Here is a 67,001-nt window from a genome sequence, read left to right as displayed (position 1 = left end):
GATCTAAAGACACACTTTACATCCCTCACATACCTTGTCCTGGCTTTACTAACAAGAATAACTTTGACCAGAGGCTGACAGTGGGAGCAGGACTGCGCAGCAAAAGGTGAGTTAGGGAAGGAGAGAGCAGCTGGTTTCCTGAGCTAAATCAACTCCCTCTACTTTGGGTGAAGGGGGAACTCTTGGGAAACACAAGAGATAATAAAAAAAATCAAATCTTTGTGCAAGGGAATTGATTGTAAAATGGCATGGTTTAGTGTTTCACTGCTAATGGCCATTGTATGATATAGATGTTGATAATTTGCAAGAGGAAATGGTAAAAGCATGATTCGGGGAAGAAGTTGTGCAACCAGAAACACTTGAGGATTAGGAAACCTCCCGCAACCAGGGCAAGGAAACAACTATGGGTTGCATCAAGGGGAAACCACCACTCCACCACAAGGTAAAGAGCCGTGTTAAGCAAAAAGCAATCATGTTGTTTGATCTTAACATTAGTGAGGCAGGAGATAAAAAAGGTAAAAGAACTGCAGAGAAAATAGCAAGAGGTCAGAGGGAGATTCTCCCTCTAACAAAGGAAATGTGCAGCTCTCCCAGAGTTGGGAGGGAAGAGCCCAGCTGGTGAAATTCTGTTGGATCAGGGCTCTATATGTACTTTCATGATGTATATGGTTATACATGCCAAAAACGTGCCATGTTTTTGTGCTGGGGGTTTAGTAGCTCCCTGTCACCATTCACAGACTTCTGTATGTTATTGATTTTGTTCTGGAGAGAATTTATATAGGTTTATAGCTATAGCTGACCTACCACTTAGGTTTAGTTTGTTCACAATTTTTATCTGACAACATTACATTATTGAAGACAGCAATGAGGAGAAAATATCCATGAAAACACTGCAGCATACCAAAGAGGAAGAAGAGAGGAAAACAGAGACATACAATGACTGTGCTTCTTATCTTTCGATGGGTGGCAGTGTTAGCGCAGAAATTATCTTTGCACTGCTTCAACCTGGCTCTGAGATCTCCAGGCAGTTTCCTTAGATGTCATTCTGATTTTCTCAGTGGAGGAATTTCACATTACACTATCTCCAAAGTATGTATTCCCTACATGAGTGTGGAAAGCTAGATGTGTCTTTCCCACCAAAGCAGCAAAATCCTAAGCTTCAAATGCAATTACACACCACTAGGAAAATTAAAAAATGTGCATGAGCATGTTAAACCATGATTGATTTAAAATACTTAGACAAAATACTGTGTGATGTCCTTAAAGTTGCATTAGGCTTGGCAAATGGTATAATTTGGAATTGGACTATGATTTCTGACAGAATTTACTACAGAAAGCAGAAACTTATTAACATATCACAACATATCACAGCAGGGTACATCAAGGAAACAGGCTGATTTCATTGCTGGTTTAAAGTCACTGATTTATGTCTAAGGTGCATTTAGCCCCCTAGACATGAGATGGCTCAGTGTGAATGGCTGTGACATGGACTGCCCGCCCCCCCGGCTTTGGTTTTGTTTTTCTCTCTCTCTCTTTTTAATTTTTTTAAAAATTTTGTTAAATTTAAACTTGCTGCTCATGCCTCAGCTGGTTTAACCTTTAGCTGACCTAGTTATTGAACCAGGGAAGCTGGTAGCATCTGAGGCAGTCGATATTTCTCCTTTGTTGCTTGCCTTTTCCAAGGAGCAGGCAGACAGTGGTGGGAGGCTGAACAGCCAGCACAGAGCTGTGAGCACCAGGACCTCGCAGCTCCCACTGCCCCTGATGCACAGCCACCTTTAGTCCCAGGGGCAAATGCATGCCAAAAAAAAATTAGGCAGTGGGCTAGTGCAGTGCAGGTACCACTGGTCAGGAGCTTGCAGTTCCTCGATTCATGTGCTGCAGAGAGGGAGTGCCATGGAGATGCTCTGCCTCAGGAAAATTCCCATGCAACCACACATCACTGCATGGACAAAGGTGCAGTTCAAAGGTAAGTGTGCAGCCCCTGCAGCGCTGCCATGGCACTGCCCGTGGGGCTGGGAGGCAGGGCTGGCACCGTGGTGCTTCACTGAGCTGGCAGGAGCCCCAGGAGAGAGCTGTGGGCAGCAAATGCTGCATGGAAACTCCCAGGCTAACTGAGGCTTGTGCTGAAGGCTATAATTAAAGCTATTCATAAGAAGAGAAGTATAAACAAAAGGTAACTTGCTAGTTTAAATGGCCCAGTCATATGTTTTGACCCTGAAGACACTCAAGGCTTTGGGGCTGCCTTGACCTTGGGTTTTACAGCAGCATTTTCCTGGTATTGTGTATGACCAGCACATCAGTACAGTAGTGTTTTCTAATTGAGGTCCTGGCTGCACGTTCCTGCTCTGAAGTGTAGTCCTGCTCTTGTGTAAGTGTACAGTTTTTCCTGAATGTGGGGATTTTTTTTTGGCACAATTTGAACAGCACAACCTCTGAAGGTATCTGACCTTGCTCAAGCATTTCTTTGTGCTGGTCTGCTTTCTGTTTAGTTATACCCTGCTGTACAACTGAGCTGTCATGTACATCATTGAGGAGCTCCCTCCAGCACTCTGTACATGCTGCACGTTGTTCCTTTGGTTCTTTATGATCTTTCCCAAGCTCAGGCAATACTTCAGCTCAAGTTCAGTCTCCTGCTCTTGCTGTGGCTCTCTTCAGTCACATATAACCACATGGAGCAACGCTTGCTCTGGGGAATTTGAACAAAGTGAATCCTCATACTGCAAGAGTCTGTATGTCTGCCAAAGACATGAACACCTAAATCCTGCCTGCCTTTGCTCCTGCAGCCAATCCTGCTTTTTAACTGGTATAAAACTTTTTTTTTTTTTTTTTATCCCACTGCATATGACTGTGTGAAGGGGCTGGGGCACACTGTTTTATTATCTAGTTTTTCTGAGAGTAGAATTTGTGGCTCATGGAAAATACAGGTCTTTCAGCAGACTGAGGCTGAGCTTGCTGACACTGTTTATGCCTGTATTCTGCTTGGTGCCAGATTGGGACAGAAAAGAAATACAAGCAAAGTTGTTCAACACAGACAAGGGCTCACTGTGCCCTGTCCTTTCCACTGAACAAACTTTGGAAGGGCTATTAGAGGTGGTAAGCTAATATTAGATTGCACCAAGAATTAAAGCCAGCCATTGAAACAAACAAGAACTTACCTATGTGTTGCAGAACATTAAAAAAAAGAGGAAAAAATAAAAGGAAAATAAAAGAAAAAGAGAATTAGTTAATGTGGTAGTTGTAGAGAAGACAGCAAGACGGGGGAAGGCAAAATCTGTTGAATAAATCAACTAAATTTTTGTACAGTGCTTGTGCTCCAAAACACACTATGGTGTTCAACTTTTTAAGCAAGATGCATAGCTGAAGGAAATATTTGTGCAAAATTGCATATTAATGAATAGGAATGAAAAATAAATTTAAAAAAAATCACTGGTTATGCATGCTTTAAGGAAGATACTACAATTTGATGCCAGAGTAAAACACCAACTAATCAGCATCTCTTAAGCTGCAAATATAAAATCTTTTCAGCAAATTGTTTTTCCTGGGGATTTGCACTTCAGTAATTATGTGGTGAAATTTAGCAAAAGCTCTCACTATCAGAGGAACTCAAACCACATTTGCAGAGAGAAATGTGCACCAAGTGAAGTGTTTTTCTTTTCAGAACAAGGTAATGAGGCTTAAATATCTACAAAATACATTTGACTTAAAAATCCTTTGAGCCAGGATGGGCAAAGTCAAAGACAAGGAGCTACCTGGTCCAGAGGGCACCTAACACCACTGATAAATCCCGGCATCCCAGCTCAGATCCAGACGGAGCAGTATTTATATCTAGGTACAGATGGGGGGATTTTTCACTAATCTACATTTATGATTAGAATTTGACTACTTAAAAATGTAAATATACATCCTGACAAAGGGAAAAAGCAAGGAAATGATGCTAAAAATATCAGGGCTTGAAATCTCAGCTGAATAATCAAGCTGCAGTCTGGAGTGACTGGATAAAAGAGCATGATGAGAGCTTTCATTGGAGGTGTGCTGCCTGATTACAGGTAAAAATTGGAAAACTGTGGCAATGCCTGAAGCTTCATTCCTTCCCTGAGACTGTTAGCTTCCACCCCAGACAGCTCCTGAGCTCTGTCCCTGCAATTCATTTTGATTCAGGTGCTTTTTCTTTGGCTAGGAGGAAGAATAAGGCATTTTCCACCCAGGTTGCAACAAGTGGTGCTATCTGTCCTTTTGCTGCTGAGGTAAATCTGTATTGATAAAGCATTTGCAAATGCCTTCCTACAAACTCCCACAGCAATTCTAGTAATAGCTGATGGCTGTTAACAGGCTGTCAGCATGGCATCAACAGTTTACTCTGCTGAGGACCAAAATGTTTTAATCTAACACATGTTCGTTTTTGGCTGTAATATGAGTGTGTGAAAGAGAAATGCAGTGAGTGTGACATTCTGGTCAGAGCACCTGATCATGTGTCTCTTCTCATGGTAAAATATAAGAACTACATTTTTTTTCTCCCAAAAGAAAGAAAAAAAGCAGCCAGGTAGAACGATGAGGATGCTCCTGTTAATCTAGCAATTTTGTGTTTGAAGTTTTTGTATGTGATGTAATTCTCTAAATAATAATCCTTGAATTAATGATTATATTAGATTTAGTTAGACAGTGCCCTGTTTGTTGGAGATTTCTGTGACTGTGGAGCAGTAACTGAGTTTCTTCCAAGTCCCATCAGTTCCGTGCTATTAAAGGAGCAGAGCACAAGTGCAAAAGATTACTTTGGTTTAAAAGGTTACATATGCAGCTCCCAAAAGTGTTTTGGTGCAAGATTAAGAATTCATTCACTAAATTTAAAATCTGTAGAAGTCTAGAAAGCATTCACATCCTTAGGAGTAACATTCTCATCATCACCACTGGAAAGGCGCTCAGGTGCTGTGCAAGGGGGCTGAGGTCCCATTGCCAGGGACACCTGCTGTCCCCCAGGGACCTGCCATCAACAGGCACCTCAGGCACAGCACACATGGAGAAACAAAGCATATTTGCTAGTACCTGCTTTCTGAGTCTTTGCTTACTGCCAAATATTTTCCAGTGGGTTGTGGGGAGACCACGTCACAGAGAAGTGTTGCTTTCTTGCTCTCATCCACCCACCATCTAAATTAGGTGTTTTATAAATATTTAATCACCAAAGTATCCAAGTCTTTGCCCAGTCATGCTCTCTGGTTATGGAGCCCCAAAATGATGGGAATCACAGGCCGAAGATTGCGTGGAGTTAGAAGTGTATGGACCAATTCAGAATGAAGCCTCCTCCATAATGACAGACTGATAAATCACATCTGTTTTCCTCTACAATACAAAGAGGGAAAAAGCAAAAGAATGACCTAATTTAGTCATGGAGATGAATGGTGTGACAGGAGAGTGTTCCTAAAAACACACATGAAATGTAAATCCTCCTTTCCTGTGAGTGCCTGGGCAGCAGTTGACTTCTGTGACTCACTTTAAAGAAATTCCATGGGAAAAGGTTAGGCTTTCTCTGGGATGAAAAGCACAAGAGTAAATGATATAAACCGTGATTGTAAAGAAAATTCCTGCCTAATATTCTCTGTCTGCACTATATGAAAAACAAACTTTAGCCAGTGAAGTTTTGATTGCTGCAGCAAGTTCCTTGTCTTTGGAGAGGTGAAGAGGACAGGCTCCACAAACAGAGCTGCAAGGCTTTGAAGGTTGCTCGGAGAGTGCGGATCCCTTTCAGAAGAGAAAAGGAGTGCATCTCACCTGAGATTCTTGGTGTGCTGACGGAGAACTGTGGACATTTAGCCAGTAGCTTTTTCCTCACTCCAGTTGGTCATTGGTGTGACGTGGAATAAGCCACAGGGGAGTCAGAGCCAAAACAACTTCCCCAACTGGATGCAGGGAAAAAGAGTCAGAGTGGAAAAAGTGTGTGGATGGCCTACGTGCAGCTGAGTTCCAACTCACAGCGTCTGTTTATGGACGTTTATATTCAGCTACATACATCATCAGCTGTCTCAATTACAGTCCTAGAGCATAGGGGGAATAAAAAGCTAGAATTATGTTTGAGAACTGGAGAATTATTTGTAATAACTCAAGAGAACAAATGTATATTGATAAACAGCAATCTCAGCTGCTCATGAACAGCAGAAGGAAGAGATGAAGAGCAGGATTAACTGGCCTGGTCTTACTAAAACAACAAGAATCTTCATTCTCTCTGATACTCATTTGGAAGAAGACACATGAAGTATCAGGAATAGAAAGAGGCTGCCACTGAGATTTTGCAGAAGCCTGACTTTTAGCAGTGGATACATTTTCTTGAATATCTGTTATTTAGAGGGGCGTTTTTCTCTGCTTTTATATTGTCTTCAAAAGGTGTTGGAAATTGTGTCATAGTGCTCTCTCTGGCTTTGGTAGCTATTTGAGCAGAGTCAAATTTAAAGATTATATTTTGTTTTGGAAGCAAGTGATTCCTATTCTTGGGACTGGAAAGCTGGGGGTGTTATCACTGTTACCTCTTGGGGGGTGAACCTTTAAATTGGATAATATGAATAGCCTGTGGCAATAATAATACCTCACAATAGCTTTATACAGTGATTCGAGGAGTCCTGATGACTCAGTAAATAGTCAGTAACAGTCTCAACATCATCATTCAAACTGCTAGCCTCCTGCTAGCCCAGGTGGTGCTCAGTATGCTTTTGCAGGCTGTCACTAAAATACTGTGCACAATGTGTCTGACCCCTCTCTGGAGTCAAACAATACTGTATTTATCAAACTGATACCCATAGTAAAATCTAATTCATAATAATCTGCTAAGATTACTTAATGTTCCTGCTGAGGAAAGATGTTTACTAAATACTTTTTATCTTAGAAAAGCTTCTGTCAAGAAGCATCTTGAAAATGAGGGAAAGGGAAATAATATGATAATAGCTGATATAAAGGTAATATTTTGTTTATAATTTATATCACATATCTCTGGTTAGGAAGAATTTAGTGGGTTAACACAAATGTTTATGTAGCTTTTCCAAGCAGAGTAACAAAAGTAGTATCACTGACCTCAGTATTTCCTGAATCACATGTACAAATCCCACTCTAGGAGCCTGAATGCAAGTAATAATCAGTATTCTCACTACATGTGGGGAGCATTATAGCTGAGCCACAGTGAGTTCTGCAGTCATATTTTCAGCTAAATTCTAAATTTTAGCAGGCAGAATGTAAGCACAATGGGGCAGCCACATTAATAAGACTTTCCTATTTGTAAGGGTTTGCAGAGGTGATAATTTGCTAGATAGCTGCCTGCCAGAGTTAGATACAGGGCCTAGAGGTTTTTCCTTATTTCATTCTGGCTTTATCAAAGAACATTGCTAATGTGTGAATGTCTCAAAGGCCAGGATAGCCTTACATTGGTGCAGGGACACAAGGAAAAGGAACTGGTATCAACCCCTTTTCTTTGCCATGACAACAATTTGGCTTTTTCCTGGCCATTTAGTAGGAGCCTCCTGGGGATGTGTGCTCTGTGCCTACCAAGTGTCCCCCTCCTTGAGGTACCCTGGAACAGAGGCTGCCTGCACAGTTTCTCTGGGGGTACTGTTAGGTTGAGTACTGCAATTTTCAATCTTCTAAACTCTACAAAAGTGATTTTGGGTACAGCATTTTATACTACACACATCCTCTTGATGGAGGGAGAAAAGACTGAGGAAGAGGGAAAAGCAGAACAAGACAGAGACCCAGGTATATCAGCACCTGATATTCAGTTTATGTGCCATTTTGGCCACTTTCTTGATTCTGCCTGGAACTTTATGAGCAGCTGTTCAGAGTGCTGGGGTACTGTCAGGGCTACCTGGGACTTCTGCTGTTTATCCATCACAAATTTCTCCCCACTCTGCCTTCCAATACATAAAGTTTGTTTTGTTTTCTTTAAATAGAAAGGAATTTCTTTCCATCATGTTCCCTAATGCAGAATCAATCTGTATGTTGCCTTGAACACCACAGACTTAGGATTGTCTGGATGTGAAGAGCCACATCACCCCTGAAACTACCCTCCTAAAGCCAGAACCAAATGTACTGCCAATGTCAGGTTTTGCCAATCTTGACAAGTCATCAGAATTATTTTAGTTAGAGACTTCCTCTTCTTGAGCATCCAAAGTAAATAAGCACAAACTGCAATCTCTGAATTCAAAGCAGCCATCCTCCTGGATTTTGTTGAGTGATGTGCTAAAATATAATTAAATTTCAAAATCTTTTGAAAAGAGTTCTCTTGGACTTCTGTTGGACGTTCTCAATTTACTTCAGTCTCTCTGTGAACAGTAGACAGGTGAGTTGTCTTGAACACAGAGTGGATAACATTCATCAGAACTGTGCTGCTATTCGAAGTTTGCCTCCTCTGTGCCCCTTTCTGTGTAAGCTGAGAACAGTCAAACTCCCAGCCTTAAAAAAAAAAAAAAAGGATGTGTGCTTTTGCTCACTGGCCTAAAAAAACAATTGAGAAGAACCATTAGACTGGATGCATTTCCCTTTCACATACACAGCCTGTAACCCAACACTTTTTTCATCCCTTCAGTAACTCCTGGCCATTTCGGTGTTAAAGCTCTGAATCTGTTCTGCTCTCACACCTGCCCTAGCAGCCACTGAGTGAAGTGATGGAGCACACAAGTGTGAGCTAACAGTTGGGATGCCTGCTCTGCAGAAAGAGCTTTCTAGTAGTGATCTGAACCTCCTTTCACATCCCCTGTTATCAAATGAAGCTATGTACACACACAATGCAAGATAGGAGGAGAGAATGAGAAAAAACCCTCGAAGGTGTAAAGCTCCTAAATGTTTCTAAGTTTGAAAGCACACTCCCCAACTGATTGAGTCATGAGATTTTCTTGCTTCCTTGCTTGTGCCAGGGACAGTGATCACAACCTCAGCTTTCCTGGTAACTGTATTTTACTGTTCATTTAAATATGCTATTTTTACTCTCCTTGTTTTTATTGGCTGCCACCTTTTTCCCCTGTAAAAGATTTTTTTGTCAAGAGGCAAAATAGTTGGGTATTGAAAAGCCATATAATATTTTGACCAGCCACTAAATTAGGAAAAATCTGTGGTTCTTAGCTTTCCTTCACCTTTCCTGAGGCTGCTCTTTCACACACTGCCTGCTGAAAAGTGGGAGCTGAAAGTCTCTGTGGAAAGGGGCTTTGCAGCAGCAAAATAACGGCCAGACCATCTCCTTTCTTTTCTCTCTTGAATCTAGTGCTCCAGAAATGCTGCCAGAAGTTGTTTTCGGGCCATCTGGGATTCCTCATTTGCATCATACAGGAAGTAGGAATAAGACTAATTTAATGGCAGTTTTGTTATAAATCATATTAAATTACTAAAAAAAAAACTACCTGTCAAAATTAGGACAGCAGTTTCTATTTACCTCAAACAAGTCAGCTGGAGAGAATGAGATCATTGCGGATAGACAGTACAGACATAAAACTCCCAGAACAGGGGAAGAAGGAAAAGAAATTTTGACCAAAACCATTTCAGTAACACAGGGTATGAAATCTGATGTCTTCCCATAGGGGAATACTTGTGGGACACGGTTCTCTGCTCCAGTGGTTTTCCCAAATTGCCACTCCAGAACTGTCCTCCAGTCTTCTGAAATCACAAAAATAGTAAGCTTTAGGGGAACTATTGTAAAACCCATTGTGAGCTCCCCTCCCCAATCAATCACACACGTGTGACACCCCTCAGCCTGCTCAATACCACAGGCTCACTTCAGTGGAACATTTCTAGAGTGATGGTGTTTTGACAGACACAAAACTCCAATCAATTCCCAGCTCCAGAAAATTTCTTAAAGGCATTTTTTCTACTAGTTTCTATTAATCCCACACAGCAAATGTTTAAAATTATTTTTCTTTCTGCCAGTTTTCTTGAATGTTGCTTCCTTTTCTATTATATTCTTTTCTGCATCCCCAAACTATAACAAAAGCAACACTTTAGTCATGTTGATTAATTGTGCATTTCAACAGCTCTCATTTGAGACTGTGGGAAGCATTTTATATTTTATTGGGTGATGGGAGTGAAATCTTTACAAGATCAACCATGATCAGCAGGGATTACTCTGCAGGATTTAATTCTCCGTTCCTTTGCCTATATAAATCACATAAAAATGAATGCAATGGAAGAGAAAAATGAGGATCAGACCTTTGTGTCCACCAGAAGCAGTACCAGAGGACTAATGCTTTTGGTTTAAGGCCAGGTCAGCAGGATTAATACTCTCATAGTGCTCATTGACTTCTGTACCACAGGATAGGCCCTTGAGGCTGGAGCAACAGTGTCCTAAATGCTAAAGGATGGACCACAGACAAAAACTTAGCAAGGTTTTTCATGGGTATTCATGTTTTGCTGCTCCCATCTCAGTAAAAGAATGCGACTCTCCTTGTAATTTCAAAGCCACTCGTTCAATCTCTTTGAGTAATTATGGGATGACAGCCGATTATACCCTGGAAATTCTTGCTGGCCCTATTAATCTTTTGCTCATATGGGCTGTTTATAGCTAAAATTATAAACGAGTGAATGCAGTGAAGTAATTTCTGATTGGGTGGTTTGGGAACGAAACCCTGACTCCAACCCAAAATGTTCCCCAGTGCCCCACAGTGAAAGGTGCTGAGCATCCCTGGAGATCAGCAGGGGCTCAGCATCCCTGAGGAGCACTTGGCAGCTCTTGGCCATGGTTGGATCACACCCATAATCACACCACTGGGGCAGCACCTCAGAGAAATATTCTGGTTGAAATTGAGGTTAAATTAAAGGGAGACAACCAAAGAGAAACTATTTTCAGAGAGCAAGACTAGAATTTCAGTGCCATTTAGCCTGATTCTTTGGAAATTATTTGTCTATGGAAGAGTTCTTATTAGGGTTGAAGTACTTAAGAGGTCTTATTACAGGCTTGCACACACAAAATAAGTCAGACAGTTTAATGCCATATTATTGCCAGATGGACTTTCACATCCCTATTTTTTTTTTTATTAAAAGAAGAAAAATTAATTATAATTTAATGCTAGTGTTTCATTGGCTTGTGGTCAAATTTAAACTACTTCAGGCATCTAAACTAAATATATCTGAAGAAGGTTTTTTTTCTATGACTGACAAGGGGTTTTTAGTTTTTTAAATTAATTTGGAATGTCAATTCCTATTAGTATTATTTTATAATAGCAAACGTCTTTTTTTAGCAACCCCCAAATCATGTAAAATACTGATATGTGTTGAGTTTATAATTCAAAACTAGTATTTTCTTTTTAGAAATTACACTAGGTAAATAATCTAACTGGAAAAATTGGGATGACTTACTGTCTTTTACAAATCTAGTTTCAAAAATGAACTCATGTAACTACTTTGATTAATAAATTAGATCCATGATATAAGCAAGAAGTCAAAACCTTTTATTTAATTTTATAGTTTATATCCACTTGACCCAGGCAGTGGAATCACTGCTATGGAATTACTGCTATAACACACAGAGAGGACAAAATGTATGCAACAAGAAAGACATTTGAGGGGAAAATCTGGAATAGGAGATGAATCAATTTGTTCTTTATAGCAAATAACTAATGACTGCTGCTATTGAAAATACATGGGGAATATCTGATTTTGCCCAGACAAAATTTTATTATCTGTTAGAAAACTATGATCTTTATTGAGGTTGGGGACTTGGTCTCCTTGAAAAATGATTTTATTTTATTATTGGAATGCTGCTGCTGGGGAATTGTTGAAAATCTCTTCTGTCTGTGGCTTTCCACTCATCGATCTTGTTATTTTTCTTTTGTTTTAATTAATGTATGATGAATAATTTTAGTGTTACAAAGTTAGGGAAGGAAGTTCATGTGACCAACACTTCTCCATTTTAGCATTTGTGGAAAAGGTATTTTAGTGGGGCTCCAGAATAAAAGAATGGTTTTTGAGGCCTAAGATGCAAGGTGAGGTAAATTCAAGGAGAGGAAAAGCACTGCAACTGCACACACTGTTTTTTTTTTTTAAGGACAGTGCGATGAAGAGTAATTAGAGGATGTGAAAAAGGTCTCATAAGAAGTTCCTGTGGTTTAGAAGGCTTTCTGCAACAGGACCTTCCTCCCTTTGACTGCAGTGGTGGGCTGGTACTGCAGGGAACTGTCTTTGTTTCCATTCCACGTGGCACTGGCTACATGCATTTTGAAATATAAAATTGGTGGTGGTTTGGGAAAGATGGGTTTCTAACCTCATGATAATTTCCTACAGACAATTAAGAGAAAGGGAAAAGGAGATATGGATGGGCAGATACAGCCAGGGAGTTACTGAGACTGTAAAAGAACTCTCTAAATATCTAGGAAGAGCTACTGAAGGAATTAGGGTTAGAAACAATTCGGGAAGCTATTGTCTTCCGCAGGGGTCCTGTAGAATTTTGCCCAAATAGCAATTTCAGATATATTGCTGAGCTGTTGAAAATGCACAGGGTCTGAAAAATAAATGAATTTGGTAATTGATTATGAGGTTAGAAAATCACTTTACACAGTTGCTTTTGGAAGTGAGGACCACTTGTTTGGCTCCCATGTTCAAGGCCTCACAGCTAAAACTCTCTGCCATCCTCCATGCCTACTTAACAAAATGTATTCATTTCTTATAAAGAAATTGCCTCGTTGCAGAAGAAAGGGAAAAAGGCTCAATAAAGTAAAAAATCAAAGGAACAAATAGTGAGAATAGCAAGAATGTGAGCCTGTTTCTTGGAACATCCATAGGAATTGCTTCAGGAATTAACCTCTGTAGCTTAACAGGCATCCTTGGACATTTCACTCAATACTGCCGATGTTATTCTTTAAAATTGTTTTGGTTTGAGGGTAACTTTCAGCTTAGGAGCTGTAATATTTAAATGCTTTAGGTGTTGCAGATGCTACACCAGCAATACAGTCCTGAAGCAGCCTGCAAAAGCATCAGGAGAGCTGAAGACCCTGCTAACCACCAGCTGCCAGTTCAGGCCTTGAAGTTGGTATTTGTGCACAAAAGCAACATTTCCAACCCAAGTGTCTGTGAGAGCAGGGCAAGAGAGAGCCCCTGGGCACTGCACAGCTGGTGCAGCTCAGTTCTGGAGTTTCACAAGCATTTTCCTTTCCATCAGCCAATGTCCGAGTGAAGCCTCTGGGGGTAGGAGAAGTCTTGACCACATCTGTCACTTTGAAAGCAGTATTTTGGGTAGCTTTCAGCTCTGTTTTCTCTCTGGGGATGAAGCTTGCATTTTCTATGAACAGTCTAAAATTGAAACTAGCCTCCAAGAGACCATGGAAAATAACAAGAAAATGCCTAAATTTCTAGTCCAAGTCTGGGCTTGCACTTACAGGTATGAGCTGTGTTTATATCACAGTCCTCTCAACCCCTTTCCCTCCTACTTTAGAAATCTGTCTTTGCCAGCTATTTCCTTTCCTTTCACTGTTGCATATTTACAGAGTTCTTTCACCAATTCTTTTCATTCTTCCCCGCTACTGTTTACTTGTACATTCTGATAACAAAATGCCTCCTAGGATTCCTTTTGGACACTCTCTCCTCTTTATGCCCATCGGTTTCCACCTAACAGTGCTATTCCAGGACCTGTGTATTTTCTCTGGTGAAAGCAGCTGCTTATGGCTGTGATTTCTCAAAGCACTGGGTATGTACGTGACCATCAGCCACTGATTTTACTCTCAATTCTAGGGGCTGAAGTTTTGTCTGATTTCCATTCCATCCCTGGGAGCCATGACATCATCTCCATGGTATTCTGAAATTATACCCAATGGTCCTGTTTTTTCCTCTCAGACTTTATTGAAGAAATCTGTGATTTCTTTCAGGGTTGATGGTACTAAGTGTGTTCTACATGTCTTTAGTGATTTATTCTCAATGAAGGTTTTTTTTTTTTTTTTTTAATTTCAGCTTTGCAATTACACTTTCTCTCTCAGTAGAAGTGTTACCATTAAGCTGTACTGGATCTGAGGTGAGATTTGATCTGTGGAGGACCTCTTTTGAAATGCTTGTTTAAACTGGTTTCTACCTTAAAACTACATCTGTGATAGATTAACTATTTTTTTCCATCTTCATTTTTCATTAGCCAAATTTCTTGAACATGTTTATTGAAAAACCAAACCTGAAGATGGATGTACTTGTAGGATCATCCCAGTCATGTCATTGCTCACTTTCAGCTAATGTGGTGAGGTGATCAGCAGCAGTGGTGCTGTTTGGAGGAGTGAGCAGAGGCTGTTTGTGGATGTGTGCAGTAATGTGGTCATACTGTCTGCATTCACAACATATTTGTTCTCTGGTGTGCCTGGAAAAGGTGGGAGGAAAAAGGATATAATGAGTAATTTCCCAAGAACTGGAGGATCGTTTTTGTTTCTCCATCAATTGTATGATTACAGTTTTAGTTCCCAGCTGCTGCTTTCATGAGCCTCTACATTGCAGAAGCTCCTTCAGACAAAGGACCCCATCTTTTTATTTGGTTTGCTCTCCATCCCTGATGTCTGTGCAGTCTGATCCAGAAAGAATGAGCTCTTCCAATTAACCATAAAGGCATCTGGGAGAGTAATGCAGGTTCTGGTTTCTGCCCTGGGTTCCAAATAACAGCACGCACTTAGAGCCATAGTAGCCCAGGTCAAGTTTTCCCTTTCTTTCCCCCCCCCCCCCCTTTTTTTTTTTTTTTTTTCTGTTCTCTATAGGTCCAAAAAAGAACATCTGTTAAGCCCATAGAGACATTTAGGATAAAATATGAGGTGTCTATTTGATGGTTATATACGTGGAACTCAAATATATGAATCTTACTTTCACCACTAATTTTTGTTTTGGATTATGCCTTTGGTCTTCAAATAGTGTTTCCAAGGTGTAAATCTACACTGATTCCAATAGGTTGACACCTGCTTTTAAAATTTTATGTCACTTTTAAACGTTTATAGTATTGAATAGGCTTTGTATGTCACTTTTTAACACTTATAGTATTGGATATGCTTTTTTATGTCACTTTTAAACATTTATGGTATTTATTTGAATATGCTTTGTATCACAATAAGAAGAAGAGTGAAGTTGGGCCAGTACACTTTATCATCAGTGAGCTTGCCTGCAGTGATTTTTTTGGGCTATTATTTAATGGTAAAAATGTAGCAGTCTTGTGTGTTTTGATTAGACAAACAAAACAAGTCAGCTGAATGATGAGGTGTTGGAGGTTTTGGCAGACGCGTCCTTCTCAAGCAGAGGGGATGGGCAGCGCGCTCCCGATGCCATCAGGGCACACAGGCGGAGGGGTCGCGCCGTTTCTACGGGCTCACGGCGGGGCGGCTTCAGGTACTCCCACTGTCCCGAACAAAATCGCATGTTCGGGAACACGTTTATAATGGCCAGTGAAAGCACTGAGCAAGTGTCTGGCGGGGCAGGCGAGTGTAACTGCTGGCACACCAAGCAGCGCCCGGCCGGCACGGCCGAGCCCCCGGCCCTCTGGCCCCATCCCCGGGGCCGCGCCTGTGCAGCGCCGCGCCCGCGGCGGCGGCGGGCCCGAGGCGGGGCTTGGCCGCTCGCCCCTCCCCGGCGGCGGCGGCGGCACCGTGCGCCGACAGCGGCTCCTGTTGCGCCGCCGGTGCCCCGGCTGCGCCGGCCCTCCCAGCGCCGTATAAAGCCCGGCGCGGGGGGAGCGCCCGTGGCTGCCGCCCGCCGCGGAGGAGGAGCGCTGTCTGCCCGCCGCCGTGCCCAGGCGCCTTCTCCCCGCTCCTTCTGCACGCCGCCCCGTTCCCCCGCTGTCGGGGGCTGGTGGCGCGGGCAGGCCGGCGGCTGCGGAGGGCGAAGATGGCGAGGAGCGGCGCCCGGTGGCCGCGGCTCCTGCTGCCGGCGCTGCTGGCCCTGGCGCTGCCGGCGGCGGCGGAGCGGCGCCCCGGCCCCGCAGGTGAGCGCGGTGCGGGGGTTGGGATGTGGTGCGGGGGTTGGGATGTGGTGCGGGGGTTGGGATGCGGTGCGGGGGTTGGGATGCGGTGGCCGTGCCCGCGGGAGGTGTGTGCGGCGGCGGGGATGCGCTGCTGGCCGGGCGGCATCGGCTGCTTTGTGCCTGGCGGCTCGGCAACATCCGCCGGGAAGAGAACGCTGGGACCCGCCGCTTGGCCGGGTTATTTATTTATTTCCCACCGGCCCGTCCCTGCCCCGCTGCCCCGCAAGGCAACGCGGAGCGGCTCGGCGCTGGGGGAAGGGGCCGCCGGGGCAGCGCTCCCCAGGGTATTGTCGAGACGAACCGCTGGGCTGAAACGGTCTTAACCCGCCGAGGAGTTCATAGATGCCTAATTCCACTTAAGGGAAAAAAAAAAAAAAAGAAGAAGAAGAAAAGGATTCCTTAAGGGGAATTGAGACGCCTAAACTTTCTCGTTGCCCGCTCCCCCGCCCTTTTTCTCCCGTCTCCACGAGACAAGGTGTTGATGAACATATTTTTCCAGTGCTCGGAAAAGCAATAGCATCAGTCACTGCTTCTCTGAACTTCAGCAACCGCTGATGAAGTTTCCTTCCTCGTGCAAAAGTCAGCTGGAGACTCCAGTGCCCCTTCCCGTCCTGCAGAGCCTTCCCTGCCTTTCACTCGTGTAGTGGTGTTTGCTTCAAGGAGCCAGGATGTAGAAAGAAATTTTATCTTCAGCATGTAAAATAATGTATACAGGAAATTCCCTCAGAGAGGTGTCCAAGCACATGTATATCCAACAATATGCCAAAACCATTGTTTTTTTCTTTAATACTGTTTAGAGTCTGTACTTCTGATTTCTCTTCTGGGTGTACAAAGGTATTTCATCCCGCTACATTATTATCACATGAAATCAAAAGTAGTTTCATTTCTTGGCTTGCTTTCTCAAGAGTTATGAAGTTATTTTTAATATCTAGCTTAATTTCTTCTGCTGTGAACAAGGAGGCTTCTTTATTTGAGCAGCAAGTTCTGTCCGCAGGTTCTAACTTTGATATTAAAACTACTGATTTAGTTGATAAGTAGTATAAAAAGTTAAAATAATTAAAAAAAATCAAAACTGTTGAAGAATACTAGACTACTCAATGAAGTTCTAACTTCCAGTTTTTGTAATACTTTGCTACTTTTGGTCATTCGGATTATTTTTCTGAAGGCTATGCTGTAGTTGCTGTGTGTTGGGGGGATGTGAGCATTACCCTTCAGCCTTTGCTGCCCCTCGGAATGCACCTTCCAGGGACAGGTTTGAGCAAAAATTTGAGCTCCTATCCCTGTTTTCAGGGCAGTGAGTTTCAAATTTCTTTGGAAATTAGTTATGGCAAACAGTTATTCTTGCCAACGTATCTGTTCAAATAGTATTTTGTTTTAACTGCGCTTGAAATGTGGGCTCTCAGGCTGGTATAAACTAATAGCTGACATGGTAAGGATTCTTCTTTAATCCTTCTGCTTTTCAAATGTGTGCAAAGCAGAGTCTCTATTCCAGACAGCAATGTATGATTCAGCAACCCAAAAATAGACTGCTTAGTCTATATCAATAATAAAAATTATTCTGCAAAAGTTACAGTGCAAGAAAGCACTGGTAGGTTTATATAAGGTGTTCATGCAGGAAGATCTTAATTCTTTTTAATTTAGACACAAGCAGCCTGAATTGTAGCAATCTCTGCTGAACTGAAACCACTCTGAGAGTAGTTTCTTGACCTCAGACTCTGCCTGCTGTGTTACTTGTTTTTATTCCAGTTTCAACCCTTAAATGTTTCCCCTAAGTCTGTGCTGTATTACTTGAAGAAGTAATGCAGTAAACACACCTTATGGTGCCTCCACTTCTAGAAATCTGTTTTTCAATTTCTAGTCTTTTGATACTTTGTTCAATTCAGTGTAAAACAGTTGGTGAAGACACAATTTACATGTCAGTTTTTACTGCAGTCCATTAGTGTTGCTTACTTGCAACAAAAGCTCTAACAAGACTGTCTGGAACCAATTGCCAAGCTGCATCTTTATTTCTTAATAAGACCTTCCTCAGAAAGGCTTGGAAAAGTGATTTTGGGAGAGCTGCCTGTTGCACAGCACTGCTTACAGGGAGCAATCAGTGCAGCCCTGTGGCAAAGTGTGTTTGCAGAAATCCCTCTGCGCTCCTTCCTTGGCCGCAGGGTTATATTTCAGGCAGTCACAGAGAAGAGCACTGTTGAGCTCTGAAACACTGGCTCCTGTGTGGTGGAGATGCAAAAGTTTCTGTGTTAAAACATCAGTGCTGGAATATTTTCATTGCACCACGCTTGCTGCTTGCAGATTGCTTATTGTGACGCACAGAAAGGCAGTTGAAATGACATTTGTGATTGCGTGAGAGGCAGACACTCTCTTGGCAGCAGATGTAAATGATGTTCTCACCTAGGATGTTTTATCAATCAGCTGTTTTTAGGAAAATGACTTTGCAGCCTTTGAGTCTGTTCCCCAGAGCGGCTGTGGCGGCTTGGCCAGAGCCGCGCTGAGGCCTCGGGGCCCAGGTTGTGATGGTGGCTGAAGTGGGCCCCACGGTTTGTTGCTGTCTCTGTGCCCTCCCAAAGCAGGAGGGGTGCCCTGGGAGGCTCCAGCAGCGTGGGTGGCTTCCCAGAGCAGCTGGGCTGGGAGGTGTGGTGGCTCAGCTGGCTGTGGAGCGCCGAGCCACTGGGCTCTCCTCCACCCCAGTGTCCCTCAAGTGCTGGTCACAAATGATTGAAGCAGCAACTGCCGGCTGGTCTAACTCTGCAAGGACTCGCTTTGAGATACAGCATGTACTGCTGCCATTTCTGTTAATTTGGGCTCAGCCTAAGTGCTCTGACAGCCGTCGATAGGCCTTTCCTTCTGGGTCACCTGTGGTGCTCAAACAAGAAAACTTAGTCATTCAACCATCCTGACATACTTATTAGAAGTACTGACAGACTCGGCATGCTTGGGGAAGGAGAGCCATAAGCACAGCTCTCTGTGCCTGCCTCTGTCTCTGCCCTGTTTTCTGTCTCTTTCCTCTTTACTGGTGCTACTTCTGTCTCCCCGTGTCACCAAAGTACCTAAAACTGCTACATAAACATGTGTTGTTGCAAAACCTCCTCCAGATCTCTTGGGAGTTTTGTACACTTTTTGTGGGGACTGTATGAAAAAGCTGCTCCTTAGAGGAGAAGGGGAAAAGCAGAGGGTGACGAAGCCAGAACTGACTGTGCAGTAGGCAGTGCTTGCGTTACCTGTCTCTGGGGCACATCATGCAGGTACCATCAGTGTGCACCACTTAGATGGGAATTGCCTACTCATGGAGATATCTTTAGCTTCCAGCTTTGAAATAAATAGTGAATGACAAATTAAACTTTGTGTAGTGGAAGGTGTGAGTGTTTGGAAGTTAGTTAAAAATAAGCAAACATTGCAGTAGAGGTGCAGAGCAGTGGAGTTGTGCTTTCATCATGTGTTTTTTCCTGGAAAATACTAATCCTTGAAGACACCCAAGGTTTGCAGTCTGAATTCTCTGTAGCACTTGGGTTAGAGGCTGCACAATGCCAGTCTCTTTGGCAAAAAACAAAACAAATCAAAAAAAACCCTGTAGATTTATTTGATTGGGCTTTTCTTTCTTTTCATCGGTGAAGGTAATAATTAAGCTGTGGAAGTGCATCACAGGGTTGGATGTGTCATTGCTTCACTCTGATATACATTGGGATTACTGCAACTTTGACTGAAAAATGCATTTTCAGTTAAAGCAAGGAGAAGTAAAGCACTTGTGACCTTTATCATCAGCACTGGATGCTGTAAATTGCACTGAAGGAGCACAGTGGAATGACCGCTATATTTATCTGAGCCAGGGGTGGTTTGTGTGAAATGTATTTCTGTCAAGGATCTAAACTAACATTATTTCTCAGGGTTTTCTTTAGGTTGGTGGCATATTCCGGGGAGTTATTATTTATGGGCAAGTTTTTAGCTTTTTCCTTCACTGCTGCTTACATAAACATAAGTGACTCTCTCTTTGTGGGGAAGTGTTTAGTTTGTCTCTTGAATTAGCACTATTGCACTGTATAATCAAAAGCAGTATCTTTCCATTTGTGTAGAGCTGCCGGTCTGAATTACAAATTAATTGACATGCTGTTTAAGTGAATTCCCTTGTAATGGGGAGTAAGCATGCTCGCAGTAAGGGCATTTTTGTTTTCATTTATAATGTTCATTTTTTATAGCTTTTGAGGGACCAGTTGCAAAGAGGTTGGAAAGGGAAGAATATTTTTGATCCCTCTTAAATTGAACAGTAGCAGGGTTCTGTCCAGCACAAAATACAACTTGACCAAAAAGATTAGCAGCAGGTTTGGGTCTCGTGTGGTAATGTAGCTCTAGAGAATAAATTACACTTAGCACTCAAGGAATATGTGCTTGCAAGCACAGCGAGACCACTACAAGTAGTTTTAGGATTAATAGAACTGCTTCTCAATTTTTTCTTTAAGGTGAATTTGATTTTAAAAATATGGATTATACTGATGATAAGAAGACTAAATACACAAAGTTGCAGCTTTATCCCAAATATCTATTTTTGTAAGGAAAGAGCAAGTATGTTTTTAAAGCTGCAGTATTTTTAATTATGGAAATATACTGAAAGGAAACAAAGACCAAAAAATGCTAAACAAAAATAGATTTGTCATTTAAGTGCCACTCCTCTGAGAATAAATTCTGTACCTGTGGTTCTGTGTTAATGTGCTGAATTAGCCCATTCTTGCTGAAATCAACTGTGTAGAAACTAATCAACATCTGATAGCATTGCTCTTTTATTTTTTCTTTTTTTTTGAAGTAAAAATAGATTGTTTAATTTTGTAATTCACATAAAACTTTAATACAGTGTCTTTGTAAGCATTTTACTTAATTCTGCCTTACTTCACTGTAAAGCCATTGTGTTGGATCAGAACCAGGCCCATAACTTTAATACCTGAAGTTGCTGGGTGAAATGTATGATGTTAAATACATGTTTAAATATCCATCATACATGCCATGTCGTGGTGTCTTTTATCACAAGTAGGACAGAATTTTTATTTCAGAATTTGAAGGACTGAGTTGTATAGGACAGGGCGCAAGTGTGGAGTTTGAATTTCTTGTTCACACAGAAAAGGGAACTTTGAAAAGTATGGTTTTTAAAACTTTATTTCTAGGCTAACACCGCTTGTGTGTGAAGAATTTTACATGTCCAGTGTTCAGACACAGGGCCAGATGTGAAGCTGTAGGGCAGCTTTTTCAAATGAACTGACTGATCTGGGTGGTAGCATCTGCTTACAGCATGAACCACAGCGCAGGCATGAAGGACAGCGAAGGATAGCTGTGGGTCTTCAGGATGGCCCCACTTCCAGCTCAATTCTTCTTTTTTTCTTTCTTTAAAAGACTAGTCAAAGGAGAAGCTATTATTGCAAATCTTAACTGCTGAGTTTCATTGATGGATTGATTAGCTGTCAAAAGATTGACTTTAGCAATGCCTGGTGCTGTGTGCAACCGCTTCTGTTTAAACAGCTGGGTTTGTTAAACAGCAGCCCAACAAGGAACATGCTCCTCTTCAGATACATATTTATGAGAGAGACAAGAGAGGGCAAGGCTGCAAAAAGGCAGAAGCTGAGTAAACTTTCTCACTTAGCCAGCTGATGCTAATTGTGTCCTGCTCTCAGCTGCACAGCCCTGATGACAGTTTATAGCGGGGCTGTCCAAGCCGTGCGTTCAGGCAAGACGCAGCCTGTGCCATGACTCCATCCACTCCCTCTCAAGATGTTTGTGGTTTCATTTCTATTTGGGCACCCATAAACAGCTGCAACCTGATCTGTTCCCCATTTGTCAGGAAGTTAGGCAGCTAGGAGTTCCTTCATGCATGGCAATGATGTCATTTACAAACAGTCAATTTAAATTTTTTTTCTCAGTTTGGGAACTAAGGAGCACGTCTTATCTTTGCTTTACTGCAGAATAGCTGACTCAGTATGCAGAGTCTCATCCAAGTCCTCTGAAGCTGATGGAAAAGCACTTTACTGCTGCTTGTATTTGGCTTTGTTTAACTATCAAAACAAGGAAATCTTGCATTAGAGTGAGTGCAGGCCTGAGCACTGGCCAGTGCTGCACTCGGGGCTGACGTGCGTGATTGATGAGTGCACATACAGTTCTTAATGAGCTCTTGTTGACTATATATTCAATACTTCTGAATTAAAAGAAAGTAAGTTAAGAGCTGAGACATAATCAGCTTTCAAATGTTTCCTGAAATCAGTTGTATTTTGGGAGTTCCTGCTAACCTTTGAAAGTGTGCGTAGGTATGGATAGACATACACAGAAAGAGCTGTGATTTTTGTGCCACAAATTTTTAATTGGTTTTGAACTGGCTCTGTTCAACATTTGATCATTTTAATGTAACTGTTTAAGCTTCTGTAGCTGTGTGACTTCAGAAACAATGTGATAAAAGACAGCAGTGAGCAGCAGCTCTGTACACTTTCCATTTGAGTTAGTGCACATGGAAGAGGAAAGTGCCTGTTCACACCACTGCATGCTGTGAATTAAAGCCTGGGGGAATTCCAGTTTGTAGAAAAGGAAAATAATTGTAGTGTCCTGTCCAGGGGCTGTGTGTTAGCAAGTGCCAATCTAACATAGATTCTCAACTGTGAGAAAACTGAGAGCAGCTCCTGCTTAGTGCAAGGATATGTTTTTGCTAACTCGGCTTCTTTGTTCCTGTAAAACACATGAGAAGAGGGAGAACCCTGTAAGAGGCAGCAGGTACTGAGGCTGAGGAAGTTGCAACAGTACCAGCTATTTGGAACTGGGAAATGATACTTTGTATATTTCCTTCCCTAGAGAGCTCCGGAAGGCTCCTTGCCTTTTTTAGGTCTCTTTCCCTTGTGGGACAGTGTTGGCAGCTTCAATACCAGTAGCTATTGCTCAGTAACCTCAGCAAGGCTTACAGATAACGTGGAAGAGCACAGGAAGGATTATCCGTAGACAGCACATGCATTGAGTGATCCTGATAAATGCCAATAATAATCATAAATGCCAATTGTGGTTATAAACTGTTTGCAACGGCTTAAAGACAGAAGTACCTTAAAAGAACCTCATAAGTTTTTGGAAATTACAAAAGTAGTGTTTGTGTTATTGTCTGTATTTTGCAGTAAGACCTGTATGTATAGGAGTGCAGTGATTAAAGGGAGGTTTGTCATACAGAGGAAAACAGATCAGACTGAGGTCTGTACAGTAAGGTCAGTTTCTTCAAATTCTGGCCTTTAAAGGCATTGGTTCCTAGAAAACCTTCTCTCTCACACAAGAACTGTATTGGTATAGAAAATCAGTATGTACTAGGTGTTTGGCAATCCATGGCGGCTCTTAACTTGCCATCTTTTGATTTTAATTTTATAATTTATTTTAACTTGTACCACTTTCTGATCTTTCATGAGCTTTTCAAGCATATTTTGTCTCCCATCCAAGGGTAGTTTTTAGCATCTATCCAAGCATACTACTGAACTGCAGAGAATCCAATCTTATTATGTGATCATGGCTGTGGTTAGTGGGACTTTGAAACCAGTCTGGCTCTTGGGGAAGCAGTGAAGTGTGGGATGAGTGGAGGCATGCAGCAGTGTTCTGTGCAGAGCAGAAGATGACTGCATTGTACAAAGATCAGATTAAAAAAAACTTCAGGACTCCCAAGTATGAAGTAGTATTGTTTTATGCCCCAGTCATTTTTCCCCCTCCTGCAGTGTAATGCACATTTATTTCCTGAGAAGAGAAGATGACCATGTTTGCTATTTCAGCACATTGTTGTGTTTCTAAAGAATCCTAGGGGGGAAAATAAACAGCTGTCTGATGGCTCTGTCTTTTCTCTCTTTATGCCAAAATTTTATTTGACCAGAAACTCTTCTGTTGGCTTACTACTTTATTTGAGCATATGTATGTCATAAGCTCTCACTGGATGTGTATATACATATATACACATGTAGTTTGTGTTTTTTCTCTTTGTGTACTTAAGATCTTTGTTTGCTGCTGGATTACAGTAACCAAGCATATGTCTGTAGGTATAACTTATAATCATGGTCACATTGTATATGATGGGTTTTTCCCACCTCCAGCTGTTCAACGTCTTTTCAGAGTCTGTGGATATTCAAATATTTTGACACAGAATCCTAAGTTTAGGCAATAACTCCTATTCATAGTGGAAAATCCAAATTCCTTTTTGTAAAGTCTAATATTGCCTTTGTCAGCGATAAGTGTAAGATTGTGTTGTGCTAAAAAACTGGATTTTTAACGTGTTCTATGGTATTTTAGCTGTCTTAATGGTTCTTGGGGTTTTGAGCATACAGTCTCAGTCCATATAAATGGGGAAGTTGCTGTTGGCACCACTGGTGATTCTCTAGTTATCTGCAGAGCTTCAGCTTGCCGTGAAAGCTTGTGGAGGAATTGGGTTTTGTGCTCTTTGAGTTCGACAAGAGGAATCCATGCTGAAAACAGTTTTTCAGTTGTGTTGAGCTTTAGTGCACTTCTCCAGTGATAGAGAAGCATGCTTCTATGAGGTGTCAAGGCACACTGAATCAAGTCTGTGCTTTGCTTGGAGTTTGTTTGGGTTTTTTTCCTTCCTTTTTTTTTTTTTTTTTTTTTTTGTTTTTGTGGGAAACTATATCCTGTTGGCTTCCCACATTATCAGAGATTCAGAAGACATAGTAGATAATTACACAGCTTTATCAATGAGCTTGGATGCATCCATGTGCTTCTTCCAGGTATCTGTTCAGCCTATGCTTTAGTACTATCAGACTTTTTTTTTTCCATTTTGTGTGTTTTTTTTTTCCTAAACCAACAGAAGTATTCCTAGCATCCTTCCAGTTTCCAAGCTTTTTCTGTGATATCTAGCAACTCATTAATTAGCTTGCTGATGATTTATTTTTCATATTGTAATAACTGACTTTGGGTATCAAGCTTTCCATTAAATGAGCAATCATTCCTGTGTTGAGCAGCTCAGGATGGGATGTAATTTGCAAACAGGAAAGTAAACTGTTTACGTAGACACTAGAATATGGATAAAAATGTATTATAAGTACCAAACATCATTTGTTTACCATTATAAGCCACTAGTTTTAAAGATAGAGATAGATTTTAGTGTCATAATGTGGTACTATAAACAGATGTCCTTTGATCTTGCAGCTCACTTCTACTCCAGAGATGTCTGTAGTAGAATCCAAGGACTAAATGTCAGCTTCTGTGTGGCTGTGAGCAATATCCTCAGTTTTGGCTGCTCTGAAGCTACTATACCAGTGCCCACAACCCCTGGTAGAAATTATGTAGTAATCTCTACTACAGAGAGAGAGTGTTCATTCAAGATAAATAAGAACCATGTGGGTGTGTGAGGAATGACTGTAGTTCTTTGCATGCTTGTTTGCCAGGCTACAAGGAGAAAGGTCACCGCTACTTAAAGCGGTCCTGCCACAGCAATTCATGGCTTAGACCTTGCCAGGCAATTCACTGAAGGCAAAGCCTCTGGTTTATTGATCTTCTTTCTGGAAATAAATATTTATGATGCAGTCAGGTCCCTGAAGGTAGCAGAAAGAAAAGGCTAGAAGTGTGAGTTGTTTTGATAAACTTTCACTGGATTTCCTAACGCGCTGCGTGTGCTCCGTGTGCAGTGTTGTTGTCTTTCACAACTTGTGTGCTGGAGGGTTTCTAATTTGCATGTAAAAATGAATTCTGTTAGTCACTGGATATACTTTTCTTGGCTAAACTCGTGCCCTCTCAGGCTTGTTTTCAAAACAGAGCAGCTGTTTTGTGGGTGTAACTATCGGAAATCTGTCTGACACAATTTCATCCTAGTAACCGAACACATACCTGGCATGGAGCTCTTGGGAGATTTTTTTCATGCCTTCCTGTTGAACTTCAGCATAGGGTTTACATTTCCTTTTTACACAAACTGACTTGTGGAAATAAATGCCAAGCTCAGCAATCCCCTGGGTGAGTGCCAAGGTGCCTCTGGCAGGCTGTGTGTGGGGGAGCTGCCAGCCCGTACCCTCTGTGGCATCGCAGCACCCTGCGAGTGGGAAGCAGAGGGACCACCTGCTGTGTTCTTGGTCTCATGGAAGTCTGTGCACTTTGAGGATGCTGTTCCTGTTGGAAGACATTCCCAAGATTGTATTTGTCCCTGTGTGGGGTGGATAGTCAGGGCAGAACTGCAGAACTCAAGCCAGTGTGTAAGATCACACAGCAGAGCTCCTTGGGGTGGACACCTTGATGGAGGGCAGGGGTTGGTGGAGGGCATGGTGAAGCAGGAATGGTGTCTAGCTGCAGCTGGAGTTCCTTGTGGGGATTTTGCAGTGCTCTCACTGGGGAGTACCAGGCTGCAGTGGCAGCTTGGGGTCTGAGTAATTGCAGACATCCTTCCACTGCAGTGCCTGGGTCTTCCCTGCACGCCTGGACACAGGGATGCTGCTGGTGGCACTCACTCAGCCTCTCTGTGCAGGGAGGGCTCTGGTGCAGCCCTGAACCTCTGCACCCACAGGGCATCCTGGGGCCAAACCTGCTCTGTGCCCAGGGACACTGTGGGTGGCAGCAGCAGAAATAGCTGAGCACATCCTGAAATGGAAGTGACACTTGGATAAACTTACTGCCTTGGGAATATTGTGCTTCACATTGACACTCCTGAGGTCATGAAACTCACTGTATCCATTTTGCTACACACAACTGGGATAAGTGTTCCAAGAAGTTGTTGTACCTAAATGTAGTAAGCAAGGAGTAGATTTTTCAAAGTGAATGAAGTTGAAAAGGCTGAAAAGAAATTAGCAGAAGTATTTAATGGTCAGAAGCATTCTCTTCACTCACTTCCACTGGAAGAAACAACCATCTCCCATGCTACGTTTAGGGGAAATTTGCCAGTGAAACTGTGCAAGTTGTCACATTTAAATATAGTCACAGCAACCTATAGGAACTAGGTTAATATTTTTATTAGCTGGAGGAGAATGGTTCTGCTTTTCTCATTTGGTTAATAATATCCTCTATAATGTGCCAAGGTAACTATCATTTACTGCAGTTTCCATTGTTTTTCTATTTATACTATATATAGAATAAAAGCATGTTTCTCTGCTCTTTGGTCAGACACAGCTTAAAAATACCCAAACCACCGCAAAAACCAAACAAACCAAAACAAAAGAGGCCCCAGTGAAGACTAAGTAATCTAGAAAGAAGCTCTAATTCTAAGGGGACTTCAAATGCTATAATTACAGTTCTGCTGCACTTAAAAATTATTTAAGTATCACCTGCACTTAAAAGTCAGTGGTGCAACAAAGACACAAAATAAAGCCTTTTAAACTTCTTCAAGTCTAATTAAGAAAAAAAAAAAAAAGCCCATGGGTAAGCATGTTAAAAAGAAAGCATTTCCCATGTAAATAGTACCTTTAAAATAGCTTTCTTTTATTCTGTGGCCGTTTGCAAACCCCAGTCTGGCAGCCTATTTAGATGGCTTCATTTTCTGTTGGTGCACTACAGGCTCTTTTACCATTTCATATCAGTGTAAACTGTTTGCCTGCTCAACTTTCTTCATTTTGTGTAGTTCAGGTTAGAATCCCTTATGATTTGGCACATTATTCTCTTCCCTCCTGTTCCACAAAAGTCAAGTAACATACCAGACTCCATAGTGACTCTTGAAATACATGAATAATGTGTATTCCATTAAGAGAGGGTAACAATATCCCATAAAGAACAGTAGATTTTTTTGCTTGCCAAACTGTACTTGTATGTTAGTTTAAACTTTCTTTGACTTTGTAACTGTGGAAGGAATCTGATGCAGCCCACATTCTGTCATTTACATCATGTTGTCAAGTACAGATTTTTGAGATCCTTGCTGTTAGCATTTCTTAGCAATGTGTAGGTGTGAAATATGCTACTTCAAACCAAATTCCATGGTTATAGTCAGTGAGCTGGTCACCTAGGAAACTTTTAATAATGGGTCCAGTTGGCTTGATGATGCAATTCTGGTATGATCATATTTTTCCAGTTGCCTGTAGTTTGAAAATGTAGTGCTTGAACAAAAAGTCTTCATTTCCTTCACAGAGGAAAACCCTCCTCTGCCTTCAGTTCTGCTTTAGTCACAGTCTAAGATACAATGGCCTTTATTAATTTTGTGTTGATTTCAGTAGAATTACTTGAAATTGCATGATCTTTGTAATAAACTGTTTGGAAGGTATTACGCCATTAATGCTTTCTTTCTGTCTCTTTGTGAGTCCATGTGAACTCATTGCTGTGCTTTTGAGACGTGTTTGGGAGATTTTCTTCTGATTCTTTGCTACAAAAGTCTGGTAGCACTTAAGGGGGAGGAAAGAGTGGAGCAAATTATCTTGTACTCTGACAGGTGTTTCTGCCTGACTGAGTCAATATACTTGAAGTATTGGCTGCAGAGCATTGCACGAGTGAGTTGCAAGGTGCATTTCTTCTACAGTGTGGAAACTGGGTCATCATCTTTTGTGTTAACTTTTTTAACATAAAACAAAATGGGAAGTGGTGAGTGGTTTGAATACACTCAGGATGATGTCTTGGATGTCTGAGGGCTGCTAAGCCTGTGATGGTGGACAAGGCTGAAGAGTTAACAGGAATGTTTTCCATAGCAGACACTTCTTGCACATCTTACTGGATTAAGGAAGGTAAATCCAGGAGATGTTTTTTTTTGGCAAGTAATGCAGTAACAGGCACTCTGGAATACTCATCATATGTGATTAATTTTATTTTATTGTAAGAATTGATCTCATGGGCTCTGGTTAGAACACAGCTATTGCTTGAACTTGGCTGGATTGGGGAAGCTGCAATGTACTCTGACATCTAGGCTGGTTTGATTTTAGATAGGGATAAAACCTTCTTATAGCTTCAAATTATTTAGTTTCATTATGCAGCATATTACATAGGTTTCTAAATGTTGTTCAGTAGCTTAATTGGGAAGCTATTTAGTGGAAATTCATGGCCCCATCCGAACTGTGTTAAAAGCTCTGGAATGTGAGGAGCAAATTGGTTGCATGGTCGCTTGCCTGTGTGCAATAAGAGGGCAAAATTAGTGGTGCTGTAATGTACCTATGCTCTGAATAAAAAAAAAAAAACAACCAAGCAAACTCCTTGCTCTTTTGTCTGTGCCCAAGGACTGAAAAGCACTAAATGCTGTTTGTTGGGGGTTTGGTTTCATTGGTTGGGTTTTTTTGGGCACTTTTTCAAGTGACTGATTTTCATGAAGAGTATGCACTGTTCGCTTTCAGGGAGCTGCTGGGTTTGGTGAAGGTCTCTTACCAAAGAACTTCTCAGTCCTGTGGTAAGAGGTAACAGGATTAGCTCAGACTGAAAAGTAGTAAGTTATTTTCATTTTGAAGATTTCTTCCTGTCCAGTAGTCACGCTAACTTTGGTTTTGTGTCTTGAACTAGTTGTTTACAGAGCAGATAGACTTATTTGCTTTGTCTTCCAGAGGATAATTTTAAATGCAGACCTTGCTCATGGCAGTTGTTGTTTGGTAAAGTCTCACACCTATACTGTGGCAGTGTATTTGTCTCCTCTCTTTGAATGAGATGTAGAAAGTCATAGAGCCCCCTGAGCTAGTGCTGCTGTTCATTGCATTTTATGTCACAAACTGTGCCCTGAAAGCATATTAATACATGTTCTTTCCTTTTCTTCCTCAGATAAACTTCTAGTCTTTACTGTAGCAACTAAAGAAACTGATGGCTTTCACCGTTTCATGCGAACTGCAAAACATTTCAACTACACAGTAAAGGTATTGTGTGTTTTGTACCAAATGTTTGTGCTGTCCAACAGAACCAGTTAAATGGTAGCTGACCTTACCTTCATTGTGTGCTGGGACAGAGGGAAACAACAGCAGAGCTGGGGGGCAGGAAGGGCACTTGCTGCTCTCCCTGTTGCTTACCTGCTGATGGCCCTCGGAACCACCATGGGAGAGAGGTGCTTCCACTGCCTTAGGAGCTGCTTTAGGTTTGTAGCTGTCATGGTCAGCATCCTCCTCACCCATAGGTTCTGGCACATTTTATCACAGAGCCTCGTTTTTCAGTGTGGCTGATTTTGTTTGTATGAACACTTCTGGGAACTGCACTGCACTCAAGGGCTTTGGATTGCTATCCTTAAGCAAGGCTGCAACACTGCTGCAAGGAAGGAGGGAGGCTCACAACTGAAAATTTCTGACTTTCCCAGGAGCCTGTAATTTCTGAGAGGACAATGTGTTTCTATGATTCTTTCCAGCCTTTTCTGCCTTGCTCCATGCCTCTGTATGTCACGTACTTAGGTTGGCCTCTGCATGACCTTGGGAAAAAGGGAGGGCACTAATCTTCTGAACTTTCCCCACAAATTGGCTCTGCCAAGAGAAAATCCAGGAATTCTGATGCTGTTATGAAATTTTTCTTCTTAGTTATAACAGTGCCTTCACTATAAATAGGAAATTATTTGGGTCTGCCTTCTACCACTGAATTTAGAGGACTGAGAGAACCTTCCCTAATATGATAAAGCTGTACTAGAGCACCTGAGCAGCCTGAGCTCTGGATACATCTTTTAGCTTTGCAGATTTGTCCAAAACATCATGCTAATGTAGTTCTTCCAGGCTTTATATATTCCAAAAACTTTATGTTCAAAATATGTAAAAAGCTTTTTTTTATTTTTCCTTTTTTGACATGTAATCTGCTATAGTACTTGGCTGGGGAGGAGTTTCATGTTTAACTCAGTTTTAGCAGTGAGCTGTGTACTGGGAAACCTATCCTTTCCTTTTTATACAGAAAAACTTGCAGTTTGGATTAGTTATACCCTGATCCACCCAGGTCTTTTGTGCCTCCTGTTCCTAAAGGGATGTTATTGAATTTTAAAAGTTTCATTCAGAATGTTTTTCTAATACAGATTTTTGAAACAATCCTTAGCTTTTCTTCCTATTTTTTTTCCTGAAGGAGACACATTTGAGTAAATGGCAGTAGCAGGCAATTGCTTGATTCTTATTTGGTTAAGAAATGTCTCTCTCATGTTTTTGCAGTGATGTCATTGTGCTGAATGTTGCTTCAGACATGGAAAACCTACGATGCTGGAAGTCCTGGCTTGCTATGCTTTAATGTGTTGCTTCTGCTTTAGCATCTGTTTTCAATAAGGGTCTGCTTTAAAAAAGCCTCATGGGTTTGGGTACGAGCAAAAAGTGCTTTTTTTTCCCCTCTTATTGCAGATTCTTGGAAAAGGTGAAGAATGGAAAGGTGGTGAGCTGCCCAACTCTATTGGCGGAGGGCAGAAAGTTCGGCTGCTGAAAGAGGGCATTGAAAGCTATGCTGATCAAGAGGACTTAGTTGTGCTGTTTGTGGAATGGTGAGCAAACCTGGCTTCTTGTCTTTGTTTTACTTTGGGTAGATATGCACGAGTAGCTGCTGTGACATGCTGAAAGTTGCATGATGCCTTTATTCTTCACTGTTTTATTTGATAGAGTTGGCATCTTTCTTTCTTCATTCATAAAAATAGTGGATTGCTTTTGGAGCAATCGTTACTTTTTAACAGATTTACAGATGTAAGAGTTGTTCATAGTTCTGCTGCCTCGAGGGGGTAAAAAAATGTTGCTGGGAGCTGACAGGCTTTTAGGCAAGCATTTGTCCTCTCCCTCTTCAGCTGCAGTGAGAGCAGGATGTGGCTGCAGGCTGGGAGTGTGGATGGGAGGGGGAGCAAAAGCAGCTCCAGAAATAGTGTCCAGTAGGGACCAGAGGCATAATCTTGTTCCATGAAGTAACAGTGATATGGAGGAAGCTGGGAAATGGCTCCCTGAGGAAAGCATTTAACAGGAGAATGTCTATGTGTTAGAGAGCTGAAACAAGAGTCTTGGTGTCAGATGTAGCCTGGTGCCTGTGCTCTCTGTGTGATGGAAGCATGGAGAGACAGTGCTGCTGCAGGTGCCAGATTATAGCTCACAGCACAGCTATGCTTGAACATCCTCCCTGCAGGCCAGATAGGCTTCTCCTGTCACAGAAAGCATGGAGCAAAAATGTGTTCAAAACACACTTTATCTGTTGCTTCCCTCTGCCTTTTCTCTTCCTCTTATTTTACTCCTGTGACAGCAGCATGATCAGAGTAGCTCAGAATCCAGCTTGCAGCAGACACCAGGCTCTTCCACACTGATGTTAACCAGAGCTGGGTCACAGCTCTTAAATAATCACTGCAAGGAAGGTGTGGGACCCGGTCTGCAATCAGGGACAGGAAGCTCCAGTGGTGACCGGCAGCCTTGGAGAGAGTCATGGATGAGTTCACCCATGCTGCTGTTACCACGTCATGCTGGAATGTCTGCTCCAGAATTCGCTTTCAGCTTTTAACCTGCTTTATCTATTTAAAATTTGACAGTTGAGGAAACTTAGGGGCACTTTTTCAAGGCTTGGCAGGTTTTGCATGGCAGACATCATCACAAGGCAGAGTGGTTGGACACTGGCATTTTATGGAAAGTTAATTTGTTTTGCAAAAGTTAACATTTTGGGAAAGTTGGAGTAGCCATTAAACTGGTAGTAAATTCAAATATGTTACTTAATTTTCTGTTCCAATTTTACTTCTTGTGATGAGTGAAAGAAATACCTAGAAAGCAAAAAAATCTAATTTTCACTAATTTATAAGTATGCATTATCAGGGATGCTTATTATGCTGAATATGTTTTGTGCATGCTTAGGTCTGTATAAGTTACCTAGTTTGAAGATACACATCCAGTTTTTGGATTTCTTTTATTATTGACTTGCTCAATTTTGCATTTGCTAAATGGAAAAAATCTTTCTAAAAGTAAATACATTATCTGTTTGTTCATAGTGTTGTCCTACTAATCATACAAGAACTGAAACTTTCAAAGGTTACTTTCAAAGATTTTGTTCTGTGCTAAAACTCAGATAAAACAAGCATTTCCCAAGTGTTTTCTACTTACATTGAATTTCTTTGTTTCTGAATTTATTATCCAAATTCATAACTATTTTCTTCCTATGTGGTAAAATATGTAAATTTACTATCACATTGGTACAAAGGTCTAACTCATATTTTTCTCCATTATTTTTCTCCATATATTTTCTCCATTTTTCTCCCCCTCTCTGGAGGGGCAGGCTGTCTGCTGGCACGGGTGAGAGAGTACAGAGGACCATGTATGTTGAAGTGCAAAGATCCATAATCTTTCTTCCCATGAAAAATCACAGGATATAAGGCCTCCCAAGTTCCTGAAGTCCAAAATCCCACGTACATATTTGTTTAAAGCTGGTGGAACTAATTCCAGACAGGAGAGGAAAAAAACAGTTTGCTGATTCTAGCATTATATTTTAATTTGAATGAGCTTTTGCATTTCCACAAATCCTGGTTTGCAATTGAAAAGCTGATCAATGTAGCAGTAAGTTTGGAAAAGACAAATGTCATGAACTTCCTTTCTTCTTCAAGTGTTTTTTATTATATTCATTGTGAAGCATTTGGAATATTAATCTTGGGGGTGGGGAAAGGAAATGTCTGGTTTGCTTACTGTAACTAGGAAAGTAATTTCTAGGGAGCTGTTTACTTAACAAACTTGGTTTCTTGGTTTTGTTTGGTTTTTTTTTTTTCAGCAGTTTTTTATATGGCTCAGAATTCTGGAAATAGTTTGAGCTTCTTCTGTGGACAGCTTGTGCCTATGTGTAGATAGCAAAATGCCTGCAGATGGAACACTATTTAAATTAGGCTTGTTTTTTGCTTGAGCCAACTTCTGGTTTATTTTGGACCATTTCAGATTGAACTGGCTAATGGCCAGTGTAGACTGGATAAATTGGTTGGTGCTGTGACTGTTCATCCAGAACTCTCACAGACATCTCTTTGTATTGTGGAAGAATTTTGAAGCCTCTCAGTTTGTTGTTTGTTTTGTTGTATTTTTAAACACTCATTAGAAACTAAGGGATAATTATATTTTCTGTGTATCTCAAAATGGTTAAGGTGTGGTCCTAGTGAGGACACAGTCTAAGTGACAAAATAGTTTTGTGTCTGTTTTGTGACATTGCTAGTCACTATCTTGTATTTTGAGCTCTCACTCTGCAGCTCCATTAGTAGTAAGTTCTCATTGCTGAAGTTGTGGATGCAAAACTTGCATGGTCAGTTCTAGAGCACCCGAGTCTCTGCTGCAGTTTCCCCGTGTTGCTGGGAGTGCAGGGTGCATAGCCAGGATGCTTTGCTGCTGCAGAAGAGAGGGAGGGAGAGGAGGATTCCAGTCCCAAGCATCTGCCATCTGGGAGCTTCAGGAAATGGGATTAGGTTGTGGAAACTTTCTGTTTTTTTTTTTTTTTCTTTTTTTTTCTTCTTGCTTTATACTTAATTTGAAGGATTTATGAAGAATAAATAAAAGAGTCTCTGAGCTGTTCCTGCTTGCCAGGGAAGCCTGCTTTTTGCTGGATAAGTCCACACTGTTTTTCACTGTCAAAATTTGATGTCTTGTTTAAAGTAAGTCATTGTATCATCCCTAATAACAGTACAAACTATCAAGTTTATGACAACATAAACTGTCATAAACTGTTTTGTGATGGCTTTCATGGGGTAGACCTGAAGTGAATCCCCCCTTACAGCAGGAGGTGGGGTCTGACTAGTGGTGGGGTCTACTACTACTGAATGTAATCTGGCAGAGCAGGTAAACAAGGCAAACGATGCATTTGCAGGTGTTAAGAAGTTTTCCATTTGCCTGGAGAGAAAAGTGGGAGCCTCATAAAGCAGCTGATGAGGATACTGTCACCAGGGGGTGGGAGGCTGGCGGAGGTCCTGCCCAGGAAGAGGTGTGGTGACAGCAAGTCACCTCTTGACAAGAGGGCCTTGGCCATTAGTGGCCAGTGTAGGTTCCTGCTGGATTAATAGAGCTGCGTAATATCCATTGCAGTTTAGCAGCTCAGCTCTTGGTTTAGGATTATGAACTGTGCTGTATTAACTAGCATATCCCTTTCACAAGCAGAGCCTGTGGCTGGCCCAGCACGTTGCTCAACTTTGGCTTTCTTTCACAGAATGACAGTCCTTGGAAGCAATGTTCCAGGGTGTTTGGTTCCTTCCTGCAGCTGTAAGTCCTAGCAGCAGCAGCACTGCCCTGATCACAGAGGAGAAGCACAGCCTGCCATGAGCTGTTAGGTTAAAGCCTCAGACAGATCTCTTTTTGTCTGTCTTCAATGTGTCTCCTGTTTCTTGTGTGTTCTACAGGCTTGGTCTGGCATTGAGTCGGGCTACAGAAATTGAATGGAAAAGGGAGTGAAATGTATTCCTGTAAATGTGGGAAGAAACAGGCATTTTTTTGTGAAACTGGGGAAGGTCCAAAATGTACAATTTCTTTCATGCGTTCTTCTGCCAAAGTTGCAGAAAAACATAACAGAGTTTTCAGAAAACCACTTACTTATATAGACTACATAACACAGTTCCTCTCCAGGGTTTATATTTTGCTTTGTGGTGAAAATATTTTTTTACATTTGTAAGCCAGCTGTTGTTCAGTTCTCTTAGGCCAATTTCATGAAATCCTCTTTGAAGAAATGACATCTTGAGTAATTTCAGAACTGTAATAAGAAAGTACCATAAGTCACTAATGGTTGATCTGTTGGCACTATTGCTCTGTACTGCAGATGGGAGTGCTGCTGTCCTAGTTAGCCCAGCTAAAAGAAGAGTCTTGGTCAATGTTAGACCTTGGTTTTTGGTAGCTCTACTGTTACTTTGCCTTTTATCAGGGCTAGTGATTTTCCATTTTTAAGGTACATGTGCAGAGCAAGAATATTCCTGTGTTCATATGAGGAAACTGCAAGGCTGAGATGGTGCCATTGAAATATTTTGCTGCTTCAGCCAGAGACTAATCTGTGATGTGATTCCAATTTCACTGTGACATTCTTCATGCTGTGTAAAGTGAACCTTGAAGTGGGAGGCATTGGCACAGGTCACCCAGAGCAGCTGTGGATGCCCAATCCCTGGCAAATTCCGCGTTCCAGGCCAGATTGGAAGGGACTTTGAGCCGGCTGGTCTGTTGTGTGGCATCCCTGCCCATGGTGGTGGGATAGGTTTGTTTGTTTGGTGGTGTTCCCAACCCCCTGTACCCATCAGGCATTGATTTAGATTTGGCTCAGCCGCAAGAAACCACCAGGCTTGGGATGCTCCATTCCTGCAGGACCTCGGCCAAGCCCAGGCAGGTTTCATTCTGGTTTGGCACACTGTTGACCTTTGGCTGTGTCTAACAGCCAAAGATGAGCCCACCACCTTTAGGCTTTTATCCTCAATAGGAATTGTGACTCAAAGGCAGGTAAAGTTTTTCTTAAATAGGTATTGTGATACTTTGAGCCTTTTTAAGTCTTCAGCACATTAAAGAGGTTGAAGGAGAAATCTATGCCTTGTCAGGATGCAATACACTTTTTTTGGACAACTAGAGTTCATTGAGATCTAAGTACATTCTTGTACTTAGACTTTTTAGAAGAGTGAGTGCTATTGGTTTGGGAACAAGATCATCTAGATTTTCTCAATGAAAGTAATCTAAGTAATTTTTCAGTCCTGCTTTTCATCCATTAAAGTTTGATATTTTAAATTGTTGTTCTTAAAAACATAAGCAAAATACCTGAAATAGGAAAATGAATTTCAGATAAACAAAATGCGAAGAAAAAAGAATACCCAAAATGTGGGAGACTAAAAAGCAGAAGAAACTACTTTGGATAAGTAGTATTGATTGAAGTATCTCTCCTAGAAGGGTATAGAATTTTTGCATGGTGGTTCAATACGATTTGAGCCATTTTTCAGAATGAAAGGGCTGTTTGATTTTTAAATTTGAATAGTCCAGTTTTGAACACAGAGACATTAAAATGAAACCAGCCTAACGGATGTGTTTTCTTTCCTTTTAAGCTATGATGTTATCTTTGCCGGGGGCCCTGAAGAGCTGCTAAAGAAATTTCAGGAAACTAATCACAAAGTGGTGTTTGCAGCAGATGGACTAATTTGGCCAGATAAAAGGCTGGCAGACAAATATCCTGTTGTCCGGAGTGGAAAACGATTCCTGAACTCAGGAGGCAAGTGGGATCCTCAAACACTTGACCTTGAGCATGACCCATCTCTGTTACCTGTTCTATGTACTTGTTGCATGTGGAGCTGTTCCTGAATTAGCCGAGAGCAAAGCTGATGGCTGGATATGCTGTCATCTTCCTCCCCTCCCCACTTGAATAGCTCCTCTTCTCTGCTCAGGAATAGTTTTCATTCAAATTTGCACAGTGTGTGTTTGGCAATAACCTGTAAAAAGCAGATAAATATGGTCAGGGTCTAGCAAGCAGCTCTGCATGGCAGTGCAATGCTGTGCAAGGATGACTCCATTGCTGCAGAAACAATGCAGTGCACGAGCCCAGCAGAGCAGCATGTGCTATTTATAGCCTGGTCACAGAATTCCCAAACTCAGCTGCCTGGTTTCTGGACATCTTTGCACACAAGGTGGATGTGCTGGCAGCTCTGCCTGGCCTGGCAGTATGGCTTACACAGCTCCTTCTACAAGGAGTGGGAGCTACTCCCTGTAATCTTAGTGACAGATGAATTCTGAAATCCTCCTTTAAATGCCAGCTTTGCTAATAATTTTGCACTTGATTAATACCTACACAGCACAGTGTTTGTATCAGAGCATAAGCTATTGAGTTTGTCATTTCTAGGGCACCCTTCTTCAGTGTGCAGATCTGGGAGTGTCCCTGTTTCTTTCCCTCACCTATCTGTCCTATCTTTTTTTATTTTGGTGTATATTGGTTTTGAGTTGAATTCTCATTGTATTTCTGGCAGTATTACATTCGGGTGTCTCTGCCAGTAAGAAGTGAGTGATGAAAAGGAAACTTTTTCCGCAGATGGGCTTCTTGGGAAAGTGATAGTCTGATATCATGTTTTGGCATGATATCATCCATGGCAGGTCCGATTAATTTTTTCTTAAAATACCATTAGTATAAAAATAGCCAATAATTATTAACTTTTTGAAACAGACCTGTTACATACATCAGGAAGAAGATTGGATTTTGAGCCAAGTTTCATAAATTTCATACTTTTTCTTTACTGGGAGCACTCATAATCAAGTCCCTGGTTGTTAGACAGTGTTGTCAGGGTAGTGTTTTTTATGGAAATAACCTATGTGTGTGATGTTGCAGGATTTATTGGTTATGCTCCATCCATAAATCGTATTGTGCAGCAATGGAATCTGCAGGATAATGATGATGACCAGCTATTTTACACCAAAATCTATCTTGACCCATTGGCAAGGGTAGGTAGTAACTCGCTTTTTCTTTTCTTTCTGCTTGAAAGAACATGCTGCTCCTCATAAAACACCAGGAGATGAAAAGACAAGGAATGCTGTCTGTACTGGAGTGCCATGTTGACAGTTGTTTGTTCTCCTGAGGTTCCTGCTGCTGGAATGATGAACTGGCTCCCAAAGGGTCATGACTTGATATATTATTTCAGGCTGTCTTCAGCCCCAGGCAGGTTGTGCTTCATTGTTAGAAATAACAGCTCTGAGGTGTATGATCAGACACATTTATCTCAATGAGGGTCCCATGTACTTGGCACTTTGACAGCCAGAGAATGTGGCATTTTTCCAGGGTGTCACTGAACTACTTGCTGATCCAGTGTTTTATATTTTGGCTTGCTGCCATTTCAGATCCCGCCTTCAGCTTTCTTTGTTCAATAAAGCTGCATTGTAAATTTTGGGTGAAGACCTCTCTGTGTCCTCACTTAACAAAGTTCTCTGCTGAGTTGCAGTGTTGAAGCATGATAGGTGTTAGAGGCATGTCCCTGATGCTGCAAAAAGAGGGATAAGGGAAGCTGACAATATATTGATGCAAAAAGACTTTAGAAACTGATACAGAAGAATTTCGAGAAGTATTTTGGTAATTCATGTGCTTAAGGCAGATGCAAAGTTTTTGGAATATATACATGTTGTTTCTGGCATAACTTAATGGAAAATCAGGTCTGTTTGGATACAGATTCAGAAACAGAATAGAGCATTTCTGTTGGAAGGGACCTACAGTGATCATCTGGTCTGACTGGCTGACCAATATGGGCCTCACCAAAAGCTAAAGTGTGTTACTAAGCTTGTTGCCCAAATGCTTTTTAAGCACTTGAGAGGCTTGGAGGTATTGACAGCCTCTCTAGGAACTGATCCAGGGTTTGACCACCCTGTTCATAAGGAAATGCTTCCTAATGTCCAGTCTGAACCTTTCCTGGTGCAGCTTTGAACCATCCCCACCAGCTCAGCACCTCCCTCTCCCCTTGCCCTCCTCAGGAAGCCATAGGGAGCACGGAGGAGTCCTTCAGCCTGCTCCTCTAAACTAGACAAACCTCAGCTTCTCCTCACAGGAAATTCCCTCCAGCCTTTAATGACTGAGCTGCTTACGTGCAAGTTCAGTCAGATGCCAGGTATGCAATTGAAGAGACAGGGTGTAGAGATATTAAAGCTGATTCTGCATCCAAATCAGAAGTAATGTAATTGGTTGTCTAAATGGATTGTCTTCTAGACCAAAACTGTGTATGTGTGCAGAGCACTGCTGCTCCACGATTCAAAACACTTCCATGGTGCTTGCTGTGCATCACCATTGATCCTCTGTGTAGTAATAATATGCCCAATGCTGTAGAATGTGTAAGAAGATTTTGGAAGACCAAAACTAAGGACGTCATCTGTTTTCAAGTGTGCTTTAAATGTTACATTCTTGAATCAACATTTTAAAAATGGTAAACCATGGTATTTAAAGTAAGCTAAGATTAGTAATACAACATTAGGAACATGTTTTAAAACCACCAGTGTTTTCTATTTACACATGATACTTACATTTGACTTTTATATTTTTTGTGACTCTGAAACACAGCATGTTTTGTTTCTTGGCCAAGACTTGTTAATTTTTTTTTTTTTAAGACACAAATTTTCTTTGGCTGATACTGCAAAATTGCAACTCCTGTGGAGAGTTATGACCTTTACCCTTCAAGTTTAAAGTTTTTGCATATACAAAACTGATTGCTATAGAACTGCACAACTTGGGAATACAGAAAAATACAGCAATTTGAAGAACACATTTTCCCTGATTCCTTGCTGCCACTGTGGTATAATTGCAGTGTTGCTGTAAAAACATTGGCTTTTAGAACGCCTCAACAGCTTTGGTACTTTGATTTCAGGAGCGCATTAACATTACTTTGGACCACAAATGTACAATTTTCCAGACCCTAAATGGAGCTGTTGGTAAGTGTATGATTGGCACATCGTGTGTTTCATTAACTGTTATTAACGCTTCTTTTTTTGCTTAACCATGAATGTAGTTCTTTAAACATGTGCTTATTTTAAGGAATTGTTTGGATGGGTAAAGCTGATCACCAGATTAGTTACAGGTCTTTTGGTTGATTATTAATTGAATTCTCTCACTGTAAAATATTTGATTTGGAATGGAAAAAATAGTTTTAAATAAATGAAGTTAGCAGTAAATATAGAGTTAAGAATAATTTTTCTATTTGCCTTTTCAAAACTTAATTACAGAAGTAAGATTAGTAATTAAAATTGCATTTTAGATGTTCTCAAGCAAATGGCTATACATAATGAAGTAGAATGTAGAATAACGTAGAATTTCCTTTATTTAACTGTCATGAATTTAAATGGAAAAATGCATCTGTGCGAACTTCCTTTCTTACTTCTGACCTTTAATTTTGGAGCAACTTTTTTGTAGTCAGATGATATCTGAAATAACTGATTTCTCTATAAATAGCAATACTGAAGCTACTGATGAGAAACTATGAAGTTTGATGTCACCTTTTTATCATAAGGAGCTTAGAATTCAAGATCTAGTTAGAAAAAGTGAACAAAAGCTTCTAAATAAATAATACTGACAATGAGAGCAACAGCAAGGTATATTGTATAATCAAGGACTTTAAAACTCTGAAATTTTAGCTTTTTTAAGAACTTGCTGTATTGCTTTGTTGATTTGCAGATGAAGTCCTTTTGAAATTTGAAGAAGGAAAAGTAAGAGCAAGGAATTCAGTGTATGACACCCTACCAGTCACCATTCATGGAAATGGTCCCACTAAAGTGAGTGATAGTTTGGCTTTATTTTCATGTAAAACCAAGAGGAAACTTTTGCTATGCATCACTTTGTCAGTGTGGTTAAATTCTTCTGTTTTAAACACAGGATGGAATCAAAAGGACAATAGACAAAAAATTGTCTCTAGTTTGTAAATAAACTAGCATAAAAAATTTCCCAGAATTTACTCCCAATAGGTAAAAGTATTTTATTCATGAGATACTTCTGCTTTCTACTTTATCTCTCCAATCTGCAGATTAATAAATTGTGCTGGTTAGATACACTTCTTGAAATGTACACCAAATAATTTTTACATTCTGATGTGTAATACTTTTATTTTTCACCTCAAGTACATGTCATTTTTATAAGATACTTATTTTTGTAGAGTTCATGGTACATATGTAATCTGTTTTGTCAACAAAAAGAATAAGATCAAGTTTTTTACCTGCTGTTTTTTAATGTTTGTTTCCTGTCAGTTGCCTTTAGTTACAAGTGATTAAATGAATAAACCTGGATTGTTTGAAAGGTACAGATCATCCTTTGCACGCATCTTTCATTAATTTAAGCTGTTCATTTATGTATCAGATTCACCTGAATTATTTGGGAAACTATATTCCCAATGCTTGGACACGGGAAACTGGCTGCAGTGTTTGTGATTTGGACTTACTAGACCTGTCAGCAGTCAAGGTAAGAGTACTCTGCACTGAACAAGGGCCTTTTGGGTGCAGCTGATAGGTGTGCAGCGATTCCTGAGGCCAGGTGGCTTCATGCAATATGTTTTACTATTTTGGGGAATATTTTTATACATGTGTTTTAATAAAGGTTTGCACAGTGTTACTGAAGATGATGCCATACCCAAAAGTCCTCCAGATTTTCACCCCTGTTCACTGAGGGTGAATGAGCAATTTTTGAACTGTGCAAGGTTCTAGAAAGTAATTAGAATTTTGAAAGAGGTAGAAAAATTCTAGATATTTCAGATTTTTTGACCTACAAAACAGTCAATATGCATCATTTGAACAACTTCTGTTGTAAATAGAGTTTAATAATCGACTAACATCGTTACAATTACTATTTTCTGAGATTAAACAGTCCAAAACAGCATTGCCTTGTAGAGGACAATACGCATATTTGTATTATGTAAGCAAATGTGTTTCTGTAGAAGAAGAAGAAGAAGAAGATCTGAATTTCAGTAGAGTTTTCAGCATTCTTGTAGGACAAATACACACATACACATGGCGCGTGTGTGTATCCAGTACTTGGCAGCTTTGGCTCTTCCACTCCAAGCATGATGTCTTTCATGTTTCTGTAAATATTTCAGCTTGTACACAGTAAATTTGAGGCAGAGTAAATACTGACCTCTGCCATGTGGAATTGTAAGACTTGGACAAAAAAGTAAATTCTGATTATGTCTAACAGGATCTTTCCAGCAGATGTTTCATTTCTGTTCTGTATTGAAGATTTGAATGAGAACAGGTCTTTGGAAGATCACATTAAGGATAGCATGAAAGAAATAGTGGTTTGTTATCTTTGTAATAAAAGGAAAAAGTGAAAGAATTTCTGGGCAATAAGTAGCTAATGGACTGGAATATAAACTAAAAAAGTTTTTGCCAGAATTTTGATAACTTTCAGATTTTCTGTTTATAAATTTAATTTTCTTTTAAGTTAAACTTTTGAATGGTGTTAAAATTACATAGTGTCTGCTCTCCCATCATAAAGTTTGCCTGAGGGAAAGATGTTGTCAAAGATTTTTTTTCCCATGATGTTGGTATTTAAGATGTGGTTTTGGAGCAGTTAAATCTGAAAGCCAGTAAGGGGGATGCAATGATTTACAGGATAGCTTCCTATAGTTTATGTACATCTACTTGGAATGTGCCTTCTTTACTGTAATGCATTCTTTGGACTTTATGCCTCACTCACTCTGCCAGAAGAAATAACAAGGCTTTTCCTTGGCCTCAGTGGAGGTGTTTACTTCAGGCATTTCTGAGTACCAGCAGGATTTGGTTTTCTGAACGTGCTCTCTGTTCAGGCCAGTCTGGTTGCTACTTAACAAGAAATTTTCAATGAAAAAGAGCAGTTCCTGTTCTGTGCCTCTAATAATTTTCTCCATATTGTTTTATTTAACTGCCTGCTTTTATGCATTCATATCTTCTGAAGATTTGGCTTTTTTTTGGGATTGCCTATAAAGGAGCTCAGCAGTACATATGCAAGGTCTTTTGCTCAGTCCTTGTCCTTTTGATAGAAACAGGTTCTTTTGGGCTGCAGTCATGACTGAGGTGTGGAAAAAGTGCTGTCTTCTGGTAATGTCAGCAGACTGTGCCACCCCAAATTAACCACCTCTTCAGGTAGAAGCAGCATAATGGAAAATAAGTTGAAGAGGGCGCCTGCACTCAATAAGTGCAAAATGTTGCTACTTTCTTATGGGTTTTTTGTTTTGGTTTGTTTTTTTTTTCTGAAACCTAAATTAAGTTTGTTGCCCAACTTAACCATCCTAGAAATGCTTTTAAATTCTAAAGCTTCTTACTGGTGTGGAGACTTTCCAGTGTGGCTGAAAAGGATGATCTCACTCTTCTCATTTCACTGGCAACTCTTGTGGCAAAAGATCCTGGACTTTGCTCTGGGCAATTGTACTGAGACATTGTCCTGTATTTCTTCCAAAAATTGTCTTACACTCAACTACTGTTTATTAAAAAGTAAACTTTTAAAGTCAAATACATGACCTCACTGAAAATGAGAAAATCTATCAGAAAAAAGGCAACATCTGGGTGCAGACTGGGTATTCCCAAAGAGGTTTGCTGAGAGGCAACTTCTGATTTCACATAGTCTAAATGTTCATTGTGACCTAGATTCAGATTATGCAGTGACAACTCTTTGTGGTAAACCAAGCTCTGAATTGATGAACTCTTTGCTTTGAGGAGATGCAGTTTACAGGAATTTTTCCCCCTAATTTTTTAAACACCACTGTGCTTTGGTCACACTGAGATTTCAGTGTGGAGCCAAGTGGTTCACGTTTCAATGTAATGAAGCAGTGTCAGTAATTCCTCATTGTCCCCATGGCCTTTGCACATCTGGCCTGAACCTCTTTCTCTTTCCCCTGGAGAACAAGGGCAGAATGACTCTGAGTATAAAAATGTACAAAGTACAGTGGCTGCAGCAGTTGTAGCTCAGTGTGCCCAGTTAGCCCAGGCAGCTTTCCTTGTCCCTAGCCATCAGTGGCACCAGTGCCTGTGACAGCCTCAGCAGTGCCACCAGAGAGGGGCACAGGTGCTTTGTTGGAGACACAGCAGTGCATTGCTGATTGTTCTGCAGTTATTGGGGTGTCTGTGTGGCTGTGCTTTCTCAGCAGTCCTCGTGAGGTTTGCAGATGCAGCTGTGAGCAGGAGGGGGTCAGGGCAAACACTGGGTGTTTCTGGTTCCCATGTAGACAGTGACACTGTGAAACCTCAGCATGTCTTGATGCTTTATCCAGACACTTCTCAAGTGGGTGTTGGCCTGCTTAAAGAGCTAGCTGGCAGCCTTTTATGCTCATATAAGGTTTCTCTCTGAGCCTTGTAATGGATTAGATTTTTATAGTAATTGTCTGGTTTAGAGATGGAAATAATTTTTAGTCAGTGTATTTCTTTGTGTAGGAGTTGAGGCCTTTGAAGGTTAAATTTTTTCGTCTTGCATACTGCAGTTATAGACTTCAGGACTAGAAAAAAAGTGCTGTCTGTTTCTTTTAGTGGTCATGATCTCATGGTCTCTATCAAGCACATACAAAGCAGCCAAATACCATCAAAAGATGTGAATTCACTTTAAAATAAGGTCCATGAAAGTTCAGTATTCTTGGATGTAAGGACAGCAGCTCTTAGTTTTTTAAAGATCTTTCTAAAATCACTGAGTAGGGAAGGAATGCAGCGCCCAGTTAAAATGAATGGGGAGAAATAGTGGCTATACATTTATAGAAGGGTATTGCAGTCTTGGGCTTAAAGTACAGCTGAGTGAAATATTTTGTGGTATTTATTCTTTAACTATTTTAAAAAAACTGCTCTCCCCTATATTTTCTTGTAAATGTAATCTGTGTCTGTACCTTGTTAAAAAAAAAAATAAAAATTTGCCATTCTGTTCTAGGTGTATTTCCTTAAATGTTTCTTTTGCTGTTTTAGTGGGTTTTTTTAAAGTAAGAATTTTAAAACCATAGTACATTATTTTCTACTTCCAGTGTGTGTTTCATACCAATATTAAATCCTTTATCTTTTCTTATTTTGTGAAGCCAATAAAAACAATTGGGGTGCATAGTGCTTCTGAGCACACTGGTTTTGATTGTTTGAAAGCTGTGTGGACTAAGTTTATTACATGACATTAGTTGCTCTTTAATATAACTAATCTTAGAAAAGAGGCAAGTCTTATTGGTTGTATCAAAATATCATTTTTTTTAGGAATATCCAAGAGTAAAAATTGGTGTTTTCATTGAACAACCCACTCCTTTCCTAACTAAATTTTTAGACAGACTGTTGACTCTGGACTACCCACGGGAGGCACTCAGTATCTTCGTTCATAATAATGTAAGTATGACTTTATCATTGTACAAAGCTTCAATTTTGGAAATTATGCAATGAATCAAAGCGTGGAGTATATGAATTTGATATAAGAACACAGTTAAAATTCCTAGAAGAGATAATCCTTCAGAGTTTAATATGCAAACCTGGAAAAATTAAATGAAATTGTCAGGACTTACTGAAATCTTTTTAAAGAAACTGCTTAGATTATTCTACTAATGAAAAAAATGTATTTTGAAGTGTGTGCTTCTGGAGGAAGTACTGACTGTCATAAAACAATAGAGTAAAACAAGAACAGAACAGTTCCAGCTGGAAGGGGCCTGCAGTGACCATCTGGGCCAACTGCTGGCCACCTCAGGACTGAGCAGCAGTGGTACCAAACTATTAACAGCTGTCACCTGGTACTTGACATGGGACCTTGTTTTCATCTTGCTGATACCCCAGTGCATTTTTGTTTCTGTTGGCACTCCTGCTGGGTCCCAGGGAAAAATTGGTGTGTTCAGATGTATTTTGACTGCCACTACAAATAAGTTGATTTGAATACTCCCTGCTAATTACCCAATGATCTGGCATTGCTGATGCTTCCCCAGTTACTTCAGTCAGTATTGCTATTTTGGGCAGCCTGGTCCAATGGAAGCTGTCCCTGCCCAAGGTTGGAAGGAGGTGATATTTAAAGTCCTTTCCAACCCAAATAATTCTGTGATTCTTTGATTTTAATGAGTAAAATGTCAAATTTTTGCAATTATTTTGGACCAAAAAATGAGGCTGGAAGAGAAATGGGAGTAAAATTTAGTTGTACCCCTTTTCAGTGTGCATGCATTGCTGTTGATATGATAGCAAAAAGGGGATCAGTAATACAAGTAGAGCTTATCTCTGAAGTGTTCCTTGTGGTTTTATAAGGGGATTTTGAGGGTATAAATGTGATGGGCACATGGGAATTGTAGGCTGTGTAGGTTTTGTAACTTCAGCCAAAAGTTTTATGGTGTTTGAAATGGAATATAAAGACTGAACAGCTTTTTATTATAGAGGGGGAAAACCCCTACCCAATATGTCAATTATTCTAATGTCAGCCATAATAGGCAAAAGCTACAATGAGGGCACTGGTTTGGAAGGATTGCATGCAGCTGAGGGCTCTTAAATACAGGTAAATAGAAAGCTAAGGAGGAGGGTAAATAGAAATTAAAGGAACAGTCAGTAGGACTGCATTTTAAAGAAACAATGGCTGTGCCTGTACAATTTGGTACAGGTTCAGCTCCCTCTCTAAAGAGACTCTGGAGAAGCATAAAAAACTCCTGCATGCCACTGAGGTTGTAGGATGGGTTTTAAAGACTGTAACATAAATATCCTGAAAAATACTGCATAGATAGTTTGTGAGTCTTGCATTGTTGTACAGCTTTGGTTAATACTGCTGATGTGTTGGATTATTTTCCTAAAGTTTTGGACAGAGGAGGTTCGTTTTAATGCCAGATATACTGGAATATCTTCAAACACTGTTTGGCATCTGTTTCTTTAGGACAGAATACAGTGTGTTCTTGGACACTGTGTTTATGATTCATAGTTATTGGTGCCTTACATTTACAATAAAAAATGTTTACATGATTACAGGAGGTTTACCATGAAAAGCACATCAAGAAGTTCTGGGAAAAAGCCAAGAACATTATCAGAAATATTAAAATTGTTGGACCTGAAGAAAACCTGAGTCAAGCAGAAGCCCGGAACATGGGAATGTAGGTTCTAATTTATAAATCTGTTATGTTGATACATACTCACATATTTTCATCTTGCACATGTATTATTTTGTGCCTTTAACGTTTATATCTTCATCTGTGAAAATGGGGGCTTTAGTGGTAGATAAGATCTAGACATAAGACATGAATTGTCAAGTGTTTTATGGTTTTTGTCTAATATAAAAAGCTGTTGATCATTGTGGAACAATCTCTCTGGTTTGGGCTACTTCAGTAGTCTGTCATCTTGTCTTGTGATGATGGCCTAGACAATGCATAGTAATTTTTTTATTTTCCAGCTACCTTGCAGAATTTTTTTAATTTTTGCATTGGATATGCTTTTAACAATTACTTTGTCCCAGTGCTTACTCTTTTTTCTTTTTTCTAAAATGACATTATATTTAAGTAAACATATGGTTAAAGCTTGACCTGGATGTACAGGTGACTGAATTCTCTTTCCTCCTGTGGTTCAAAGAGGCAGGAATATCCTTCAGAAGTGCTCAAGCAGAAGTTTCTCATGAAGGCAACTAACTTTATCTTATGTTTGGTCTTGCTTTTTTCTTCTGTTCTTACTAGAGTATCCAAAACTTTAGCTTTTAAACCTGGCACTTTCTGTGCCTGAAGTTGAGCCTTGGAGCTTGTATCCCATGTCAGCCCTGCCTGTCACAGGGTCTCCTTAGTGCTGCAGCTGGCTCCTGCCTTGTGCCTCTCCCAGCACATCAGCCACATGATGGAGTTTCTCAGCCACCAAGATCAGGACCACCTTGCTGTGGCCCTGCAGCAGCATTCATTCAATGATAATACTTCGAATCTCTTCTACCAGATCTTCCCTGAGTGTCAGAGCAGAGGAGTTAATTTCAAAAGGCCGTTTCTGTTCAGAGGTTGAGCATAGGCTGTTCACAGCCTCAGCTGAAAGAATGAAGGTCTTGAGTCTCTGTGGTGTTCTTGGAAATTTGTTTGAATGGGGCTTTGTTGTGCTGAAGCCACTGGAAGACTGATCTCTGGCTGAGGTCCACACCTCTCCCCTTGCCTTCTAGGAAATGCTGCAGATGTCCAGTGGTAGTGTAAGCACCCATTCACATGTTTATAAATCATTCTTTCTCTGTTTCTAGTACTCTCTAAAGCAGATGTACCATGTTGACAAACTTTTTTTGGTGTATATTATGTGTAACTGAGGTGGAGTTTCTGGAGTTGCCTTTGGCTCTTTGTTTTTATATGGAAAACATAAGGCAGAATCTTCAGTGTCATCAATGTCTATAGTAATACTAAATCTCACCCAAGGACCTGGAAACCTGTCATCTTTTGATAGAACCTACTGACTTATAACAACACTTCAGTGACATTTCCATGTCTTTCTTTATTTTTAGCCTTTGTCTCTAAGGTATGAGTTCTTACAGTTCTTTTTTTCTTGAAGGAAAAATCATCTTTGTTTTTGCCTTGGTTGCAGATGAGATTTCAGCCAGCTGTTGCAGAATTTGTTATGACAGAAAACATGAAAAGGAATTAAATATGTTCAAATAATAATGGAAAGTTGGGAAATATTCACTTCTGAGGTTTTATTTATAAAAAGTATGTTTTCCATAATATTTTTTTCTCCTGGTACTTACAGCCTTCGGGATTTCTCTTTTGGGGTAGTTGATTCTTTTTTGTTCCTCCCTCAAAAATATTAGTAACAGAACAGGGTAGGAATTTTCCAAAACTTTATAAAAAATGTCATTTATCTCAGCTTTTAAGTGAGAATGTGCACATTGTGGCTGTCTGGAGAGATGCAAAATGCGACCCTAAATGGCAGGAGATGTCACCCAGGCTTTTGGTTGCAGACTTGCATCTGGAACACCTTTTCTTTCAGAGGTCTGTCAAATGATTTAAGTGTTCTCCCTCTGGGCTTGCAGTCCACGTTTGGAATTGTATTTCCAAACTGAGAGGTCTGAAAATGATAACTTGATTAATTGCATGTTCAAACTATGTCTAAAAGAAAGAGAGATGGCTCAATGGTAGAGAAATTGGGTAGAAAATATGTCTCTGTTAGAACCAAGTAGACCCTTGGACTATCTCAGTGGAAAGTGTGATGAAGGGAAGAGCTGTGACATTCTCCCCTTTTCAGATGAGGTCACTGTTCCAGATGGACTTGTGGTTTGTAGACTCAGTCAGACATCACTCTGATTGCAAAATACTTTAAACTGATCTGCTGAGCTTCACACTGTCAACCAAAAATCTTGACTTTCTTCTGAATTGTTGTTAATTGCTGCACTGAAATTGCTCTAAGTGATGTACAAGGACACAGCTTTTCAACATTTGGTCTTACTTCAGAGCAGGTGGAGTGGAAAGCAAGTAGATTGAAGGGTTTAGCCTTTGAATGTAGATAAGGAAGGATTTTACTCATGAAATTTGCCAGAAAGCACTTTCCACGTGTTCCTTGGAGTGACCTGGCTATGCATACAAATAGTTTCACATATAATCTGGGATTTCTACATCTGAAGAGGTTAGCATGCACTGTAAGAATGTGATACTCTAAAGCATGAGAATATAAAGGGTTACTTTATTTCCTTGGGCAAAGCTACTGGGCAACACTGAAAGCCTAAAGAGAAGATGCATTAATTTCTGGAGAGTATGCTTGCTTTATTAATTTTGACTGCACCTTTTATCACTTTTTTTCCCTTCATGTGAAACCTGTAGTGTTTTGGGGAGATTTTTGTTAGTGACCCTAAAGTGCAAAGGATCACCAAATGGCAAAACTTCATGCTTGCAGTGGAATTCTTCCAGCATTTTCAGATGCAAGCTGTCATGTTAAATGGGAAGGCTAAGTTCTGCCATGTGGTTATCCAGTCTTCAACACTGCAGAGAAAGAAATAGAAATAGGAGGAAAAAATAAGTCAGAATAGTAACCTTGAAATTTCCAGACTGTTTAGGACAGGAATGCTTTCAGAGAGTTCTCTGGAATGGAGTCCTGAATGACTGAGTGTGACTTAAACCAAAACTTTTAATTTAGTATTTTGTGGTTTAGATTATGATGTGAATGAGGCACAGGAGGGTTTCACATGGGACCAGTTGGAATGGAATTTTCTGGTTCTGGATTTAAAAGGGATGGGGGACAGAAAAAACGGCAAAAGTTAAACCATGATGCATATTACTATTATGTAAATAATTTTCCAGGTATATTTGCCTATAAATATAAATTTGTTCCACTTTATCACATTTTTATAATTAAAAACATTAATTCTCTTCATGTTTTTTTTGCTAGCAGCAGAGGGTTTACCTGCTTTTGGGGTAGTGCTGGCAAATGTTGTGTCTGGAACCCTGGACTGGGATCAAGTCTGGTCTCAGGTCTATTTTCCTCACTAGAATAAGGATAAAGGAGCTGAATGTTTTTGGAAGAAATTTAACATCTAATGCCAAGTGCAGTATAAAAGTCAGGTTATTATTAGTAATTGCAATTAAGCCAATGATAAGTCTACATGTGGCTTGTGTTCAGTGGTTGTAAAGCTTTGAACCGAATAGATTACTAAAGGAAAATACCATAAAGACTGAATTGCTGGGCCATGTTATGGCCAAAATAAAACCTGCTGGTTTCAGTCGGGGAAATTATGTGAGAAGGTGCTGATTAAGGAATTTCTGTCATAGAAATGCCTGTATAAGATATCAGGTAAGGCAAGCCCAGAGACTGGTCAGAGATGTAAACTGGGTGTGTGCTCAAACACAGTGATTTTAGCAGCAGTGGGAAGATCACCTCTGACATATGGGTATTTAAAATTTTGTTTCTGAAACTATTGCTAGATCTTTAGCGATCAAGTTGAAGGAGTGCTTAAAGTTATGGAATAAAAAAAGCTCTGCCTTCTACTGTGATTCTAACAAAGTCATACCTCTTGAGCCCTTTGAGCAGAGGAAAGTTTGAACAAAAAGACCCAAAAGGTGTTGATAAGTAATAATTCTGATGGAAGATGTAGTGCTAGAGTTGGAGGGGGATGGAAGAAGAGCAGGCAGGAAGCCATGGCAGCCCTTACCTTGACTTGTATGTAACCTGTCACATCCACCCTTTGTCAGATCTTTTGAAGTGACAGAGATCTTTGCCTTTGCAGAAAACAGTCACAATCAATCAAATCAAGTGGAACTTGAACTAAAGCACTGATTATAGATATTTTAAAACAAGAATTGAGATAATGTTTCAAGCTGTTATGGTGGATTTAAATAGGGAAAATAGACAAATTCAATAATGCCACCTGCATGATAGGAAGCTATTGCTGAAGAATTGACTTGAGGAAATTGTTCCACCTTCTCTAAAAGTATTTTTGATTTCCTATAATCTCCTATTATTCTGATGGCATAGGAAAGCTGAATTCAATATACCAAGTTTTGGCCTAGCAAGTCCACCCTTCCAGAAGCATGCAAACACAGTCTGTATATTTTTCATATTTACAGTAGAATGTGTTTTCTTTGTCTTTCTCTTGAAGGCATGGGAATTTGTGCAGTTTATTCTTCTGAGATCAAAATCACAACTGATAGAAATAGTGTATGGACGCATTCAGTTACTCTCCCCAGTACAAATTCACTGCCTTTGCAATTCCTTTATATTTATCTTTACCAACTTTGTTCTTGTAGGTCAAAAAGACAAAGAAAAGGTTTTCAAATACATGTTTCTTTATATAAGTTTATAAGTTTTTGTCTTACACCCTCCATAAGGTTTCAATTACCATTCAGATTGCATCTGTGGAATCTTTTTCCAAAGACAGCATTACAGCCACTTTCTAGAGAAGCTTACTAAATAAGGTCATCCTTCACTAAGTGATTGTACTGATACCCAGCTGTATAAATTAATGGCATGTTCCCCCTGCCCCATTTTCTATTAGCACACTCTATGGAAGGTATTACTAAACTTGGTAAAGGCTAGAGGCCACTTAATTAGAAGAAAAATATAAGGCATCTAATCCATGTATTTTAATCTTCTAATTAATGAAACTACTGTAGTCTAAAGACACCTTTCTTTACAGTACTGTGCTGCAGATGGCTTTTAATGCAATGAATCACTTCAGTACTTACTTGTAGTTTGGGTTTTTTTAAAATCTTTGTGTTTGTTTTTTGTGAATTTTTCTGGACATGTGTCCTTGTGGACACTGTTATTAACAAGAGTTAATAATTCTTTTTTGTCTTTTTAGGGACCTTTGTCGCCAGGATAAAACGTGTGAATATTATTTAAGCATAGATGCAGACGTCGTGCTGACAAACCCAAAAACTTTAAGAATACTGATAGAACAGAACAGGTATAGTAAATCTCTTATTTTGTAGAATTTCCTCTAAATTGAAAGGATTCTCTGGGGTCTGTCCAGAGAAAATATGGTCCTGTTTGTTTTTGCAGAGTTAAATCCTCTTTGTTTCTCGTGGTATTTTATTGCCATGGTTCGTAACGGGCTTGGGGGCCAACAATTCACAAAGCATTTTGTTCCTGTCAAACAGCAATTCCTGATGTGAATTTCAATTTCAGTTTTCATATTTTCCTACTCAATATGTCACTTCACAGGAAGATAATTGCTCCACTAGTAACGCGCCATGGGAAGCTTTGGTCCAATTTCTGGGGTGCTCTGAGCCCAGATGGTTATTATGCTCGATCAGAAGATTATGTGGACATTGTCCAAGGGAACAGAGTGTAAGTAACTGTAAACTAATTGTTAAGGTCAGGGCACCCAGTATGGTCATTAGCAACATATTGCATGAAGATATACGAGTATGGTATTGCTCCTGGAGAGATGAGGTTAGGTATATTGTTTTGTGGTTTCTATTTCATAGAAATACATTTGTTTACTCCCACTCACAGCTTGAAAAAACAGCCAAGTGTTTAATGTGATGAGCTAGTGTTAGGACTGGACACAGCCATTACTGGTACCTGTCTGATGGTGTCTGGTTGCTCACCAGTGCACAGTACAGAAAAAGGCAAGATGAACAAAAAGCAAACCCAAAACTCTACATCCCTGGGACCTCAGGCAAAAGGAATGGTTGTTGTATTCATGAAATGACTTTGTCATCACCTTGGGCCAAATGCTTAATCAATGGAACAGCTATAATTTCTTTGTGTGTTTCATACTGTATATGATGTCACATATATCTTGAGGAGCTCTTCAGCAATACTTTTGTTAAGGATAAACTTTTGGGTTTATCCCTCCCCTAAATTAATGTGATATAAATTGTTCTAAGCTTGACTGTTCCATATGGGGATGCGTTTTCTTTGCTCTGGAAGAACAAAAGGGTTTGAAACAGACTGCTTGAATAGGACTGACTTGTTTTCAGTCCTACTGTACAAAAAGATGTGTTTGTGGCACTGAGAGGGGGGGAAATCTGCAGAGGGAGCATTTTGAAAGCAATGCTTTTGTGTTGATATTGGCCCAACTCGCATAAATACATGGCCTGCTGTGGTCTGTGGGTACTTGTGTGAGGAGGTCAGACCAGCTGTGTGAAGTCTCAGTGAAGTCTTAAACTCATTTAAAAATCTGTTTTGGAGTTACTTTCTCCATCTGGTATTGTAAAATAATATTAAAAGAGAGTTTGACTGATTGCCTTAACTATGGAAACATGAAGTACATGTGTAGTTAAAATTCCATTGAGAATTTGACCTTGCTATATTTTTATAACAATATTTCATAAAAATTGAATTACTGCCTACGCCTACTTTTGAGAGGTCCAGATGTAGTTTTCCAAGTGTCTTGGGAACCTTTCAGCTTCTTCTCCTTGCAACTTGCTTAGTCTTGTCAGCAAATACAGAGATGCTGATTTAATAGAATAGGCAACAAATTAGTTTTCCTAGCTTTAAACTGTTTTTGTGTTGGTTTTTCTTTTTCTTATTTTCAACAGAGGAGTATGGAATATCCCTTATATGGCTAATATATACTTAATTAAGGGACAGACTCTCAGATCTGAGATGAAAGAAAAGAACTACTTCATGCGTGATAAGCTGGATCCTGATATGGCACTCTGCAGGAATGCCAGGGAGATGGTAAGGTGTATCTGTAACAGCTTGCTTTCAGATGCACACAAGTCTTTGTGTCCTGCTGTACTCATAGACTGCTTCACTTGATTGATCTTGGATATTATATTTTACTTCTAATTCAAAGTACTGGCCAATTTTTATGCGATAAAACTCTTCAGGTGTATTTTTTAAATTGTTGAGAACAGAGGTTTTTTCAAGGCCAATGCACTGATGCAATGACTGCATGGTGTTTTCTAGTTAAATTCCCTGAAAATTTCTGTTGAGGTTAAAATACCTTTCTCCTTGGCACAGCCTCAGTAGATGAAAGAGGGCTCAACTGCTCTGCTGTGTATGACTTAAAATTTACCAATGCATTTGGATCATCTCTTATGTGCATTTTTATACAGTGTGAAACTTCCAGCAGACCAAGTTGGAATATTTTGCCATTTTTTATTAAGTAGCTATATATTGAAACTGATGATGGGCAGTGTTTATTAAAAAGCCTAGGTGATTTAAGAAAAGATTCCTAGGGAGCATGAATTACTCATTAATTTTTCTAGATAGATTAAAACTGTATCAGATAAATGTTACTTGTGTTAATCTGGAAGTAATGAGAGAACTTCTTTGTACTGTGAAGTTATGAATCTGTAAACCCATATTTCTACTGATATTTACACTAGTTTCAGCACAGAGACAAATAAGACCTAAACCAGACCTATTGCCAGACACTATAGCATTGAAAAATATTTTTGCTGAATTGAACAAGAAAAGTTGGCAAGTATTAATTTTTTTATTCCCTCATAACAAGGCATGAATCTCCTCTGTTTGTACTGATTCTTCAGAACATCCCCGTCCAGTCCTGTTGTATTCAAACCTCCTCAGCATCAGTTCCTGCAAAACCTGTGCTTTCCATGTGCTCATTAAACTAATCTGACTGGCTCATGAGCAAATTGCTTCCTCTTTTCCTCTTTGTCAGTCTGGGCTGTAGGAGGGTTTGGTACGTGCTTGTTCTGTATTGCAGCAGATAAGAAGGGGCTGGTGGAAACAGCTTTGACATGTGTATGAAGAGCTTTGCTTGGAGATGCATGTTGTCTGTAAAGGCATATCAGCTTTTGGTCAAAGGCTGCTCTTTCCCTGATGTACCTGTGGAAACCTAAAAGTAGTTGGAAAAAGAGAGAGATTGTGTAAGAAAACTGATGTGATGATTCTCCTTCATTTTAGACTTTACAAAGGGAAAAAGACTCCCCTTCTTCGGAAACATTCCATATGCTCAGAGCCCCAAAGGTGTTGCTTTATTTGTTTTTTATTAATTAGTTATTACATGCAGTGCCATTCTACCGCAGGAAGATACTTCTCCTCTGTCCACTTCCTCTGATGAAATACTGCTCTGGCTTTCTCTTCAGTCTGCTAAGGGTCAGGTTTTTGCCAGGGACAGGTTTTTCATGCCCAGCTGAAGGCATCTCAGAGAGGCTCTTTGTTTCCTTAGGGGGGTTTTTTAGTGCTTGTAAGGTCAAGATGTGCTGACACTGTTTCTGTAGCTAAAATGGATGGAGCAGTCCTAGGAAGGAGTAAAGTTCAGATCACTTGTAGGTCTGCCAGGCCCCCTCAGGGACCACATTGTCACTTTAAGCTGTTTTTCTTGACCCAGGCCCTCCTTATTCTCCCTGCTGCAGCTATTTTATGATTTGGTAAGTGCCCAGAACTGGGCATGTTTAACATAATCATGAGCTATCTAACAGTTTAACTCTTTTTCAGACAAAAACATAGACAGAAGTACCAAAGTACCCAAATGGTAATGTCTTCATCTGCTGCAAATCCATAAGTCACAAATATTTCAGAAAAAAAAGTTTTAGTCTGAAAAACCTTAAACTAAAAAACATCCCATAGAACCTAAGTTTCTTTTAAAAAATACTATATTTTCTGCTACTACTTCTAATCAAGAGAGTTCTGTTAATATCTTCTGTTAATAAAGCTGTATCTTACTTGATATCTTCCATATAATTACATGAACAGACTTCAGAGTGCTCAGCTGTTTTGGATGCTGATCTGAATATTCATGTGTGCTGTATTTGCCAATATCTTTTTATTTCAGGCCAATTCACCAGATGGATCATGTAGTGAATACTCTGAAATAAGTTTCTTGTTCTTACTTTCATGAACCCTTTGATTGTTAGCTTATTCTTTCAGGTTTTAACTTGAAACTAAACCCTAGATATTGGTTTTCTTGTGTGTGAGCATTTTCAGTTTGAGATCAGATTCTTGCAGTGTTTCTGCTTAAATTTTCTGGAAAGCAAATCGACAATCACTCCTCTGCTTTTTCCTTTCTATAACTCTACATATGTTCTCAACAATATATGTTTTGGGTTAATGTTCTTGGAAAATAAATGCAAGTAAATGCTTGTAAAAAAGAAGTTACGAAGAGTAGTTGGTGATTAGAGTCAACCCTTTGAAAATTAGTGTGCTAAATTAACAGCACCTTTACAATATATATGTACAAATGTGTGATTATATTTTATAAAAGCAGAATCATGAAAACCTTTTTAAAACTTTGCAGAGATGGACAATTTTGCTAATGATATTTTCTCTAATTGGTATAGGGTGTTTTCATGTACATTACCAACAGACATGAATTTGGAAGACTTCTTTCTACAGCCAATTACAATACTTCCCACTACAACAATGACCTCTGGCAGATATTTGAGAATCCCGTGGTATGCATCCAATTATTTCTAAAATTTTATTTAATTTTAAAAAAAGTATAAATTTATATATTGTATAGGACTTGAAATTTCAAGGCTTTATGTGGTGAACTTTTGTTTACTGTGTGCTAAATATTGATTATGTGCTAAAAGGTGTTCTTACCCATCTAAGCAAATGACAATTTATCATATCAGTAAGCCAGCTGGTGACCAGAGCATGAAATTGGAGCTATGGCCCTGGGGTACCAGGTTTCATGATTTTTGACATGATGGGAATGTGTTTGGTTATGAAAATAAGAAATTTTTAAATTGTTTCTGGTGCTTTCAGTAAAGCAAATGAATAGAGTATAAATTATTTTTTATCACTTGCAAATGTCATTGTTCTGTTGTAATATTTTTAAATATTTTTTTTAGGATTGGAAGGAAACTTACATAAATCCAAACTACTCAAAGATCTTCACTGATAACATAGTAGAACAGGTGAGTATAAGTAGTTTTTTAGAAATTTGTGTGACTGATAATAAATTGGCATGCAGTAAATATTTCCATGCAAATGCTGTTTTGGTCTGTGACTAAACAGTTTTTTGATGTTTTGGATCAGAACTGATTTTTTGCCATTTGATATAGGCTGCTTGCTTTTATGCAACTGATCTGCACAGAGCACTTGTGTTGGATGATCAGTTGTGACAATTAGGGACAGTGATTTAATGAACATTGCCTCTCTAAAAAGCTGGGATAAGTTTTTTCTGTGTAAAGCAATGTTAAGTTTTAAGCTGTTATCCCATACTAACCTGAAATGTGGAAGACCAGGGTTGTCATTTAGAGCCATAAGGCACAGAAGGTGTGGGTGCACTGACACATTCTTAGTGCTGGGTCAGGGCTGAGAGTTTTTGCTTTTGTGTGAATGTGCTTGAGAATCAAGTTTTTAATTGTTTTCTTGTAGCCATGTCCAGATGTGTTTTGGTTTCCCATATTTTCTGACACTGCCTGTGATGAATTAGTAGAAGAAATGGAACATTTTGGGCAATGGTCTGGTGGAAAACACCAAGTAAGTGTCAGCCTATATCAACATAATCTTAATGAGTGATCTTAACTACTTTTACAACAGTAAGTCACAGTGTCCTGCAACAAACAAACATCCCAACAGTTGCCAATGGTCTGAAACATCTGCTTTGTGGTATGAAGTGCTTAGTTTAGTCTACCACGTAGCTGCTTCTTCAGTAGATTTAGAGGCATTCTTCAATTCATGTTGTGGTGTGCTGACTCTGGCTGGATGCCAGGCACCCACCAAAGTCACTCTGTCACTGCCCTCAACTGGACAGGAGAGAGAAAGTAAAAAAAAAAGTTTGACTTGAGAGATAAGGACAGGGAGAGATCATTCAATAGCCAACACAGGGCAAAACAGACTCAGTGACACAGCATTTTAAAAACACCTTCCCCCCACTTATCCCCTTTCTTAAAGCTACTGCCACCGCAGGGATGCTGTCTCTGTCACTGCTGGTTCAGCCTTGGCAGTGGCAGATGTGTGTTGCAGTGGCTGGCATTGGCTCCACTGGGGAAGTTTCCAGCAGCTTCTCCCCCCTGCAGCCCAAGCTGTGCCACATAGACCCAGTGCAGACTTTGAATTAGCAAATTAGACACTAACAGTGGTGCAGCTCTGTAGCAGGTAGCTGACAGTTACCCAAGGCTGGTTTTGGATAGCTGTTGATAACTGCTCAGACAAGTTTTACTCATTTACCTCTCAAGTACTCATTTGTCAGACTTGTCCCCCTAAGGAGTTACCTGAAAATGTTATGAGCTATTGTGTCAACGTTATCAGAGAATTCAAGGTATTTATTAACTACCACTAAAATCAGAGGAATGTTTCCCTTACTCACAATTGTGCTACCATGAAAAACTTTAGTCATAATTCTTATGTAGGTAGGAGCCTCTGGAAAGAATTTTAACATACTTTTATCTTTAAATTATTTCAACATATATTTCCCTATCAAGTTGAGGCCTGTAGTCTCTTGATCTGATAGAATTTCAGATGCATCTGCAGATCTGTAAATAAAACTTATTATCCCAAGAAGCTCTTTTATTTACAGGTGACACATCCAAATATTGACTCATCCTACTTTTGACTCTTCCAATTTTTGCTCATTGATATCTCAGCACACTTTTTTCCTTGGCAGTTAGCTGTGGGATTGCTGTACAGACAGCCACTGAAACATTGCTTTGCTGCAGTTCTGTGATTCTGCAGATTTCAAATAAATATTTGTTGAAATGTCAGAAACATCCCATGTTCCTGTTTCCAAGCTATTTGTGGTGTTTTCACTAGGACAGCCGCATTTCTGGAGGTTATGAAAATGTCCCAACTGATGACATTCATATGAAGCAAATAGGACTGGATAATGAATGGCTGCATTTCATACGAGAGTTCATTGCCCCAGTAACACTAAAAGTCTTTGCTGGCTATTATACCAAGGTATGAGTTAAAAGCTTTTGCAGAAATTACTCCACAGTGTGACTAAATTTAAGTATTTTAATGAATACACCTCTTTGGTTTGGTTGGAAGTTTATATGTGGCACAGCAGTAGTTAAAGATGAATGTTGTTGATTTTTTATTTTAACTAAACTTTAAACAAAATCACAAGAATCCTGCGTGTGACTTGGCAGTTCCCAGCTTGAAGTCTGGCTGTGTGTTTTGTTGCAGGGCTATGCTCTGCTGAACTTTGTTGTAAAATACAGCCCTGACAGACAGCGGTCGCTCAGACCTCACCATGACTCCTCTACGTTCACGATCAACATCGCCCTCAACAAAGTAGGAGAGGACTTCCAGGTGAGTTACTGGCTTAAAAAATGTTGTCCTTTGAGTATCTAACATTAGAGCCCAAACACAGAGAGACCCAGCTGAGAAGGAAAAGATGCACATCACAAATTGAGATACATTGTGCCTTGTGGTTTTTTGACAAGCACTAAACTTGCTCAGCTCCAGTATCCAGAACTGTTGATGCAGTCAGGCTAAATTGATCAAACTGGTTTCAGATGGTGGGAGAGAAGGGGTTTGAGGAAAAGCTTAGGAGATGTTAGTCATTTCATTTTTAACATTTCTGAAATGCTTCATTTCTATACAATGAAAACTAGTTTTTCAAAAGACTAAATAGTGCCAAGTTGACTCAAGTGGCTTCTTTTCTGTAGTTTTTTTTAATGGTTCTTTTTTAGAACAGCCACAGAATGAAAATTTTTAACTCTTGTGTCTGTTTAGGTTTTTTCTGAGCTAAATTATTTTCTAGTCTGTTATTGTTTCAAATAAAACAGTCCCCAGAGTGTGGAGCTAGGCAGGGCAGTGGCAATAATATCCAGCCTTTACTTAGAGAGAAATTTAACCTGTTGTGTTTATAAGCCTTTATTATTCATAGTACTAAACACCAATAAAGGTGCTTGTCACACTTACTATTTCAAAAAGCACACCTTCAGTTTGAAATCAGCAGCCAGATTAATTCATTTAAGATTTGTTTAAATGCTGTCCTGGATAGGGGTGCAGTCCTGACACAAGGCCTGTGAACACAATTTGCTTCTCTCTGGTAGAATCTGTAGTGATGTTATTGAAGATCTGTTTGTCAGATTTGTTGCTTGAATCAGTTTTTACCCAGTGAATGCTAAAGCAAGACAAGGGGAAATCTGATTGCAAATGCTTGTGTGTTAACTAATGCTCCAAAGATGGTGTCATGTAAACAACCTTGCTAAGGGATGGTAAAAGAAAAAAGCCAGCCTATTCATAATAGCAAATTATTTGAAGCAATGGATATATAAAAATAAATGTATTAAAGCACAAAATAAATATTTGAGGTGTTTTGTGTTTGTGTTTTTACTACAGGGAGGTGGATGTAAATTCCTTAGGTACAATTGCTCCATTGAGTCTCCCAGGAAAGGATGGAGCTTCATGCACCCAGGAAGACTTACACATTTACACGAAGGACTTCCTATCTTGAACGGCACAAGATACATTGCAGTATCGTTTATTGATCCTTAATTTTATTTTTCTTTGTCCTCTTCAACAGCAGTGTTCTTTACATAAACATTTATTTATAGATGTCTTCTGGAAGATGGTGATAAAAGAAACTAAGTTACTGTTATGACACAGCAGAGATACTTTGGGCTAAAAGGAGGAAAACAGAAAATGTTCTAATATTGTTGGAGATTTCTTGATATCTGCTCTGAGCCTCGAGTCCCAAAGTAAACATGTCCTACTTGTTTTTCCATTCTGCTGTCCTAAAGAGTGGGTAAGGAGAGAAAATGGAAAAGCACAGTGAACCCATTTCTTCGTTGAAAAAAACCCAAACCCCAAGGAATGCTAAATACAAAATCATCGGAAAAATTTATCCTGGTTTTCATTCAGTTAAGTGACACAGCTAAAGTTTGGTGGTCTGTATATTTGGTACCAACCAAAGAAAGGAAAATCACAGCATAAAAACAAAATCAAATGAATCTTGTTTACAGTTGTTTCTGGTAAGCAATAATTCTGTATGCTGGTTTATACTGAAGGGAAAACGTCTCTGTAGCCTGGTCTCTTAATTCATTGTCAATACTGAAATGTACACCCTTAGAAGAAAAAAATAAATTGCAGAGATGGAACAAGGATGAAATCTTTTATCTAAGGAGAAAAAGTTTTATCATTTGTTCTGAGAATTCATCCTGTTGAAAGCTTACTTTTCTTCAGCAAGTGACCTTTGTTTAAAGTGAGTTATTTTTCTAAATGTGTAGTTGTACCCAATGGATACTGGAAATTTGAAGCTTATTTTCAGAACGCTGGTAAATTTTAATAGGATGTTTTATAGGGACAGTTTTCTACTCTTAAAATTACTTGAATTTTGTATCAGGAAAATGAAATGGTGGCAGTCTCTTTTAAAGCTAAGGGTCTTAACTTGACATTTATTTTGAAGAAATTGGTTTAAAGTATTCCTACTGTATCTACTGTTTGTAATTTAAAGAAACTTGAAGCTAACTGTCTCAAAGTCTACCGTGCCAAAATGCACGACATGTTGGAAAACCTTGAGAAAAATAAAGGGTAATTTTAAATTAATGGAGCAGCTGTTACTTGACTGTATCAGGTAGTTTCTTTGCACTTGGAACTGTTCTTAAAGAAACTGATTTACTGACAGATATTTTCTAATGATCTGTAGATGAGAGATGGGCCTGTCAGATTTTGGGTTGTTTGCCAGTGGAGTTAATTTAGTGAGTTCCTGTGTACCAAGCCTTGCATTACACTTTCAGAACGACCCCAGCAGGAGTGATGGTTCCTGGGTCTGTTTTTATATGGAGGCTGTTTGATGATCTAAATAGTACTTCACTTTTCAACCATATATCTTTGAAGAAGCTTTATATCACATTTTCTAAACAGAAACTTTATTTGCAGCTGACAGGATTAGGAGAGAGTTTCAAAGATTTTTCTTTTACTGAAAATAACCACATCTGCTTATGTCCCTGTTCTGCAGTTTTGAGGAATGCGTTTTAGCCATATTTAAAGTTATGCTGAAGCAAATACATCAAAGTGAGTTTACCTCAATCATGCATTAAAATGGGCTGGCTTCAGAAGGAATGGCTTTTGACAGGAAATTTTTTGCTTTCTTTCAATTTCTCTTTACACTGTCAACTTTTCTGCTCTTCAGGCTAATATTTGGGGGTTGCTATCCCTCAGCTTTTTCTCCTGGTGTGGAACAGCTGTCTCAGTGTCCCTCTCTGTAGTGCCTGTGCTTAGACAAACTTTACAGATAAGAAAATCTTCAAGCCTTCAGAAAGAAAAAAAGCCTTTGTTAGTAATCTTTTTCTAAACATTTGTCTGTGGTCTCATAGGCTAACTTAGAACAGAATGATATTTTTTACCATTGGATCAGTTAACAGGCAGTTTATTGTTTTGAGGAGATTCCTTGGAAAAAAAAACCCACAAAAATACAATCCTGTAACACAGAGGAGTTTCTAGATTTCTGCAGAATTTTTCCTCCCCCCAAATAACTTGTTTTTTAGTTACGTATTCTGTTATTCTCAGCAAAATGTCTATTTTTTAGTGTGCATTTTTCCTGAAGAAAACCCTGAGGGCTTTAATTACTGCTAAATTTTTGTGTTTGCAACTCTTAGTTCACTCTGTCACTTTGTGACAAGTTACTCTGTGTTTAGTGTACTGCACATTTGTTGGAAGGGAAAATGTGTCTGCCATGCTCGAGTTACTAATGTTCTCTTATTTCTTCTTTCAATAAAGTATTTGCAAAGGGTGGCAGCTGCCTGTCAAATGGACAGCAACAGGTATGGAAGTGTTCTCATTAACTTCTTGAGAACTCACACACACCAGGAAAAGAATTTTTTTCTGAACAGTTCACCTGAAATAGTTCTGAGAGCTTTGCCCTGCTTTTGGAATGTGAGGATATGAAATCACATTGACTAAACAGAAGTGCCACTATTTGAAGATTCTCTCTATATTTCATTACTTTTAAAAGCGGTTAAACTCTTGTGTCCCTTTAGCAAAGTTTGTTTTGGAGCATAGAAGATACAGAAGCAACCTAAATTCCAGCAGTGTGTGAGAAACCTCGGGAGTACAGGGACATAAGGGTGCTCTGCAACAGATGAGGAATTTGTAAAGTGTTTGTTTGTTCTGCTTTCATCTAGCTTTACTTTTCACTGTTAAGTGCTTGGAGAGACTGGTGTGGGTAAGAGAACAGTATATAGGCAATAGATTTCTGAAGTCTCCTTTTGCTTAAAAATACTGAATATAGCTTGGTTTTATTTAATATTTGTGAACTATTCCAGCTGTACTGCTAAGAAATGTTCAGGGCTTTTGGTCTTGTTTTACACATTTAATCTTCTGTAACATCACTGTTCAACACGTAATTCCAATATCTATTTGTCAGTTCATTTTCTTGTTCCCAAAGGATTAGTGTTTCTTGCTTACTGTGAGTGAGTAGGAGTAAGACTGACAAGCCCCAAAAGAATAGGTTTTTTTTCAGTGAGGCAATAATAATGAAATCTATTGGATTGTTTCTTTATAATGACTTTTCCCCCACATATGCTGTAGTCATGGACTAAATGCTAATTCAGTGCAGGGCTTCCACAGCAGCTTCTCTTTTGCAGCAGATAAAGATATTAAAGAGACAGAAAATCTAGTAAGGACCCTTGTACTTGTCTCCCACGTGTGTGTAACCAGTTTTGCTTTTGTTTCTCTGCTTGAAAGAATTGGTTTAGATTTTTTTTTTGTTCAGCTACTGCAGTGAGCTTTTTGAAGAACTTCAGTTTTATTTTATTCATTTCTAATATGGTCTTCAGTGGATTCAGTTCTGGAATGAGTAAGTATTTTTTTGAATCTTTCCCTCTGTGAATTCTCACTTTCTTGCATGGTAGAGTAAGCTGCTGTGCTATTTTTGAGAGTGGAAGGGAAGACAATATCTGTCTCAGCAGCCACTGTGATGAGGTGTCAAATATATTACTTGACTGTTACTTTTTTTTGGGATTTTTTTTTTTTGATTCCACAGCAGTCTATGAATTGGAGGGCAGAGCTTTCACAAAATACATTTGTAGAATTGATATTGGTGGTTCTTAGAGATGAGATTTACACTAGTAGTGTTAACTGTAGAGTTGGAAGAATAAGTAATTAATTTATGACTGCCAGGATTTTGTTGTACCTAGATGGTGGAAGTGCCACTTAAATGGCTTTCCAACAGAAATACTTTCTGTATGTTAATGTAAGGAGTTGGAATCTAATAAAGCAGATAGTCTTGCTCAACAGTGCTGAAGAACCTACGTCAAAACCTTAAATACAATTGGAAAGAGAAGCTTTTATTTTCTTCAGTGAAATATTTGGCACTTTGTCTCTTTTTTTCTTCTTTTTTTTCTTTTCTCTTCTGTATGTAATTTTCTTCCTATTTGACGCATGGGTCAAATCTGTATATGTGCATCCCACTTACAGGGTGGTGACTGTCTTTTATTGTATCTCAGGGCTAGGGAGAGGGCAGAATGTGGAAGGGATGGGTGGAAGTTCAGAATTCACCCCACACAATTGCTTCCTTCTGCAGCTGTTTGTACAGAGCTGTGTTCCTACAGCACCTCAATCCTAAACTAACAGGAGGAGGTCTGAGAAACACTTGATATCCTGGCATGATGCAAAGGCTGTTAAATGCAGGATCATCTTTTTCTCTTGGCAATTTATTGCTTTTGGAAAGTGAGTTTTCTGGATTAAACTTCACTTCACAAGAGCTGTTTCGGCTGTGTTAAAGCAATGCCCCTCAGGATTATTTTGCACGAGGATCAAATGTAAGATTGGCTCTCTGATTAAATCATATTAGCCTTAAGTTATTTAATAGAGTGTGGCAACAGTTCAAAAGTAGGATTTCAGTCAGCATGATTACAGCCTGTATTGGCAACAGTGCAGCTGCAGAAGTAGCAAAGCTGAGAGCCTGGCCAGCAAGGAGGGTCTTGGCCTGGGGTGATGCTGTGCTGCTTAGACAGTAGAGAACTGCTTTCTTGAAAAAACCTGCTTGTTTTGTGGGTCCTGTGCATCCCTTTGTACTTGCCTGCTCCACTTCTGTTTTATGGTTGTTGGATCTCTGAGTCCCTGAGGTTGGCAAGGGAGATGTATAGTCATATAGTAACAGACTCAGGAACTGGTCTGCTGGCCTCAAACCAGAGTTCTCCTATTTCCCAGAATTTTGCTTAGTTGTGAGAGGAGTTGCTCAACTACCAGTGGCTCTGTACCATTTTGTTTCTGCAGTCTGTTGAGAGAGGAGCAGAGAAAGAAGGGAGCAGAATACATTTATTAGAAGCTACTTCCTTGCTGTAATGTCTGTAGTGTAGATGAAAGCATTGCATTTTCAGAGCCTGAGTTGGAATGACAATCAGTGTGAGCAGTAGTGTAAGTCCATGAGATGGTTTACCATGTTGATAGTTTAAAACAGAGTGGGCTTTGCTGCCACTGGAGGCTTTAAGCTTTCTCAGACGTGGGTCACTGGTCTCTGGCAGTGTACAGTCATCCCTGTGTGTGAAGAGGAGGTGTGCAGCCTTGCTGTTTTCCACTGCTCCATGTCTCTAGCAGCAGGACTAGCAGAATAACAGCTCAGGTCTTGGTTCCTTAAAGCAAATTGCTGGCTGGTAACAATTATCACTCTTCTGTACGGGGAAGGTTCAACTTCAAAGTGTTCAACTTGTGATGTTAATATTTAAAGGATAGGTCTTTCTCCACCTCTTGTGGTAGCAGTCAGGATGAAGAGATGGAATTGGTGAGGGTACCAGAGAGAGTAAGCTTCAGCCTGCTCTGGTCCCACAGTAAGCACACTGATTAAAGAGAAATCTAGGGTTTACTGCTAGAGTTTGATCCAACTTAGTTGTCCCAGAATGGGTATAAAGAGCTTAGAGAAAGTGGAGTGTGCTTTTTAAGGATTAACTCCTCTGATGTTTTAGCTCCTAAATTATATCAAGTCTCTGAGCTTTTGAGAGATGAAGATTTGGAGGGGTTAACTTGCTTTTTCCTCAGAGACTTCTAACATAGGTATGGTAAGAAGTGTATTATGCTTATTTCTGTAAGAAGTGCCTTCTAAAGGAAGGTACTCCAGCATGAAGTAAATAGAATGCATGAGAAGCTGGGGCAGAAAGTATTAAGTATAAGCTACTAGAAGCTAGTTTTATCTTTGGCAGGGCTGGGAGAATGTATGAGGTGGGCGGGTACAGAGTGCAACAATGAACTTCTGGCACAGCCAGATTTAGAGACTCATCATCTCTGAATCACTTCTGTACACTGTGATTCACCCAGGGAGCTATTTCAAGCATTTAGTCATTGTTTAAAACATGTAAAGTAGGCTAGGTCCTGGTATATAAAATAGTGATTTGCTGTAGAACTCCTGCATCCAGCTGTCACAGACTTGTCTTTGCTGTGTCATCAGGAGTTGGAAACTGCAGATTTTGATAGAGTTGCTTGAAAATAGAGGAAATTCTCAGTTCTTATACTTCAATCACATGTGTTAATCTGCATGAGAGCATTTTGGCCACATGTGCTCTGAACTTTTAGTTCTCTTAGCCTCCTTGCCTGTGTTCCCATCACTCAGGAATACAGTGCACGTCTCTACATCCAAACTGTGCCCCCTTCACATCTCATGTGTTTGCCAGATGTCAGCTTTCCAGGGACAAAAAGCAAGCATGGGTGGCCGACGGCTTTTGCAT

At 39.9% G+C, this 67,001-nt stretch overlaps 1 protein-coding gene across 2 annotated transcripts; it reads left to right on the top strand.

The window, feature by feature from the left end:
• The first annotated feature begins 15,541 nt into the window (after positions 1–15,541).
• Positions 15,542–61,891, top strand: PLOD2 (procollagen-lysine,2-oxoglutarate 5-dioxygenase 2). Of its 2 annotated transcripts, XM_038145717.1 has the most exons (20): positions 15,542–15,889; positions 29,567–29,658; positions 31,096–31,232; positions 36,738–36,901; positions 38,006–38,118; positions 40,020–40,083; positions 40,823–40,920; positions 41,498–41,599; positions 45,328–45,453; positions 47,053–47,174; positions 52,322–52,426; positions 52,684–52,809; positions 54,009–54,150; positions 55,345–55,407; positions 56,721–56,834; positions 57,237–57,302; positions 57,766–57,870; positions 59,143–59,289; positions 59,518–59,643; positions 60,682–61,891. In XM_038145717.1, exons 1-20 carry the CDS (start codon positions 15,793–15,795, stop codon positions 60,835–60,837), a joined length of 2,265 nt encoding a protein of 754 aa, XP_038001645.1. In that variant the 5' UTR covers positions 15,542–15,792; the 3' UTR covers positions 60,838–61,891. The 2 variants fall into 2 exon arrangements, with proteins under 2 accessions (XP_038001645.1, XP_038001646.1); XM_038145718.1 differs by lacking the exon at positions 55,345–55,407.
• Positions 61,892–67,001: the final 5,110 nt, after the last annotated feature.

The sequence above is a fragment of the Motacilla alba genome, chromosome 9, assembly GCF_015832195.1.
Source record: "Motacilla alba alba isolate MOTALB_02 chromosome 9, Motacilla_alba_V1.0_pri, whole genome shotgun sequence".
In the NCBI taxonomy this organism is placed as follows: Eukaryota; Metazoa; Chordata; class Aves; order Passeriformes; family Motacillidae; genus Motacilla; species Motacilla alba.
Note: the sequence above shows the minus strand (reverse complement) of the source record. Positions and strands in the feature narration are given on the sequence as shown.

What these genes read in the sequence shown, in the direction of transcription:
- PLOD2 (XM_038145717.1), top strand. Translation starts at nt 15,793, where the DNA reads ATGGCGAGGAGCGGCGCCCGGTGGCCGCGGCTCCTGCTGCCGGCGCTG. An exon ending in GTTGTGCTGTTTGTGGAATG is followed by an intron (nt 31,233 to 36,737) that starts GTGAGCAAACCT and finishes TTTCCTTTTAAG; the next exon opens with CTATGATGTTATCTTTGCCG. An exon ending in TAGACCTGTCAGCAGTCAAG is followed by an intron (nt 41,600 to 45,327) that starts GTAAGAGTACTC and finishes CATTTTTTTTAG; the next exon opens with GAATATCCAAGAGTAAAAAT.